The sequence below is a fragment of the Eucalyptus grandis genome, chromosome 3, assembly GCF_016545825.1.
Source record: "Eucalyptus grandis isolate ANBG69807.140 chromosome 3, ASM1654582v1, whole genome shotgun sequence".
Classification (NCBI taxonomy): domain Eukaryota; kingdom Viridiplantae; phylum Streptophyta; class Magnoliopsida; order Myrtales; family Myrtaceae; genus Eucalyptus; species Eucalyptus grandis.
Window position 1 is genome coordinate 11,686,376 of NC_052614.1, and position 60,948 is coordinate 11,747,323.

General features: G+C 39.3%; 2 protein-coding genes across 2 annotated transcripts; both read right to left on the reverse strand.

Annotated features, from left to right (window-relative positions):
- Positions 1-29,315: 29,315 nt before the first annotated feature.
- Positions 29,316-46,525, reverse strand: LOC104438943 (receptor-like protein 52). The gene is made up of 2 exons (XM_039309304.1): positions 46,279-46,525; positions 29,316-31,516 (listed from the first exon to the last, which is right to left on the reverse strand). The coding sequence occupies exons 1-2, from the start codon at positions 46,523-46,525 to the stop codon at positions 29,316-29,318; spliced, it is 2,448 nt and encodes an 815-aa protein (XP_039165238.1).
- A 2,394-nt stretch (positions 46,526-48,919) lies between these two features.
- Positions 48,920-51,285, reverse strand: LOC104439036 (receptor-like protein kinase 5). Its single transcript, XM_018870014.2, is given in 3 exon segments — positions 48,920-49,266; positions 49,380-50,645; positions 50,648-51,285. Coding segments are annotated over 3 exon segments (2,241 nt in total). The 5' UTR covers positions 51,276-51,285.
- Between the last annotated feature and the right edge of the window lie 9,663 nt (positions 51,286-60,948).

The following is a 60,948-nucleotide window of genomic DNA, read 5'->3' on the forward strand; positions in this document are numbered from 1 at the left end:
GTAGATTTAAACTAACTTAACATTTGAAACTTCACTTACCTCAAATAAACACAAACCACGAACTATCGATTGTCTTTACCACGTTAATTGCACTTGAATATTAAGCTTTGTTCTCCAAATTCTTGAATTGAAAAGTGGAAAATAACACATGTAGCTTCTGTTTGGGTTTTTGGAAGAAACGAAAAATGAATCTTTGGCAAGATAAAATGAGTTTTGTTAAAATTAATTAAGATAATTTCATTCCTTGCAATACTAGGGGTAAAAATGCATGTTAATCTTCAGCTTGATGTGGCAATAATGCAAAGCAAGGCTCTTGCATGTGGCCAAAAAGAATTTCATTTAGAAAATGAGTCATCTTGAAAAATATATACTTAGTTTAAGTGTAAAAGAATTTAACTACAAAATATTATGTTAAAAAACACATGGCCTTTCAAGCCTATGTTCAATGACATGTGGCACTTCTAATTTTAATCAATAAAGTTTGCAATAAGAAATCTAGTAAGCAAAATGTACTCTCCTTCTTTTAGCACCATTAACACAAATTATTCCACAATATTATTATCAGTTAAATAAAACTTACATGATTAATAACAACCATTAATTAGTAAGACTATAGTAATTCAATTAATACCATTCTATTATTAACATGCACATAATTTGATTCACATGCCGAACCTGAGATGATCTAAGTTCGTGAAAATTACCCGCCACATCCCACAAAATTTATGAATTTGATTAAAGTCTCCGTGTGCTTGTTCAAATACTAAGGCAAATAATACTTAGCTCAAATCTTAGTATCATTATCATGGCACAAATTTTCGAATATTACATAATTATAAATACAAAAATTCCATATGTCACATCAAATTTGACCGTAGTGGTGAGTATTTTGGCAAGTATGGCAATGCTAGATAGGTTTGAAAGGCCATTTGTCAAATATTTAGAAGATTCTTGGATGGTAACTTAGTTTACCATACCCGAAAATCTTGAACAAGTTGGTGTAGCCAAAAAGCGTAATTGCACCATCATGGACATGATGGTGAGTATGAGTAGTAGGACTAATTTATCTGGTTTTCTGTTGGGTGAAGCATTGAAATGACCCTTTATGCATTAAATCACGTTCCTATCAAAACTGTTCCACTGACTTCTTTTGAATTATGGACTGGACGCAAATCTAGCTTTATTATTTTAAAGTTTGGGGTAAACTATAGAAATGAGGTTATATAATTAACATTATGTAAGTTGGAATCCAGAACCACTTAGTGTTATTTCGTGTTTTGGTCAAATCATTCAAATGGATACTAGGTTTTATAATCCCAATGGAGATGCAAGAACTATGGAATTGCCGATAGTGAAGTTTCTAGAGTTTGGCATAGCTACAAAGGATAGCTGCTCTCAAACTATTAAAAAATAATAGTATGGTGGAGGCTACTATATCTTTGTTTTTGCATATACAGATAATTGTGAAGTCTCATATACTGTTATTAATACAATTCATGATGAAGTTTGTCAAAGCTCTTAGGCACGGGATGAAATGATTGTAGCTCCACTTAGGAGAACTATTAGGGAGAGGCGATCAGTTTTACCACCAAACTATATAGCCTATCTATGAGAGCATGACTATGATATCTACTATGTGGTTGATCTAGTGACTCATATAAATGTTGTTTCTTGTCCTCAATTAGATCTGTGATTAGATACGATGAAAGATGATATGCAATCTATGAAACATGATAGTGTTTGGGAGCTTGTTGAATTACCTGAAGGTCATAAGCTCATCTGTTGCAAATGGATGTGTAAAACTAAAGCAGGCTCCAAAAGAAATATTGAGAAGTTCAAACCTAGCCTAGTAGTTAGGGGTTTCACTTAGAGAAAATGAGTAGACAATGAAGCAATTTTTTCCCTAGTCTTTTCTAAATATTCTTTCAAAGTGAACATATCATTAGTAGCTCATTTTTTATATGGAGTTACACTAAATGGATGTTAAACCTACATTTCTCAATGAATACCTTAATAAAGAAGTCTATATGATATAACTCGAAGGTTTTGTAGTAGATGAATCAGTTAAGTTTGTGTGTAAACTTAAAAGTCTTATTTATGGCCTCAAGCAAGTTTGTAGATAATATACTTGAAGTTTCATAATGTTGTCAATTCGTTTGGTTTTGTTGAAAACAAAATAGATTGGTGTATACATTCCAAAGTCAGTGGGAGGAAATTTATTATTCTCATATTTTATGTAGATGACATCTTGCTTGCAAGTAACAATATTGGACTATTGCATGAGACAAAGTAAATGCTGTTAAAGAATTTTGACTTCAAAGACCTCAATTATACGTCTTTTGTTATTGACATTGAGATCCATGGGAATTATTCTCACTGTATATTGGGTTTGTCTTAGACGGCACATGTCGATTGTATTCTAGAAAGATTCAGTATCCAGCATTGCAACCTAGGAATTGCTCCTATTATTAAGGGTGATAAACTGAGCCTAGTGCAATGTCTTCATTCAGAGATTGAGAAAGCCCAAATGAAGGATATACCTTATGTTAGTGTACTTTGAAGTATCATGTATCCTCAAGTTTGCACTAGACCAAATATGCTTTTACGACAAGACTTCTAGGTAGATATCAATTAAATTCAAGACACGATCATTGGATTGTTGCCATGAATGTTTTAAGGTACTTAAAAGAACAAGAGACTATATGCTAATTTACAAACATTTTCAAGACTTGGAGCTAATAAGGTATTCAAATGCAAACTTTGCTAGCTGTCAAGATGACAAGAAGCTGACAACATGATGTATCTTTATGTCAGCAAAAAATGTAGTTCTATGGCAAAGCAAGAAACATAAATCTATGTTGTCTTCTACCATATAAGTAGAGTTTGTAGTATGCTTTTTAGCTATTACTCGAAATATTTGGCATTGGAACCTTATTAAGAAATTGACCGTATTTGATTTTGAGAATAGACTAATACATTTGTATTGAGACAATAACTCTTTAGTGTTATTTATTAACAATAATAGGGATCTCAAGGGAAACATATAGTGGTCAAGTTTTTAAACATAAATAAACAGTAAAAAGTGGTGACGTTACAGTAGAACATATTTCTATAGATGATATGGTTATTAATCCACTAACTAAAGATCTTTGTCCTTGTGTATTTGAATGACAAATCATAAACATGGTTGAGGAGCATCATTAGATGTTGTTGTTTAATGGGAGCTGTTTTGTTTTTTCTTTAATAAAGCGTATATCTATTTTTTATTACATTCAATAACATTTTGATGTGTACAAACTCTTTCTCATTCAATAAAGTGTTCATGAATGTGTTGTCATCATGTTGAGTTGATTACATATAACGAAAATCTCAAGGTATTGTGTAAGCCTTGAGTGAATGTTGGAGGCATTCGGTTATCAGTCTTGATTATATGTCTTGATTATGCATAAAGAAATGTTAACCATAAAAATAGGACATGTGTGGGTTCATTAGACCATAAAGATATTCTCTAGTAGCACATCTGATTTCTTGTGACACTTAAGGTAAAAGAATAATGACTAAGAAATGGGATGACACATAAAATATTACTCTTTATGGAGTGTTATCCATTTGCCATACAACCATATTGAATCCATATCAATAAAGTTCAAAGAACTTGTGACCATGGAAAGTTTTGTGTGTGTACATACAGTTACCATTATGATTTGGTGTTTAAGAATTTAAAGGATATGAATGACTATTAAAAATTGTCTCTAGACCAACATAATTATGCCCACATACAGTATAGTCTCAATTAATATAGCTTTAATGGGAGAATGTAAGAGTTATCCTGATATTTGCTACATTAATTGAGATTGTAATTTACCGTGTTACAGGATTGGTTTAATAAGATAAGACATAAGGTTTCTTAATAGTTGGATATGGGTTTGGCTTATGTGGCCGAGTTGGGCCTAACTCGTGATGAGAGGGTCTAATTGAAAGCCCTATTAGTAGCATTGAAATCTCTCATTGAACTCTCTTATCTCCAAAAACACACTATAACCTCACACAAGGAAAGCCATGAGGGGTGATCTCATCGAGCTAGGATTTAAGGGCTATAGAGGAGAAGAACCTAAGCGTCGGATTGTCACCATTCTGCATAAAAACGATGGATTCCAAATCAAGTATGCAAATCCCTTTTTTCTCCTTGACTATGTTCAAGTATCTAGCTATGTTGATCCTGTGATGCCATTTCGATGGTCAACATTCACAATTTATTCAACCCACAATGGATTAATTACTTTCAGCCTCATACATGTGTGATATCCATTTTGTTTTGTTTCGCTGAATCCATGGGAAAAACTCGGCAATGCGATGCATTATGTTGGACTTTGCCTTTTCTCCCCCGAACAAGTAATACCCCTTTTCTACTCACTTCATTCCAAAAGAAAATTTAGTGAAATTCCTATGTCGTGTAGCCAAAGACGGGTCATGTCAATTTGGAAAATTAAACAAACACATTTCACCTTTCTTTCCTGATAGACCATAAAATATAAATAAATAAATAAAATTGTCGTTTCACATAGAGGGTTAGCTAAAGATGATATGCTCCAAGTCTTTCTACATTTCTTTTTGAATTATCGTGTGCCTAATCGTATCACCGAAAGAAAATTATCCTCTTTCGAGGCAATGCTTGTCCACAAAAATCTTCCAAATGGGTTCACGAAATTCTAACCCTCACGGCACGATCACGAACGTCTTAAATCATGCACCATGATGTGTGGACAATACTCCTTTTCTCCCTCGAATAAGCAATACTCTTTTTCTACTCACTTCATTCCCAAAAGTCCAATTTTGCTAAAAGAAAATTTAGTGAAAGACGGGTCATGCAAGTTTTGAAAATTAAACAAATATCTTTCACCTTTTTTTTCCTTTGATAGACCATAAAATATAAATATATATTGTCGTTTTACATGGAGGGTTTGCTAAAGATGATATGCTTCAAGTCTTTCTACATTTCTTTTTGAATTATCGTGCGCCTAATCGTATCATCCAAAGAAATTTCTCCTCTTTCGAGGCAATGCGCGACCGCAAAAATCTTCCAAATGGATCCACGAAATTCTAACCCTTACGGCACGATCACGACCGTCTTAAATCATGCACCATGACGTGTGGAGTTCGTGTTTCAGGTCTGTGCTTTGATTGGACTCATTGAAATTTATAGTTTGATTGTACCGAACTATGATCGGTTAGAAAGAGAAGCTCTCATAGGCCAAAAGAATAACCATTTAGAGGGTCTGTACTTTGGTTCGTAGGAGGAACATATGACTAACCTAGGCTAGAAAAAGTTATTTTCCCTAGAAAGAGTTTGGGATTTGCAATGTAGTCAGAAATGAATAAGCAAAGCTTAAGCATATATATTATGGAGTTTGCAAGAAAGGAGACTGCTAAAACAATTGAATAAATGGTAAAAAATTGATCTGGTTGGTACATTGTTGCCAAATGAAAAATATGGCTTTCAAATGTTAAAGGTGATAATGCACTTAAAGTAAGTGTGTGTCTAGATCTTCTTAATCGTCTTGCATTAGTGCCTTAGCATGACCCAATTAGCTGCCTAAGTTCATAATGCAATAGAAATTGTTTTGCACTACCGTGATAATTACATTCGTAGAAAGAATGCAATTTGGTGTTCTTAATTCATGAATAATGCGCCCCTCCTCCTTCTCTTTGGGAAGTATACTACTCACGAGACTAAATTCAGAGAAACCATCTTTCATTCCATTTCACCAAAGCAAGTACGTTTTGTTTTGTTTTTTTTTTTTTTTTTTTTTTTGGAGATGCCATAAGTATAAGCTATAAATAACCAATAAGCAGGCTAAAAAATATAGAAAATTAGTCAATGAGATTTAACTACGAAACTTACATTTACTGAGCTTTGGTAGATATGGCATGCAATGACGTTGGTTTTTTTTTTTTTTTGTTGGGGGGGTGTTGAATACGTTGGCATGTTTGTTTCCCATCGTAATTGTTAGAGCTAAAACAAGTCTAATCATATCATTTTCAATTCAGTTACTCTTATAATTATCGTGTCGTCCATGTCTGCTTTTATTTCTGTTACGTTCATGTCGTGCCAAGACGTGTTCGTTATAGAAATGAGAGAAATTATACATAAGAAGTGACATTAGTGGTGGGGAATAGAGGAGAATCCCTTGCTCCATGTTGAAAAGACAATCGATTCAAGGCTCTATTTGTTTCACGAAGGATATAACATTTAAAAAAAATGTTTTTCAAGAAGTCATTTTCCAATAAAATGATTCTTTTTGTGTTTAGTTGAAACTCGAAAACAAACTAAAAAATATTTTCCGTCATTTGATAAGGAAAATATGATTTGACTATCCTAAATAACCATAGACTAATTGGGTAATAATGACTTGTGCATGAATAGTCAATGAACTAGGTACGGGCACCAAGGTCTTGAGCTCAGCCTCAATGGACCCCAAACCAAGTTATGTACCTAGGCTCGGGCATGGGAGATATGAGCACTAGCACTAGGGTTCCAGGCTTGGTCTCGATGGTTCCAAGCATGGGCAATTGAGCCTTGGCCTCAACTGACATGAGCACAAGCGCTGAGGACTTGAGCAAAACACTAAGTCTCTAGCACGAGCATTTGGGGTCCCAAGCCTTGGCCATGATAGACACTAGCTCGGGCATTAGGGACTTGAGCCCAAACCACAAGGACCTAGGTACAGCCTTTGTGGACCCAGGCCTAAGTACCAAGGATTCGAGCTCGAGTGTCAAGTGCATGGCCTCTGGTGTTGGGATTTGGGCACGGGTAGTAGGATCTTGCGCTTGGCTTTTGTGGAGTTGGGCTAAATTGCCGAGGCATCAAGCATGGACACTAGACCCTTTGGCTCAACCTTGATGCAACTGACACAGGCACTAACATCCTTAGGCCTATCCTCGATGGAGTCAAGAGTGGGCATTGGGAATTGAGGCACCAGAACTAGGGTCGTGGATCTGACCTTAATGCGCTTGGACTCCTACGCTAGGGACCTAGGAACTAGCATTGAGGTTCCATGTCCAAGCATAAATTTTCAGATTCAAGCTTTGATTTATTGCCATATTTAGAAAATTGATTTTCAATTTATTAAAGTGGAAATTATTTTTCTGATTTTAAGTAAAGATTTTTTTTTGACTTATTTTCTTTATCAATCCAAATATCAAACAATGAAAAAAAAAAAAAAACATTCGAAGAATATTTTTCGTGAAATAGTTATTCTTGACATAAAGCGACGCAAATGAATACTAAATTAACAATAATTGTCGAGAATCTCGAATATTTTTCGTGAAATAGTTATTCTTGACATAAAGCGACGCATATGAATACTAAATTAACAATAATTGTCGAGAATCTCGTGATGTAAGCGACAAGCCCACTTATGAGTCTCCCTTGTTGAGATGTCACGTCGTCAATGACGTGATATCGTCGTGTTTGACGCGTTATCTACACTTCGACGACCATATTGGAGTCATGGTCGTCCAAGTGGGCAGTCGGGATCTCGCTTTCTGATCGGGATTTACGTTAGGAAATTAAGAAATTAACATTGATTAGTTTTTGTCCGGTCGTGCACCATCGCCGATCGTTCAAAAAGGTGGTTGTGTCGACATCTTCGTCCTTTGAAAAGAGTGGGATGCAGAGCTTTATATATATGAGCACAGGGGGAAATATAAAAAAAGAAACCATTCAACTTGAACATGTTCAGGTCAAATGGATGCTTTCTACTAGGAGTATGCAAAAGAACCAAAAATCACCTAGACCTCTTAGAATTAGACTAGACTAGACCGGACTAGAACCGGCAGTTCTCATGAAAGCCAATCTAGTTCCCGGTTCCAATTTAGTGGAACTGATGAATATTAGTCGAGTGCTTGAATCTAAGCATGGAACCGCCCACTCACTTATCCAGACCAAACATATATATACACAAATTTAAAGAAAGAAATTCCATCTTAATTACTTGATTATTTTGTAGTTTTTTTACTAAATATATATGTACATGTGTATATTTATAGTTATTTGACCTTATTGACTAATTTTATTTCTTGGGAGTGTAATAAGATTAACCCTCCTACTTTTTTTCCCATTCTAATAATCCATTTACTTACTTTCTCAAAAACAAAAAACAAAACAAAACAAACATAGAGGAAGAAGAGAACTTATTAGAGATGTCACAAGAGCCAACGGCTCATTTTAAAATTATAATTAGGTCTCTCATCAACCATTCTCATAATTATATTAAGTTGGCATTGAAAAAAGATGAAATAAGTTATTAATTTTTTATCTTCTAGAGGTCAAGACTTTTAATTTGGAGTCTAATTCTCTACATGTTTCTGATGTCAAGAAATCTTAAGAAACCCACACTGTGACCTTCAAAAAAGTTAATTTTTTAGTTAATAAGTATTGTCTATTTGTCCCTCCTATAGTTTTCAATCTTTAATCAAAATCGGTAGCTCGCAATTCAATCTAAGTATAAGGCCAAACAAGCTTTGTAGGGATTGGGGACCGGCTCCATGGATGCACTCGAAGATCGGACCAAATTGGCGATTTGATTCTTAGGTGGATCCATAAACCAATGGGCAGGTCTTAGTTCCAATTTTTTGAAATGGGTCCTTAGTGGGTGGCCCAATTTTAAGGGGGGGACCACTCACCCGAATCATGCTCACCCCTACTTTCTACGTGACTTGAATATGTTTTTTTCTTATTCGGTATATAATGTGCTTTCATACCAAAGAAATCAAAAGCATTTTGAGATTCAATAAAATTACGTTCTGATCCTTCAAACCATTGCCAACTTCTATTTAGGAGGATTCAATAGTTGAAAGTGTTTATACTGATTTGTATTTTCTTTCTAGGGGAATAGCATATGAACCCCTTTTAATCGAGTATATATCCGGATGATCCAACTGCCATAAACTCAAGTAGGCCTACGCAATGAGGATTTCAGTGTATTGCTTCAAGAAGTTTACAAGGCGACCAGTGATTGAGAAGTATGAAGTCTCAAATTCGATTCTTAGCCTTACCTAATACTTCAGGCGAGACCACCAAGGAAAATGCTCCTGGAAAAATCTCTCGGCGCCTCTAAATGTGACGCCTTTAATTAGAACGAGAAAGTAGATTACGTCCGCTGTTTAAAAAAGGGGCCATGATGCTTTGAAATGTCTGGCTGTCATTATCAATGGGGGCTAGTGGTAGTGCGTTTGATAGGCTCAACCATTTCTGCGAAGCCCGATCCTAAAACTTATGGGCCAGTACATCCTGAAGGCCCGACCAGACCATCAATCCTCTTCCTATAATCATTTGAAAGCCCTATCGATGTGGAGCTGTACCATCTCCTTCTATTCGAATAGATTGATCACCCGTGGTGACTCATTCTTATTGAATTCAGTTTTCATGTGTCGACCTAATGTTTCACTATGTAGGCCTCCTCCTCGGCGACTTTAAAAGGGGGAGAAATCACGTATGATAGATACATTTGCATTTGGTGCATCCAATTCTCATGCTTTATGTGGATTTTATGCGAGTTGCACCGGTCTGAATCTTGTGATTTCTCTTTATGAAAACCAAAGGTTAAAAGGGAAACTGTCTTTCGTTCGCCTCCAAGCAATATTTTGAAATTCGAAGCTTGACAAGTGAACAATCTCAAATATGCAGAGAGTTCAATTTGTCAACCCCAAAAAGACTAAACAAATATATAAGAACCCGCGGGAATTGGTGCCTTTCAGGGAGCAGCTAGTACAATCTTGGGATCTGATGTGGGCTTTTTCTAAGCCCGCGGAGAGAAGTGGCACGCCGATGGACGAGACGGATGAGAAGAGATAAAGATCTTTCGCTCTTCAGCTGCAAATTTGACAGAAGACAAATATCGATTTCCATGAACGGTGGACCAAAAGCAACCTTTTCGCACTGCACAGAATCATTGCGATTGAATTGAACCTAACAAAAATTTCCATTGTTCGGCACAGACGGTGGACTCTGCACAAAGTCCTAAACTCCTAAACAGGCTCAAGAACAGCTCAAGAACAGCTCAAGAACAGCTCAAGTTGCAGACTTACAATGCAGGAGAATGTTCTCAGCTTGTTTTGGTTAATGCGAATTCTGGGGATTAGCCAACTCGCTGGGAGACACAGAAAGTTTACAAAAACCAAACAAATCACCCAGGTGCTTCTGCTGTCTCGGGTTGGCAGATGCGATCATGAAAGGATAGATCTCGGCCGTTCATTATCTATGAGCAAAGATTTTTTAAATTGGAATCTCATTGATGCTGCATTCTAACCAAGCAATGATTTCTCGTAAAGATGCCATAGCGCAAGATAAATTTCTTTTTATTGGATTTCAAATGAGCAAGATATCTACCTCTAAAAACACTTGTTTAGTTACGGGTGTTATTGAATATTATGAGCTTTCGTCAAAGTATGATCGGTCCTCAGCAAACCAAGCAGGGGTCGAGGTTGAACAGCATGACTAGAGAACCTTATCACAGCAAGCATATTATTTGGAAAACATCGAATTATTTTCTTTTAATAAAAAAATAGACTATAATAAGCCTAATTGGATGAATTGAAATAGGAAAAAAATGAAAAACCATTAGATACCCCTGATCTACTTTAGCCCACACGTCACATGAACAAACCCATATGAGACCCATATGATCTTACGGCTTATTGAAAATGAATTATTGTAGATTGGAAATATCCAAAAAGCACGGAATAAAATAATTTGTCCAAATATGCCCGGTTTGTACATTTGAGACCTAAAGATCTAGGTCACGATTATTGAGGACAATTAAATTATTTTTCAAAGGTGCAATTGAGTTTGATATCGAAAAGTATAACTTTGGACTTCAATGGAATTATCGACTTTTTAATTTGTAATCATCTAGTAAAAACAAAATCGTAAGTGTTGCGATAGGGCAAGCGATCGAACAATAATATAGACAGAAAAAGAAAATAAACCGGACACAGGATTTACATGGTTCGGTCGTAAAGACCTACGTCCACGGAGAGAGCAGCAGTGAATTTCACTATAGATAAAGCGATATAAGGAGATTACACACTCAAGTCACTCAAACACTCTCTCGGTATTTCTCAAACCCTAATTACACCCAAAAACGCACACAGTGTTTAGCCCCGAAATTCCTCAAGAAATAATCTCTCAATCTCACGAAAGAATTACACGCAAATCTTACCACAAGATTTAATTTGCTTGAACACTAAATCTTCTTGGATGTAATTCATGAACAAGAACGACAAAGAAAATCCCTACCAAGCACTCGACAACAAGACGGCGCTTCAAGACCAATTCTTCATGATCAACAGCGGAACACCAAGCAATCACGCGGCGCTTCAAGACAATTTGTGATCCACATCTATCACCAACGGCCTCAAGTCTATATATAAGTAAAACCCTTATTCTTTTGCCAACTTCTCATAGGATTTTGTTTCCTATCCAAAACATAACTTTGTATATTTTAAATAAAATCCAAGTCCTAGTCAAAGTTGGACTTTCCTATTTTAGTAGCCAGACTCTCCAACGCAGATTCAAATTTGGGAAGTTGATCTTCGGATCTTCTTTGCTCGATTTCGAACATCCATAACATATCCAATTCGGAATATTTGTAATTTTGCATTGAGCTTAAACTCGAGACATATTTTAACAATCTCCACCTTGGCTCGATGTTTGAGCCAAGTCACAATCACTTTGCAAAAAATCAAACTCTGCTGCTACTTTCCTATAGCCCCTAATGGGCTCAACCGCCACAAAATATTATCCAAATCCAAGCCTTGCTTGAACTTCGCCATAACTGAGGACCTCATCAGAATACCAACTCCACATGCACCTTTAACTGCTCCGCAAGGATATTCTGACACAACCTCCTCAACCGCAGATAAAGTAAAACTATCATTGCATCCATATCTGTCAAGAGATCGAATACGTACCTTGTCAATATCAGCATTTACAGCAACCGTTGGCTCTATAGGCTCCACCTCGCTATGAACACCATCTGTGTTGATTACTTTGCTAGTACTCATACTCGCTACCTCAGGAGTTTCTAGTTGCAACTCCACCTTAAGCTGAACACCGTTCAGATCTGTTTGAAAACTGTCATAATCACTCCTAGCCAGAAGTATTGGAGACTCATCAAGGGTAACTTCTCTGTTGTTAATAGATGAATTTATATATGAGCACCACAACTGATTGCCCCACTCACCTTGTGCATAGCCATGGAATATGCATCTTGCCTTTCCATTGAGCTTACCATCACTCACTCGAAAATAACACGGGCAACCAGACATTCTAATAATAGAATAATCAGCAACGTTACTTAACCACACTTCTTCTTCAGGAGTTCGCCATTCAATAACAGTTGATGGGGATCTATTCATCAGGTAGCTTACCGTACTTGCACATCAGCCGGGAATCTCCTAGCCATATCAGTACTAGAGATAATTTTTTAGGCCATCTCTAGTAATGTTCTGTTCGTCAATTCTGCAAATTGTTGTGATTTATTGGCACTAGTGCAGTGTTTCACTATGCCCTCTTTCATGCAAAATTTATTTGCCAACTCTGAGCAGAACTCCATGCTATTGTTAGTCCACACATGCTTGATCGACTTACTAGTCTCCGTCTCGATCAAAGCTCTTGACTACGAGATCCCGACACCAGCATCAAACTTGTGCCTTAGTACAAACACCCAAGTCTTCCTCGAGCAGTCAATAGACTCTCGAACAGATGCATCCGACGTCTTCGGGGTGAAACCTATCATTGTCTCACCTTGAAGTTTATACAGGCCATCATGCTTGATTCCTTTCATTATCACCAAGGCACCTCGAACAACCTTCAGAACTCCACATTTTGAAGAATACCTGCGACCAGCTGAATCTAGGGCACCCAAGAAAATTAAGTTCTGTTTCAATTCTGGAACATACCTCACTTCAGTCAATGTCCTCATGATAACATCATGCATTCTAATTTTAACATCACCAACACCTATAACATCATACTCAGCGTTGTTCCCTAACTGGACTTTATCACTACCCGTGCACTGATAAGTGATAAACCAGTTTCTATTTGGTGTGACATGAAAAGAACAACTAGAATCCATAACCCATCCATCAAGCGATGAATAATTAGTGACAGACAAGACATAATCAGCATTATCTACTACAGCTGCAACATTATCTACAGAATCAACTACAATTTCCTTACCCTTCTCATTCTTTAGCTTCAGGCAATCCCTTCTAAGATGCCCCCTTTTGCCACAGCTCCATCAGACAACATTAGCAGTCCTAGACTGACTACGCCTATTTATATTAATACTACTATTACCCACACGTGTTATAGATCTTCCTCTATTTTCATCTACTAAAGCAGCAGATACAGGTTCGCCAGATTCTCTTCTACGAATGTCCTCGCTCAGAATCAAATCTCGAACCCCATCAAACGTCAAACTTGTTGACCCAGAGGAATTACTAACATCAGTAATGGTAGTATTCCAAGTATTCCAACTATCAGGCAATGAGGATAACAGAATCAAAGCACGTACCTCATCTTCAAAATTAATCTCAACTGAACTCAATTGACTAACAATCACATTGAATTCATTGATATAATCAGCAACTGGCGCACCTTCTCTCATCTTCAAATTAAACAGACGTCGCATCAAACAAACATTGTTGATTGCAGAGGACTTCTCGTACATATCCGACAAGGCTTGCATCAAATCAGCAGTAGTCTTCTCCTTCAAGATGTTAAACGCGACGTTACGAGCCAACGTCAACCGAATAACACCCATAGCTCGTCTATCCAGTAAATCCCAATCAGTTTGCTTCATCGTCTCTGGTTTCTCCCCCACACGAGGGCAAGTGCAGTTTCATCCGGTAAAGATAATATTCAATCTGCATTTTCCAGAAACTAAAATCCTTCCCATCAAATCTGTCGATTCTCACTTTTACTTATTTTATCGCCATCGATTCGCTTCAACTTAGCCAAGCCTGGCACTGATACTACTTGTTGCAATAGGGCAAGCGATCGAACAATAATATAAACAGAAGAAGAAAATAAATCGGACACAGGATTTACGTGGTTCGGTCGTAAAGACCTACGTCCACAGGAAGAGCAACAGTGAATTTCACTATAGATCAAGCAATACAATGAGATTACACACTCAAGTCACTCAAACACTCTCTTGGTGTTTCCCAAACCCTAATTACACCCAAAAACGCACACAGTGTTTAGCCCCGAAATTCCTCAAGAAATAATCTCTCAATCTCACGAAAGAATTACACGCAAATCTTACCACAAGATTTAATTTGCTTGAACACTAAATCTTCTTGGATGTAATTCACGAACAAGAACGACAAAGAAAATCCCTACCAAGCACTCGACAACAAGACGGCGCTTCAAGACCAATTCTTCATGATCAATAGCAGAACACCAAGCACTCACGCGGCGCTTCAAGACAATTTGTGATCCACATCTATCACGCATGGCCTCAAGTCTATATATAAGTAAAACCCTTATTCTTTTGCCAACTTCTCATAGGATTTTGTTTCCTATCCAAAACATAACTTTGTATAATTTAAACAAAATCCAAGTCCTAGTCAAAGTTGGACTTTCCTATTTTAGTAGCCAGACTCTCCAACGCAGATTCAAATTTGGGAAGTTGATCTTCGGATCTTCTTTGCTCGATTTCGAACATCCTAACATATCCAATTCGGAATATTCGTAATTTTGCATTGAGCTTAAACTCGAGACATATTTTAACAGTAAGCATGGTGATTATGCTTCTATATTTACTTCACTGATGGTTTGGAACTTGGATTTCAAGTTCGAGTTCAAATCTTACCATCATAATTTCAAAAAAAAATGAATTGATCTCAAATAAGAACGATGGAGTTGAGGTAAGCCGACGTCGGGCATATTTCAATTAATCCGAGTTCGAGTTTGACATGACTTAGCAAAACTATATTGACTAGAGTGAATAATAAAGCTGAGCACCGAGTAAGCACCGAGAATTACATCTTCTCGAGGCCGCCAATGGCCACAATCGGACATGTCAACACCGAAGTCCTAAAAGAACTGAATCCTGAATACAAAAGGCCAACTCTTCACCAACCCAAAACGCCATTCCCAACCTTTTCAAATGATCACATTCATGATAAAGTCCAAAACCCAAAACGCCAAACGGATAATCCTTCTTTATAAAATCATCTACTTGCATCTGCTGTATCAGAAAAGAGACTTATCTAGGCACGCCCGGAGAGAGGGAGACTAACCTTCCATTGGCGCTCGCTCGAATTCAAGCTCTTTCCTTCCGTTTGGTTCTGTCGGAAAATTTCAGGATTGTTGAGGAGTGGGAGAATATAGTAAAGGAACAAGCTTGCGAGGAAAGCCGAATCGTAACTTGCTTGGGGTCTGTGTGCTGTGGAGTTGGTGGCAGCGGTAGGAGATGAGCAAGAAGTCGGTGATCATCGTGTGTGCCATTGTGGCAGCGGGTGTCGTGGTGGTGAGAGGAGGAGGAGGAGGAGGAGAGGAGTGGAGGAGGGTGGTTGGAGTCGACCTCTGCGACATAGTTGCCACGTGAGGTGCTCGTCTTGCTCCTGCCAGGATATTCAGCATCCTGAAGAAGCTAGGAAGAGATACCCTTAGGGACGGGGAGAAGCAGAGATTAGTTACAGCTTTGGATGGAGGTCTGTTCGAGCACTACACCAAATTCCGGATCTACGTGGAGGCCACTCTCAATTAGTTGCTGGGACCTGAAGTTGCTGAGAATACGGTGATTGTGCTTTCGAATGACAGCTCAGGCATCGGAGCTGCCCTTCTTGTGGCCTCTCATTCACAATACCTCGAGATAGTATGACCCTGGAGTATCTCGGTTCGACGAGAGTTTGCCAGTTTTTTCAAATTTCGTATAATTTCCCACCCTTTTCTCGGGATATCTTTTGGGTCTCTTTGTATCATACTTCAAGGTGGGGTACCTGTAAGTAGTCTAGAGGAGCAACGAATCCAGTAACTTTAGCCTAGATGGCTCAAGTATCCGAGGAAGAACAGACGCAAATGTGTTAAGTTCATTTCTCTAGCAATATGAATACATGAGGGATCAGTCTCCCATAAGGACTCTTTACAAAGCTCCCTTTTAGCCCTTTATTGCTGCCAATAAAATGGGCTACTACTATAGCAGGAATTTCTCAGGGGTTTTTAATTTATGGACGTTTTAATCAGAAATCATCAATAATAGATGGTTCAAGGAAAAATTATCTTGCATTTCAGAGGCAATAATGGTGCATCGGCAAGTCATTACTATGAATTGTCTGCTTTCGGTTTATTGAAGAAAACCCTTGAAAGTCCCGTGAACTGCTAATCATTTTGAAGTGACCGATGGCCTCGTTACTGTTGGAATTATCTCAGCTGCTGTTTTTCAGTCATATTTCCTCTGTTTTCCTCTGTTTTTTTTTTAAATAAAAAAACAGCCAAGTAAATTAAGTTATGCAGTTAGTGTTTTTGCTATTTTCTAGGAAGTTAATAGCACGTTTGTGTGCAGTTATGTGTTGCACGTATGTGAGCAGTTTCTACTTTGTATTTAGTTGTTGTACTCGACAGTTTTTTTCTGAAGAACAAGACGTATGAAGTGCTATGCTCTGTTTTTTTTTTTTTTTTTTTTTTTTTTTTATCTTTTCTCTTTCTTAAACAACAGAAATTTTTTTGTTTTGATTGTTGCTTTATGAGCTTTAACATTGGTATCAGAGCATTTGTGGGATCTTAAGGGACTGTGAAGTGAGGGTAAGTGAGTGAAGATTGCTTCCAATCTGCAAAGAAAAAACTAATGGAGGCAGGATTGAGTGGATTCTCTGCAATGGCTACTCCAATCTTTACTGGGGAAAATTATCAGGCTTGGGCTGTCAAGATGACGGCATTCTTGGAGGGTCACGATTTATGGGAGGTTGTGGAGAATGATTATGAGGTTGCTCCACTTCCAGACAATCCGACCTTGAATCAGATAAAGTACCATAAAGAGAGAATCACAAGGAATGTTAAGGCAAAGTCTTGCCTGTATGCTGCTGTTTCACCCACTATCGTCACAAGAATCATGAGATGTGATTCTGCAAAGGCAATATTGAATTACTTGAAGGATGAATATGAGGGAGATGAGAAGATAAGAGGCATGAAGGTGCTGAATCTCTTGATGGAGTTTGAGAGACAACAGATGAAGGATTCAGAGTCAGTGAAGGAGTACTCTAATAGCCTAATAGGTTGGTTGGGATAGCTGAAAAAATCAGAGTGTTAGGGACTGACTTGAAGGATGAAAGGCTTGTTCAAAAGATCCTGGTGTCTCTTCTAGAGAAGTTCGAAGCCACCATAGCTTCTCTGGAAAATACAAGAGACTTAGCTGATATAAAGCTTGCAAATTGTTAAATGCTCGGCAGTACGGAGCACGTAAGACCGATGAGAAGAGAAGAGTTTATAGAGGGTGCGCCGCAAGCTAAAGTGAAGTCAAATGATGGAGGCAAAGGGAAGAAATGGATTCAGTCTAGAGAAAATGCTGGTGACTCCAAGTTTGTAGCAAAAGAAGGAAATTCTTGTGGGTCTAGCAAATGGAAGATGAACAAAAGCCTTGTCAATACTTTGTGGTGGAACTAATCATCGCTTTTAGATATTGAGAAAGCCTGATGCTAGATGCGTAAGATGTCACAAGTTGGGTCACATGGAAGCCATCTGCAAAGAAAAATTACCAGCAAGCAGGAAAAGCACAGTAGCAAAGGATGAAACGAGGAAGAGCACTTGTTTATAGCTTCTTCTTTTTTGAATCTTCTGTTGGGAATGATGCATGGCTGGTGGATAGTGGTTGTACCAATCATATGACTGGCAATTCAAAGCTGTTTAGGAGTCTAAACAGGTTAGTCAAGTCCAGAGTCAGAATTGGCAACGGACGGTATATCGAAGTGCAAGGGAAGGGTACAAAGCTATTGAAGGAAATCGGGAGGTGAAGCTGATCAATGATGTTCTTTTTTGTGCCAAACATTGACCAGAATCATTACGTGTTGGTCAATTAGTTGAGAAGGGCTATAAAGTGAAGTTCGAAGGAAGGAATGTCTTATTAATAATGCAGATAGCAAAGAAGTGCTAAGAATCCCAATGAGGAACAAGAGTTTCATGTTCAAGCCACAAGAGATGCAACAAATGGCTTTAAAGTGCAAAGAAGAAAATGCAAAGCTATGGCATAAAAGACTTGGGCATGTTCACAGGAAGAGCATGTCGTTTATGCAGAGAAATAGCTTGGCAGATGACTTGCCAAGTTTGGATGAGGAATTTCCACAGTGCAGAACTTGTCTTCTTGGCAAGCAAGCCAGATTTCCTTTCAAAGGAGGAGGCTGGAGAGTATGTGAGAAGCTACAATTAGTCCACACAGATCTATGTGGATCTATGTCTAAGTCTTCTCTCAATGGTAGTAGGTATTTCATTACCTTCACTGATGATATGACTAGGATGAGTTGGATTTATTTTCTGTGAGCCAAGTTTGAAGTTGCTAATGTGTTTGTGAAATTTAAAGCCTTAGTTGAGAATCAGAGTGGGAAGAAAATTAAAAAATGCTCAGGTTTGATAATAGTTCTAAGTATATTGCTCACAAGTTTAAGTTGAATTGTGAGCAAGTAGGAATTGTGTAGCAGTTCACTGCTCCCTATTCACCTCAACAGAATGGGGTCAGTGAGAGGAAAAACAGAAGCATTATGGAGATGGCTAGATGTATGATGCAAGAGAAGAAGTTACCTAAGAAGTTCTAGGCTGAAGCAACTAAAACTGCAGTGTTCCTGTTGAACAGTTGCCCACAAAGGCCTTAGATAGGTCAACACCTTTTGAAGTCTGGTATGGTGTTAAACCTTCTATGAAAAATTTGAAGGTTTTTGGTGTATTTGTGTTACACTCATTTTCCTGAGGTCAAAAGGGACAAGCTGGATAAGAAAGCAAAGCTTGGAATCTTCATTGGGTACAGTCTCCAATCAAAGGCTTACAGAATTTTTCATCCTATGACAGGGAAGGTGATTGTAAGCAGAGATGTTGTTTTTCTAGAGGAAGATGAGTGGAATTGGATGGAAGGAAAGAGTGCGACAAAGAATTCGAAAAACAACCTGCAACAGATGTAGAGGTTGATGAAGTTATAGATGGATTGGAAGATAGTATGGATGATTTACCAGTGAGAGGCACAAGGTCACTTGCTAAAATCTATGAAAGAAGTAATGTGGCAATGCTCGAACCATCTAACTTTGTGGAAGCTAAGGAGGATCAGAGGTGGATTGCAGCAATGCGGGAGGAGATTGCAATGATCCGAAAAACCACACATGGGAGCTTGTTGACAAAACCATCTCGATAATAATGTGATTGGGGTTAAGTGGGTGTTTAGAACAAAACTTAATCCTGATGGTTCTGTCAATAAACACAAAGCTAGACTGGTGGTGAAAGGCTATGTACAAATATGGGGAGTAGACTATTCTGAAACATTTTCTCATGTTGCATGACTTGATACAATAAGGCTACTGTTAGCTATTGCAGTAGAGAAGGGGTGGCATATATTTCAGTTAGATGTCAAGTCTGCATTCCTGAATAGAGAGCTTGAGGAGGAGATTTTTGTTGAACAACCCAAGACTTCAAGATATCAAAGGCCAAGAAGAGAGTGTATACGGGTTGAGGAAAGCTCTATATGGATCGAAGCGGTGCAACAAGAGCTTGGTATGGGAAGATAGATTGATATTTGCAGGATTTTGGCTTTGTAAAAGGCTTAAGTGAGTTCACTCTTTATGTCAAGAAGGTGAATCATAGTGTTGTAATTCTGTCACTTTATGTAGATGATCTATTAGTAACAAGGAATGATATGGAATTGATAAAGAAGGTGAAGCAAGATCTATTTGCAGGTTTTGAGATGTCAGACTTGGGAAAGATGGCTTATTTTTTGGGTCTAGAAGTCAAACAGGCTTCATATGAGATCTTCATCTGTCAAAAAAAAAAAAATACATGAAGGAAATTCTAAAGAAGTTTCATGTGGAAGATTGTCAAAGTGTAAGCACTCCTATGGCTGCTAAAGAGAAGCTGCAGAAGAATGATGGAACAGATGCGGTAGATGCTTTTATGTATAGAAGTCTCGATTGGGTGTCTCATGTATCTTACAAAGAACTGATATTTCTATTTCTTGTGAGTGTTTTATCCGAGGTTTATGAGTAGTCCTAGTCGGTTACATTTGGTTGCAGCAAAAGGGTCTTGAGATATCTCAAATGAAGATTGTTATTTGGTGTGAAGTTTAAGAAAGGTCGAAGTTTAATTTACAAGGATTTTCTGATAGTAATCGGGTTGGTTCAAAGATGACATGAAGAGTACGTCCGGATATTGTTTCGTTTGGTTCTGCTTGTTTCTCCTAGTGTTCTAAAAAGCAAGAGATTGTAGCTCGCCCACCGCAGACCGAGTTTATAGCAGCTACCGTAGCTACAAATCAAGCTTTGTGGCTGAAGAAGATAATGAAATATCTGTGGTTGAATTCTAGTGATTGCATTGAAGTTAATGTGGATAATCAGGCTGCTTTATGAATATTACATAATCCAATTTTCCATGGCAAAACCAAGCATTTCAAAGTCAAATTTTTCTTTATGCGTGAGGTGCAACAAAGTGGCAAAGTTAAGTTGGTCTATTGCAGATCTGAAGATCAGCTTGCAAATATGTTCACAAAACCACTTTAGGCTGGAAGATTTGAGCTATTAAGAGAGAAAATAGGAATATGCAGCAGCAACTGATCCAAGGAGGAGTTTGTTGGAATTATCTCAGCTGCTATTTTCAATCATATTTCCTCTATTTTCCTCTGTTTTTGTTTATAAAAAAAAAAAAAACAGCCAAGTAAATTAAGTTATGCAGTTAGTGTTTTTGCTATTTTCTAGGAAGTTAATAGCACGTTTGTGTGCAGTTATGTGTTGCACATATGTGAGTAGTTTCTACTTTGTATTTAGTTGTTGTACTCGACAATTTTTTCCGAAGAACAAGACGTGTGAAGTGCTATGCTCTGTTTTTTTTTTATCTTTTCTCTCTCTTAAACAACAGAAATTTTTCTGTTTTGATTGTTGCTTTATGAGCTTTAACAGTTACAGGTGTGCGATTTTGCCTTACTTATGTCAATGTGGACCAAAGTTGTTGTAAACAGTGTTGTGGATGCGTGAGATGATGTTGACTGTTCTCAACACTCAATGCTATAAAAAAAAATGGGTCTTATTTCTTAGTTCAATCTGTGTTAGCATCATTCAATAATAGCAATTTTAGAAGAGCTTTACTAGCATAACAGTCTTTAGACTATTGTGAGAATAATAGCTTATTATGAGTCATAAATTCTTAAAGGAGTGGACTCCACAATATTTTGTAAATTTTTGTTATTTGATTTTTTGTGATCTAAAACATACTGTTATTCTTACAGTAGATTAAAGACTGTTACCCAATTATTTTTCATTCTAGAAAGTATTTGAGTGAAGGAGTTTTCTTGGAAGCAATCAATGGATTTGCCATTTTCACTGAGGTACAAATGTGGCAAAAGATTAGACATTCAACAGTTATATTAACCGACATTCCTAGGCGACATCTCTCCTTGCAAACATGACTATTTTCTTTGTAGTCTAAGTAGCAGGAGTGCGTACTCTTCATCTTTGATCTTTTATTTCTTCAATAAATACAGGTTTGTTCAACACCTTCTGCGCAAAGTGCACAAAATTGTTCTCTATCTAGCTCAAATTTACATAGCCATCTCTCATATATTCTATATCTATAGCATACATTCAGAAACTAATCTTAGGTTTAGGTCACTACTACATAGTTAGACAACATATGACGCTTGTCTTCATGTAGGATACGTTGAGGAAGTTTTACAGAAGTTGGGAGTATGTATTGCTCCACGGCGGAAAAACGAAGTCATTAATCAATGTAGAGAAAGTTTTTTGTGGAGTTAAACTTAACACGCACGACATGACTATGTTCTGCTTATGCTTTTCTTCCCCCGATTCCATTTTCTTGGGTGCATAATGTTTAGACTTATCAAATAGGTGGATCGGGTTGGTTTGGATGGGTTAAAAATGAGTCCAACTCAAAATGACACATATTTTACATCATGTAATTTTAGCGACACATACCCGACTTGACCTGGACCTGACTCATGCCCCATCCAATCCAAATTCTAATTGTTAGTAACTCTACCCCTTAAATATGGAGAAACACATACCTAAAAGAGATAAGTACACTGAAAGTCTTAAAATTTGTTATGAAAATTTTTATCTACCAAATGAACTACTTTTTTTGGAAAGCAATGACACTAGTTTCATCCCAAATGAAAAAACAAGAAAAAGAAGGCAATAAATAATCTTAAATGAAGAGTGGACCTCCTATTTGAGCTTAGTCTTTGTTCTGTGGCAGATTTGTAATTGAAAATTTTTAAGTTCCAAAAACATGCTGAAGTGAGATTCAAGTTAATTGAGAGGGGTAATGAGAGGGGTAAGACATAAGAGTAACTTTGCATTTTAGTAAAACTGAAACCAAGCAAAAAGAAAAGGTAAGAAATAATCTTAAATCAAAAGTAAGACTTGTAAGGGATAATGTGGTCAATTTAAGACGGTAGTGGGTGCTACAATTTTAAAAAAAAAGTATCACGAAAAACTCCAAACTGACATATTTACAACAAATTTATTGTTCACTAGTCTGCGTTGAATTTTATTATCAAATTTTTAAGTTGGATGACATGTGTCAATTAATGGATATATCAATTTAGGATTTTATCCTCCATTTGTTACGGATGTACCGGTTTTTTTTTTTGCAATATTAATTTAATTGAACAGAAATTAATTGATGGTAAATTTGTCATAAATATATCAATTTGAACTTTTTAGTGGTTTAAAAATTAATTTGAGGTAAAATTGTCATAGATGTACCAATTTGAGATTTTTGGTAATAAAAAAATTAATTTTTGATAAATTTATCACGGATATACCAATTTGAGATTTTTCGTGATATTGTGCGAACCTTAGATTATGTAACCCACACTCAGTGAGCTTTGACACATGTTAGATGCAACGATGTTAGCATGTTTCCTATCACAATTGGTAGAGCTCAAACGAGCTTAATCATTTTATTTTCCATCGAGCTACTCTTATAATGATCAAGCCCTCTATATCCGTTTGTTCTTTTCTTTACTTTCATGTCGTGTCGAGGTGTGTTTGTAACAGAAATGGTTAATCAATTTCCCAGCCTTGACATCATGAGTGGTATTGTAAATTGGTCGCCTTCACTAGATGATGGACTTACGTCTAATCAGGAGAAACTAAAAATATAAGAAGTCTAGATTTGTCTTCTTACCCAGATATAAGTAGATAATCAAGAAATCAACGTTGTCGCGACCTACCCTCGGGGGGAGGGAACAGGTTTAGGGGTATTGCCTAAAGAACGACCCTAAGGCCCATGATTAGGCGTGGGCTCTCCCGAGCCCATACCCCGTGTGACGTTGGGATATTTTTTAAAGAAATTTTGCACAAAAGTAGTTGCCACTAGCCTATTGGGGTCGACTAGGAACCAAGTGAGGCATGGGAGCGTACCTCACTTCCTACGCAACCAGAGAATCTAGGGTCGGGGACTTGATTACACTAATTGACTAATTAGTGCCCTTTTGGTACCTAATCTTGTTCATTTTATCAAAATAATTTGCAGGCAGCTTGAATTGATTTTACTCATCCACAAACATATTAAAGTGATCATACGGGTGCAATCTAAACACATGCTATTAAACATACCATATGACTACACACATACCATTAAACATATCCACTAATAATCATAGCTAACAATGTCCTAATCACACATACCATTGAACATAACAAGATATACGATCTAAAACAGACGATGTAATCAAAATAAATGCATAATTACACTTAAAAGCGACAACACCTAGCAATTCCTAACCAAACTCTATCACTTTTTTAACTTTCGAAATTTTTAATTTTTTTAAATTTTTAAAATTTTTTTAAAATTTTTCAAAAAGGGTCGAATTTTTAATTTTTTCCGAATTGTTGAATTTTCGGAAAGTTTTTGAATTTTTATTGTTTTTCGAAATTTTTGATTTTTTTTTTTTTTTTGAAAATTTTGAATTCTTGAAATTTTTAATATATTTTTTATATTTAATATTATTATATTCGGATAATGGGTTCGGAGCGGGTAGATCCGATCCGGCCATTGACCCGACCTAAAGCCAGATTCGCCTTTTTGGATTAAATATATATATATATATATATATCATTTTCAATTTTTCAATTTTTTTATTTTTTATTTTTATTTTTAAAAATTCTTTCTTTTGTCTTTTCTCACTGCGTCGTACTGTGTCCTTTTCCTACACCTACTGTTCAACAGTCATTCCCGAAGCCCACTTTTCATTTTATAGTTTTCTATTTTTCATTTTGCTTTTCTTTTCTTTCTTTTGATTGATTTTTTTTTGTTTTTTTTTTTTTTTATTCCTTCTTTCTTCCCTTCTGGCCTTTTCACCGAACATCCCCATCTATTATCTTTCCTTCCCTTTTTGGGTTTTCCTCTTTCGCTTTTTTTTTTTTACTTGCTGGTTCTCCTCTTTTCTTTGTTCTTATTTTTTATTCTTTCCCTCCTCCCTTCTGACCTTCTTCATTACGCTTTCATGCCCGACTCTTTACCCAAGACATCCTTCAACCGAGACCCCACCGGCACGACAACACCAGTGAGAGCAACCGCCGTCATTTCCACCACCAAAACACCACTATCTACCCGTTATCCACTCCGACCAACGACCACCGTCGGCCACGAACGCCGACACCAAACCATTTTCGGATGCAAACATTCCCACGGCTCAAACACACATGATTATTCCACGAAAATCGTATAGATTCGCAATGGAAACATATAAGAAAGGTACGGTCCAACATATATATGAGCAAGCGCGAATCGAGGAAGTTTAAACACTCGGATGCTTCTCGGTTCTCTTTGGGGCATTTTGTCAAATAGTTGAGGTGCAGCAGCTAAAAGGGGCATACGGACTCACTCGAGGCTCGGATTCGGGTAAAGATCAACACAAAAATATGCATGAGCAACGCTCAAGACCCGCTAAGGGACATATCAATCACATTTGAACGGATGTGGGTACAACAAGTATCTTTGGGCTTCAACAAACTTGCAGAACTTAGATATCGTTTACACATTTCCACAAGCATTTGGTGTGCATTGCGGCATGGGGAATTTTCCGCACGAGACAAATCTAAACCCCCTACGACACATACTAGAATAGCTAGTAGCTTTCAAGGAGGACCGGCTCAGACCGAAACTCGCACGAACTAGTCGGCACGAGCTCCGGCCTAACGCTTCCTGAAAAAACAGGTACACATAGTCGAGACACAAGCCTACCTAATTCAAGAGGAGGAACGCGTCGAATAGCAACTGACGAACGAACCTCCGGCGACGACCAACCACTCTCTCGAGCTTGCACTTTCTCTCTAGGTCACTCACTCGCTCCCTCTCCTCCTCGGTCTCTCTCTCTCTCTCTGTTCTCTTTGTCTTGGGTCCGCCCCCGGCTCTTTGCTACCCTCCTTCGGTCTTATACTCCTGTCTTTCTTTTTAACGCGGGTATTCCGAGCGAAGACCTCTGCCGTGCCAGCTGGTCAATCGGTTCGCTTCCTCGACCCACGGATCGCGCCGAAAGCCCCGCCATGCCGATCCTCTCTCTCTCGCCTCCTCTTCATCTTCCCGTTTCTTTCCCTTTTGCTCTTTCTTTTATCTTTTTCTTTTTCTGCAGGAACTTGCACGAAGACTACGATCGAGCCAATTGCCGGTCGGCTGCTCCCGACTCGCGGATCATGCCGCGCACCCGCCACACCGATCCTCTGCTGCTTGCTCTCGTTCTTTGTCTTTTGTTGCTGTCTCGCAAGTCTTCGAGCGAAGACCGGCGGAAGAAAAGAAAAGGGGCTGGGCCAATCGAAAGAGAAAGGAGATTGGGCCAGCCCCGGTGTGGGGAATAAAAGAGAGGGGCTGGTCGAGCCATGGTCGAATCCGGCCCGACCCGATTTTTCGTTTTTTATTTTTTAAAGATTTTTCTTTGAATTTTTTTAACTCTTCTTCTTCTTCTTCTTTTAAAAATAACTTAATTAAATAATATATATTTTTTTTAAAAATTTCTTTGTGACTAATTCCCAACATTTAATACTATTTTAAATTAATTAATCTAGTTGAAAATTAGGTGTCAACAAACGTCGATTAGTATTTGTCCCCGTTAGGAACCATCATATCTCTCCCTTTTAGGCTGGAAGAAAAACGTTTTTATCTCTAAGGTACTCACCAATCATTCATGAAGAAAAAAAATTATCCAAAAAATCTTAAACCTATTACATTTTTACTAATTTAGTTATAAATTTTTCAATATTTTCCTTACAGAACTTGGCTTCTAGGAGGGATCCCTCCCGGTTCGCTATTTGGGTGTGCCAATCATCATGTCGAGATTGGAAAAGGCGGATTGTATGGCTCTCATTAGGCGTATCACCACCGGGGTCGAATCTTGGACTCATCGGTTTCCTTTCTCTGCTGGCGTCTTCAATTGATAAGGACAGTCCTTCATGCTATTCAAGCCTACTGGGCTAGTGTCCTTATTCTACCTGCAGAAGTGATGGATAAGATTGACCAAATCCTAAGGCAATTCCTATGGAAGGGACCCAAGCTAGGTAGAGGAGGTGCCAAAGTTTCTTGGGAGGATGTCTGCCTACCTAAGGTGGAAGGGGGTCTTGGTATCCGAAGGTTGCGTGAGTACAATAAGGCGGCTATGCTCAAACACATCTGGATTTTATTTTCAGACAAGGAGGCCCTCTAGTGCAGATGGATCCACTCTACCTTTTCAAAAAGAGGGAATTTTTGGGTGGCAAAGAAGCCGACCTGTTGTTCTTGGGCTTGGAAAAAACTCCTTCAACTAATGACAGAATTTCAGCTTCACTTCCACTAGAGAATAGGTGACGGACGCTCCACGTCGCTCTAGTTTGATAATTGGCACCCCAGGGGTCCTTTAAATCTCTTCTTCTCAGATCTTCTCATCTATAACTCTAACTTATCTAGGTAGGCTAAGGTAGTGGATCTCTTCACTAATGATGGTTAAGCTATTAGATTGGTGATCGAAGTTTGGGATTCGCCTCTCCCCTCTTTGATGAACGCTCGGGATTGTTTTTTATGGTCGAAGGCTTCGTCGGGTAAGTTTTCGGTGGCCTCGGCTTAGGAGCTTATTAGGTGGAAAAAGAATCGAGTCGGGTGGAATGGCTCCATCTGGAATAATGATATCATTCCTCGATCCCAACTCAACCTGTGGCTCATTACCAAGCGAAGGCTACCAACCCAGTCCCTTCTCATGTCCTACAGCAGGATTGAAGCTGCTATCTGTCCATTTTGTAATGAGGTGTCGGACTCAGTTAATCATTTATTTTTTGGGTGCCATGTTACCTCGAGCATTGCCTTCTTTTGGGCGACTCGGTGTGGTCTTCCTTGGAGAAACAAGACTTGGGAGAACACCCTTACTTGGGCCTCAATCTTGCTTTCAGGTAAGGACTTTCATAGTTGTATCGATTGGTTCTCTTTTGGCGCTCCGTGCCACATTGTGTGGAAGAATATGAATGATATGCTCTTCAGGGGGGTGCAGAGCTCTACATCCGACATGAAGAAGCATCTTATGAAGGTAGTCCAAGACAAGGCTTGCACCTTTAAGAATGTGGAGAATTCCCCAAAGAACGAAGATCGCAACGATCCCGGGAGTTAGACCCTTCTATTTTTGTTTAGGGTTGGTGCCATGGGTGTTGCGTCTGGGCGTTGATGCTTTACTCCACTTGGTTTTGTCTAGCTTCCTTCCACTCTTTTGAGCCTGTTCATTAGAGTGTAAGCTTTCGAAGCCGGTTCTTTATACCTTTTTGACTTCCCCTTATAATACTTACCTTTCACCCAAAAAAAAAAAAAACTTTTCAATTTTTCTAATTCGATCTTAAACATTTTCATATTTTGCCAATTGAGTCAATCTAGTTAATTTTGATTGAAATTCACTAATGTGAATGCCGATTGTGTGGACACCGACCATCTTATGTGGCACGATCAACGCTAATGTGAATACATTTTAATAATATTTTGAATTTCTAATGATTTTTTTCTTTTTTTTTCCTTTTCTTTTTTTTTTTTTTTCGAATTTGGAGTTAGGTCCGAGAAGGGTGGCCGGCCAACCCTCGCTGGCTACAAATGAGACCCAACCAATCCTCACCTCACCGACTCTAGGTGAGGGCCACAATGTCCTTGCTTGTGGTTGCAAGGGTCAGCCAACAATCATCACGACCCTAGCTCCAAAAATCGCAAAAAAAAAAAAAACAAAAACAAAAACCAAAAAAAAAAAAAACAAAACAAAACAAAGAAAAGGAAAAAATCATAAAAATTTCAAAATATTATTTAAAAATATCCATATTAGTGCCGCCCATTCACATTAACAATTTTCAGCCAAAATTAACTAGATGGACTCAACTATGAATTGAGAAAATTAAAAGGGTTTAAGACCGAATTAGCAAAAGCACAATAGATTTAGAACTTTTTGAATAATTTTCCCGTTTAAAGAGTGGTTGTATTGACATCTCTATTCTTTGAAAAGAGAGAGAGCAAGATCTTGAATATTTGAACAACTTACACTTGGATGGATTCAATGGTTGATATTGTTTATCTTGATTTATATTTTATTTTGAGGTGATATGCCTTGGAGTCAATGGGCGAATACCACATGAACCCTATGTTACTCAAGTGCATTAATATCATCCTAGTTTCATTCAGGTTAAGTGAACTACGTGACAGCAATTTCACTATATCAATTCGAAGAGATCAACGAGCAAATCAATGGTTGAGAATTTACGTCATGAGAAGTATGAAGTCTCATGTTTGATATTTCGACCTCATGTACTCTACTTCAAGCAAGGCCACCAAGGAAAATGCCCCCGGCAGAATCTCTTTAGCCCCTTTAAATGTCTGAAAAAGGGAAAATGATGTTTGAAATATTTGACCGTCAATTTTTTTATGGGGGCCTTTACCAGTAAGTGGTAGGGGGGTTGATAGGCCCAATCAACTAGCAAAGGAAAATCCTAAACATTATGAGCCAATGTAACCTGAAGGCCGGCCCGGCCCATTAATCCCTCTTTATGTAATCATTCGAAAGCCCTATTGATGAGGAGTTGTACCATTTTCTTCTAGTCTATCGTATTAATCACTCGCAAGAAATAGAGCACAACAATTTGACAATGTGCAGATGCTTAATGTTCCCAAGTATCTCCACTTCTGCTACGAATTGCTTCTCCAGCTTCTCATCTAATTTTCGGTTATTCAAAATCCTTTTCACGGCAACCGTGTCACCAGAAGGATTCACGACAATGCGATATACTTTTCCTGATCCGCCACTTCCAATCACATTAGGCTCCTTCAATCCCGACAGAATATTCGATTCCGTAAAATTCAAACTTTGGAATGGAATCAGTTTCGGAGTTGAATCGAACCAGTCCCTGTTCTTTCTGGAAGCTCTGATCATGAATAGCACCACCAACAAAACGCACATCGCCGCTGCAATGGCCAAGGTCACGATCAAGGTGAGATTGGTCTTGCTCGATCTACGGGATTGGGTGCTGCAGACATTGATCCTCATGAACGAATTGGATGCACAGAGGCCCAGGTTGTTCAGGAAACTGACGTCATATGCGGAGTTCTCTAAAATGGCTGGGATTGGTCCGCTGAGGCGATTGGATGATAAATTCAGACGGTTCAGATTCAGTTGGCCGAATTCAGGAGGGATCAGGCCGGACAGTTGGTTGTCAGACAGGTCCAACTGCGTGAGCACAGGCAGAAGACCAATTTTGCTGGGAATCGGTCCCGAGATCTTATTGTGACTAAGATCTAGAGTGGTCAAGGATTTCCATGAAACGATGTCTGTGGGAAGATTCCCGGAGAGCTTGTTCTGACCGAGCAAAAGCGTCGTCAGAGAAGGAAGCACGGTCAATTCAGCCGGAACCGTGCCACTGAGGAGGTTATAACTAGCATCGAACACCACCAAGTTCCTCCACGAAGACATCGTGCTCGGAATCTTGCCGAAGAATTTGTTGTTGCTCATCTCGATCCGATTGAGCTTCGGGGACAGCTCCTTGGGAAGCTCGCCAGTTAATCCATTACCACTCAAGAGCAAAGCTGTCAAGTTCCGCGACATCCAGAGTCCTGCAGGCACATTGCCTGTGAACCCATTGTTGTTCAACATCACTAAGAGCAAAGTACTGCAATTTCCAAGTGAGTCCGGCAACTCCCCGCTGAGATTGTTGTCCATGGCGGCCAACCCAAACACCGTGCCCCCATGGCACAGTTGTTCTGGAAATGCACCGGTCAAGTTGTTGAAGGCCACTTCGAATCTTCTGAGAGGGGAAAACTTGCCGAAGTCCAGGGGGATCGTGCCCGATATATTGTTGTTGGACAGTCTGATATCAGACAAAGCAGGAAGACTCGCGACATGTTCAGGGATTCCGCCAGAGAATTGATTGAACTCTAAATTCAAGCTGTATAGATTCTTGAGCTGTCCAAAAACTTCAGGTATATTCCCCATCAAATTATTTAAAGACAGATCAATCACGCTCAGGTTCGCGGTGCTGACTGCCTGAGGGATCGACCCGGACACATTAGTCTTGTACACGTACAACTCGCTCAAGTTCCTCAGAGCAAAAATGCTGCCCGGGATCTCTCCTGTCAGTGGATTCTTCCCCAAATCCAAGTGCTCGAGAGCCTCCATATCGCTGACCGTCTCCAGGATTCTGCCGAACAGGTTCATCTGCAGCATTGAGAAGAACCGCAGCTTCTTCAGGGCAGTGAAGTTCTGTGGCAGCTGCGATGGCACGAACTTGTCATTGTACCCGAGGCTCAGTTCTTCAAGATTGGAGAGGCCAAAAATCTCTTCAGGGTATGTGCCATTGTACTCGGACATGTAAAGGTGAAGGATCCTCAGCCTCCGCAACCTCGCTACTGATGCTGGGACGTCGAACGAGAAGCTGTTAGCAGCAAGAATCAGGACCTGAAGGTCGGCCATGCGATCGATGTCAGATGGAATAGGACCTTCGAAGTAATTCTGGGACAGGTCAAGGTACACGAGCTTGGAACAGTTGTAGAGAACAGTGGGAAACTCTCCAGGAATATTGTTGTAGGAGAGATTGAGCTTGGTCAGATTCTTGAGGTCGCAGATGAATGGGGGGATCGAATAATTTATGTTCAGGTTGACAAGATTGAGCTCAGTGATCAAGCCTTCTTGGCATTTGATCTCGGGCCATGCACAGTGGGAGGATGAATTGGAGGCCACCCAGTGGTCGAGGGACGATGGGTCTTGCCAGGATTGCCTGAGCTTCAACAGCACTTGCAGTTCTTGATCTTGGATTTGAGACTCTGCAGCATGGGAGAGGAAGCAGAGGAAGACGACACAGTGGATGTAGGAGAAGAAGGGGAAGAAGAAGCGAATACGAGGAGGTTATGAGGTTAGTCTCGGCATAATTGAAGGTTGTCCAGAGCTTTTCTGGTTTCTCCAGTGTCGGAGCTTGAGATCTATCAGCTCAAAACATCAAGCGAAACGTGTCGGTTTGCTTTTGTTTATTGCTCGGCAGAACCCCCTACGGTTTTTAACCTCGTATCAAAGTCCTGAAATTTGGACCTAGATGAGTGGTGGGTATCACGTGCATCGCATATTTGAGTCCTCACATTCATGATTTTTGAGACCTATATCAACCCACCCTTTTTCATTTCAAAATAATTAAAGAAAACAAAAGAAAAGAAAGAATATTTAAAGAACAATAACCATTCAATGTAAGCTGTCAAATCAACGAGAGGTTGCGAACGAATTCCAAAGTTTAGCGAGTATCGTTCGGTTGAATTACTGCAGCGTTATCCGACATCTAAATTTCTTAAAGATAAGTGAGAAGAAATTATGAGAAACTAGTATTGAGTCCCTTAAAAAAAAAAAAAACACCAGTATCCATGTAACGATTGCATTGTGATTAAATTTGACAGTTGCATCATTTGCAAATGAAGTGTGATTTTAGGACCAATGCGGGCCATCATAGAGTGCGAATGATAACGTTTCTATTTCCGAGAATAATTTATATTTGGAAATAATTTTATTATTATTTTTGTTCAACAAGTTTCTAAGCAAAATAATGCATTTGATAATTGTACAAAATTTCTATTTCTGAAATAAAAATATGTTTGGTACTACCTTCAAATTTGTTTGGGCTTGGGAAGTACAATCACATTCATAGGATTGAGACCTGACTTAGAATTTCTTTTAATTTTTTTAAATAATTTTATTATATTTTTCTCTTTTTTTTTTTTTTTCTTCTTCTTCTCTAGCCGATCGCCGGCCTTGGCTATGGTCGACTATTGACCAGCCAAACGAGAGCAGCAAGGTCTCCTTGAGTCTCGCCATGGCTAGGGAGGCTACATCAATCTCACGGCGGCTAGGTGAGGCTTGGGGTGAGCTCATCTGGCTTGTTGCCAATTGGCTAAGAGAAGAAGAGGAGGAAGAGAACAAGAAAGAAAAGAAAAGAGAAAAAAAAAAATGGTTTGGATTTCATTATTGAGCTATTCTCGAGAAAAAAAGAAGTAATTTTTCCTTACTTCTTGATTGTATTTTAAATATATTCCCAAGAATAAAATTACACAATTGAATTTCTATTCTATTTTTATTTTGAAAAAAAAAAAGGAAACATGAACGTTATGCGCCTATAGTCTCTTAGGGGGCTGCATGAGAACAATTTATGTTCCCTTATTCTTTGTTCTCTTGCTTTTCGGAACAAAAAAAAAAAGAACAGAATTTCGTTTGATAACGTCAACTAATTTTCTATTTCCCTGGAATAGAAAAGTGGCATGGAAATAAATTTAGAATAGAAACAAAAATAGAAAAACATAACTTCTTGTTCTTAGGAACAATTTATAGAAATAAGCTTTTTTTTTTTTTCATTTTCTATTTTTCTTCTTCCTTGCCACGGCTGTTGCCCTTAGATCCGTGGCCACCGACCGTCGACCGCTAGTGCTTGACCAAGACTACCAGCCATCGGCCGGGCAATTAGGCGACGAGGGGCAGCAATCGAGGTCGATAAGCATGAAGAAAAAAAAATGAAAAATACAAAAATTTATGGATCGTACCAAATGTATTTTTATTATTATTTTATTTCAAAAATAAAAATTTATATAGTATCAAACATGTTATTTTACTCAAAAATTATTTCAAAGAGTAAAAATAAAAAAGAATTATTTCTTAAAAAATTATTCTTCAAAATAAAAATGTTACCTTTCGTATTCTTAAAATGTTTGAAACACCACTCAAGTGATGGTTACCGTTTTATGAAAATGGAGTACATCAGCACGTGCAGGCTCTCCAATGTTGAACTTGAACGTTGACCGAGACTTTTACTTTTCTGATTTTTGAGTAGAATTAGTGGGCTTTTGCCTTGTCCCTTTCTTTGGTTGGAAAAAATGAAAGTTCGGAAAATGTAAGGAAGCAACCTTGAAGAAGTTATTAACCAATCAAGTACATTCATCACTACTTTTATTGATTTCTTCTTCTTATTATTATTTTTATAAATAAATTTTTTTAATTTAACATTTAAGATGAACGAGTCAAAAATTAAAAAGAAATGTGAAATAAAATATGTTAAGATGCTCATATTTACATCATAATATAATAAAATAGTTTTTATTGAGAATCTTTCAAATTAATCCATTATTGAGTAGTAGCGCCGATGAAAATTGAAATTGATTCCTTAGACTCCTTGAAGAAAGTTATAAATGATATTACTAGTATGAGTACCTAGAGGGGGGTGAATAGGTATATAAAAGATTTTTCTTCAGTAATTGCACAATACTAGACAGTTGATGGATTTGAGACAAACGATAATCAAAGTAAGATTGAGAGAAGAGAAAATTGAACACGCGGTTTATAGTGGTTCAAACATATCAAGCCTACGTCCACTCTTTTTCACCGACAGCCTATTGGCTGGATTCCACTATGAACAAAAGAGAAGTTACAGCACGCTTTGCCTTGATTCCACAAAGTGTAGATGTTCTACCACACCTCCTCAAGATTTCTCACAAATATAGACTCTCTTTTTGTATACAAGTATTCGCTCAAAGGAATTGTCTAAACAAAAAGGAGCTTCGACTTTGGAATTCTTCTATCGCGCACACCTTGAACAACTAAAACCGTCTTCCTTATATACTCCTTTATGCCATCATACCCGTTGGCACTTACTAAAGGAATTCCTCCAATCTATATTGATTAAAATGATTATATTAAAAAATTATTAAAATATTTTGGACTAAATTAACTATTTCTATTTCTATTTCAATATTAGTGATCTAAAATATTTTGGACTAAATTGAAAAGTTGAGAAAAAAATTTTCTATTTTTGTTTCGTAAACCGAGAAGCTAAAAATTTCAGCTTCTCGATTTCTTCGATTTCTCTATTTCGAAATAGAAATCTGTTTCAGAAATAGAGAAAATCAGATTGCGTTACAAAACGGATTGCTCCAAACCCGTTCCGGAACAGAGAAACAGAGAAATCGAGAAACATAAATTTTATCATGCGCACCCTAAATAGCAGAGTCTCCAAGCCTTCGACTAGATCGATAGAAACGTTTTGTCAACTTCAAAACACTTCAAGAAGATTTCTCCAACAATCTCCCCTTTTGATGGTGACAAAACTTTCCTGCAGATTTGAATAACTTTGACCTCGCAAAACATTTCTCAAACACATATGCATATCTTATAGAGATAAATGGCTAAAAGAATAACACTAGAATCTACAACCACAGAAAATAGGTTAGTCTAGTATATGATAAAGCCATCCATAAGATATCAATATTAGTTAATAGAAGCAGTCAAGTCCAAGTCTAGTTCGGTTCTCATCCGCACACAAAACAAAGTCAAACGTAATTCAAACAACAAAACAATCCAACAAACAGTTAAAAGTTTAATGATTGAAAGTTTGTTCAAATCTTGCATCTCTCCCCCTTTTGTCATCATCAAAAAGGATGAGATGAAGTCAAGATTGCTTGGGAACGCGGACAAGCTGGAAATCTTCCATAGACCGAACGATGCCTTCCACCTTTAAAGTCTTCCTTTAGTTGTGCAATCTCCTCACTCTTGGCATTGGCCTGATTCCGAACGAGAGAGGGCTTGCATCTTATCATTCAATGAACAGAAGAAGCTTGACCTTCATTCTTCAAGCTTTGAACCTCGCATCCCAAGGCATAAATTTGACCTCGCATCTCCAAGAGAATATCCATGATTCTGCGAAAATCTGCTCCATTATCGCCCCGAGTACTTGCTTCGGCTCGATCTGATGGAGTAAATGCAGACGATGGTAGATCAGCATAATCTCGCAGGTTTGGCGATGAAACTTCATGACCTTCTTCTGGAAACTGAGAGGCATAAACATCCTCTGGGTCTGCAGGTGAGCGACTGACTCCTTCACTTGCATCAGGATATGAAGACTTCCCTCCTTTCTCCTGATCTCCCCCTGTTTCCATGCCTACATGTGGAGAAGAGTGTTCCTCAGGTTCTCCTTCTTCTCTTCTTTCTTCTTCAGGTCTTTCCTCCTCTCGCTTCTTTTTCAGCTTCTCTTTCTTCTTCTTCCTTCTCCTCTACTTCTTTCGTCATTTGTTCCGATTCTTTCGTGGAACAGACGACTTAAATTCTTCAAAGCCATTGCGGAGATGGTGATGTCTTCCTCATCATCTTCATCCTCAACGAGGAGAGCTCTTCTTCTCTTGGATGGAGCAACCATGGGCTCCTTCCCTTTCTTTAGCCGCGAAGAGATTTGATGAGATTTGGCAGAGTCTTCCTTGAATTTCTCCAACTCCTTACTCAATTCCTTCGTACGCATTTTGGTCACCATTTTCAGTCCTACCACCATATGATCGCATGGTCGAACACAAAAGATTTATGGAGGCTGAATATTCAGATGTCTCGAATAACTTTGTAACAAGGCTTGGGTAAGGGAGTTGACCTCTGTCCTTCATCATTGCTCTATACATGTGAAACATAACGGTGAGGGAGAGAAAACCTTTTCCCAAAGAGAATGGCATACATCGCTTGGCCTCCGAACTTGAAACATCAATCTTGGAAGTTGATTTCGGTCGGAGGCAATTAATCACAATCTTGTGAAGCAAGATGTTGAATGCACTCATCCTTAAGTAGGTGATCTTTTCATCCGTTCTCCCGTCCTTCACCGCCAAGTGTGGCCCGAGCAATGGAAACTTTGATTGGTTGATATCTTCCTCTTTTAACTTCTAACACATCTCGCCAAAGATATTCATATCCACAACATAGTCTTGGTCTTTAACGCTGAAAGAGAATCTATTCGCATCCAAAAAGTTAAGATTTGAATAGAAATATGCAGTTAATTCAAGATAGGCCTCGTAGTGTCGGAGCGTAACTTTTCAAGTTGAAAATAACTGAACTTTTCCCTCAAGTTCACGTTCACAAGATCCGAAAATCAAAATCCACACTCCTAGGTTTATTACCCCACCCTTCAGCAATTTTGAGTACAGATCCTTTTGCTCCTTCGATCTGAACAAATCTCCCATTTTTCCTTGATTTTCAACCGCAACACCCATTTTCGGTTGAAATTGACTGTACAATTTGTCATCGTCATTCCCATCTACAGGATTCGGCCCCAGATCCACGAGGATCACTTGGGATATTTGCAAGGGTTTCCTCACCACCCTTTACGAGCAATTCCCAAACTTTCCATTTTTCGCAGAAAGATATATTCGTTCACATGTCCTTTATCTTTAAGAAAATCATCAATATAGTTCAAAGGAGTACGAATTCCTTTTAAAGCGCGATATAGCTGGTAAATATAAGCGGGCTTTTGAACTCTTACAGGGTCTGCATCCTCGATAATTTCTTCCTGTTGTTGATGATCAACGCCTTGAGGACTAGATGGAGGAGAATGACGCCGTTGAGAATGTTATGGGCTCGCTTGCTGTTCCGGAGTCACTTCTTCTTCGATGAAGATCGAAGTGCGTAGGCCCCTCACTCATTCGCCGTGGTCCCCGCTTGCGATCCTCGACGACTTTCTTGAAGATGACATCTTTTCGTTTTGGAAGATTCCTTGCTTGACTTTCCCAAGAAAAATGACAACTTTTTGAAGATTAAACAAAGAAGACAAACGGGAATGGAGGATCGATGCTTTCTAGGGTTTTTGAGAGTAAAGTGAAGAGGAATCGACAATGCACGATCGGTTAAAAAGAGGGATAAACGAACCGTCACAAAGGAAATAAAAAAATGCCTTTTCAAAATAACTGTCTTTTTCCACAAAAATAGCCATTTCAAAATAACTTCCTTTTGAAAATGAAACGATGCAATAATTACATCAATTAAATATAGCAACAATTTAAACACAAATCGACGATCGTACCTTTTCAAGATGAGATTAAGGAGAGAAAAAACTTACGGTCGACGGTCGTACCAAGACTATCTTTCGAGATAAAGTCTTGTAAGTTTGAGTCCAAGGTCTTTAGACTTTGATATCCTCATACCTCAAAATGTTGAGTCTCGGAACGTATAGATTCAAATTGATTTTTCTCCAAAGGCTTTGTGAATATATCCGCCGCTTGATTCTTTGAGTCAACAAATTGAATTGAAACATCTCAATTTTGAACATGGTCTCTAATAAAGTGATGTCGAATCTCTATATGCTTTGCTCTTGAATGGAGAATTGGATTTTTGGTGAGGTTGATAGCGCTGGTGTTGTCGCAATTAATCTCCGTGCATGAGTCTTCAATTTCAAAGTCTCTTAGCTGTTGTTTTATCCATAGAATTTGCGAACAGCAGACTTCCAAGGGCTACATATTCGTTTCGTTGTTGAAAGAGACACGTGCTTTGTTTCCTTGAAAACCAAGACACTGTCTTGCTTCCAAGCAACCGGCAAGTTCCCAAGTGCTCTTTCTATCAACTTTACAACCGGCCGATCTGCGTCAATATCCTTAAGATTAAAGTCTCCCTTCTTAGGATACCAAAGACCGATGCTTGATGATGAAGCAACGTATTTAATGATACGTTTCGCAGACCGAGATGGGATTCTCTAGATCCGATTGAAACCTAGCACGATGCAAACACTCAACAAAATGTCGTCTAGAAGCGTAAGATAAAGAAGTGAACCAATGATGCTCCCGTACATACTTTTGATCAACTTTCTTCCCTTCTTCATCTTTGTCTATCTTCAAAGAACTTGACATTGGTAGGTCGGTCTTTTTGCTCTTTTCCAGTCCAAACCTTTTGACAAGATCATTAACATATTTTTCTTGATAAATAAAAGTTCCTTCCTTCAATTGTTTTACTTGAAGACCAAGAAAGAATGTTAACTCTCCCAAAGATACTCATTTCAAACTCATCCGCATAGACTTAGAAAATTTATTGCACAGATTTTCATTAGAGGATCCAAAATAATATCATCCACATATATTTGAACAAGTAAGAAACTTTTGTTTTCCTTTTCGATAAATAAAGTCGTATCTACTTTACCTTGACAAAACCATTTTGTATTAAGAACTTACTTAATCTGTCGTACCAAGCTCGAGGTGCTTGCTTTAAACCATACAAAGCCTTTTCAATCAAGACCGAGTCTGGCTTCTTTGGGTCTTCAAACCCTGGTGGTTGTTCCACATAAACTTCCTCATGGATAAATCCATTTAGGAAGGCGCTTTTGACGTCCATTTGGAATAACCCAAATTCTTATAACAAGCAAACGCAAGTAATAGTCGAATAGCTTCTAACATTGCTACCGGAGCGTAAGTCTCATCATAGTCTATTCCTTCTTCTTGCGTATATCTCTTGGCCACGAGTCTTGCTTTGTTTCGTACGACTTTTCCTTTCTCATTCATCTTGTTTCGAACACCCATTTAGCTCCAATAACAGTTTTACCTTTTGGTTTGGATGTCAATTCCCATACATCATTAATGTTGAACTGTCTGAGCTCTTCTTGCATAGCTTCAATCTAGCTTTCATCAGATAAAGCTTCTTCTATGCTCTTTGGTTCAATTTCAGAAACGAGAGCCACAGCACTAGACTCTTCTCGCCTTTTGGATCCGGTGCGAATTCCTTCATTAATTTCGCCGATTATAAGATCTTTGGGATGACCGGACTTATGCTTCCAGTTACTTGTTGATTTGTCTGGTTGATGATTTCTCTCTTTGTTTGGATCTTCACGAACAACCCGATGCTGGTTTTCCGTGTCCGAGATGCTTCTTGAGTTGTAAGCTTTGGAAGGTTTGGGCAGTTGCGACTCTTCTTGATGAGTCTCGACTTGATTCATCTTGTGTTGAGTCTTGAAATCCGACATTCATTGACTCCTCCACGACTCGGCTCTTCTTGTTATAGACTCGAAGGCTTTGCTTGATGTAGAATATCCAAGGAAGATACCTTCATCCGATCTTTCTTCAAACTTACCAACTCGATCTTTTGCATTTTTCAATATAAAACATTTGCAACCGAATACATGAAAGTATGAAACAATAGGCTTCTTATCTTTGAATAACTCATAAGGGGTTTTCTCTAGAATAGGTCTTAAGAAGACTCTATTGATGATATAGCATGCTGTTGAAACAGCTTCAGCCCAAAATCGTGAAGAAATCTTACTTTCAATTTAAAGAGTTCTAGCCATAATTTGAAGAGATCTGTTCTTTCTTTCCACAACTCCATTTTGCTGAGGAGTATATGGAGAGGAGAACACATGCTTAAAGCCAGATTCATCACAAAATTTTGTAAAATCTTGATTTTCAAATTCACCTCCATGATGTTCTTATACTAGAGATAACACATCATTTTTCATTTTGAACCTTTTTAGCAAATTTTTCAAAATACGAGAAGGTTTCGGACTTACTTGCAAGGAAATATACCCAAGTAAAACGGGAGTAATCGTCCACAATTACTAGGCAATATTTCTTACCTCCAATACTCGTGTTCGGTTGGTCCGAAGAGATCCATATGCAGCAACCGTAGTACATGATTAGTAGAGACATGATTTATTGGCTTAAATGAATTTCTTACCTGCTTTCCCAGAATACAAGGAGTGTATGGATCAGTCTTTTGATAAGGTAATTTGGGTAGTCCTCGAACAAGTTGCTTTGATGAAATTTTGGCTAATTGCTTCATGTTGACATGACCAAGCTTCGTGCCATAAGCTTGCTTCGTCTTGAATTGAGATAAAACATTGCGATTCATTTGGTTTCACATCCGTAAGATAGATGTTTCCATGTCTTCGACCCATGAAAGACTCGAGTAGAGTCTTTACGATTCCAGAACATATTCCTTCTTGAAAGAAGATCTTGAAACCAAAAGATCACACAATTGACTAATGCTTGAGAAGATTGTAATTGAGTCCTTCCACTAAGGAAACATTACTTATTGTGAGATTTCCAATTTTCACGCTCCAAATCCCACAATACTTCCTTTGTTGTTTCCTCCAAATGAAACTTTTCCACCATTTACTTGAGCAAGCTTTATAAAACAATTTGAGTCTCTTGTCATGTGTCTTGAGCATCCGCCGTCAAGATACCACTTTACCTTTTTCTTGACAAAGGACCTGCATTTAAAATAAAGTCTCAAGCTTTCTTTGGTACCCAAACTTTCTTGGGTCATTTGGTGTTAGTAACATAAGCAAAAGTATTAGCCCATATTTTCTTAACAGTTTTCCAAACCATAAGACACTCTTTTTCAAAGTGATCCTGGACTGTTGCACTTTGAACATCCGAGAGCATTTCTACCTACGATTTTACAAAAACTTTCTTGAAATGATTTTTGTAAGCCTCTCTTGAGAGTCTTTTCTTAATTCTTTCTTTTACTTTAGGAAAATCAATCAAGGGAATTGTTTCGCTGTCATACCTAGACCGGACTTATTGAAGTAAGGTCTTTGAGCTGAAAGAATTTTTTCAAGTTTTTCGATCCTATTGAAAATTTCTTTGAAATATTTGATAAGTCAGCTTTTAAAAGAGTATTTTCTTTTAAAAGATTATCTTCATTATCTTTAAGAGTGGGAACAACAAGTCTAGACTTTTAACTCTTTCTACTAAAACATTTTCCTTTTGTTTTAGAGCTGAGTTTTCTTTTTTCAGTTTGGAAATTCTTTTTTGAGAGAAGTCTTAAGACTAAAACACAGTTCATCAATGTATTTAGAAACTTTGACAGGAATTTTAAAATTACTTGCCTCAAATTCACCGTCCGAGTCCGATCTAGAGTCCGAGTCCGATTGTGCCATCGACATAGATTGGCATATTCATTATCACTTTCTTCATACTCGTATCACTCCGTGTTTCAGCTTTGAGAGCTTTTCGATATCTTTCAGATTTTCCTTTCTTCTTCCTTAGAAGAGGACAGTTGGTCCGATGTGTCCATTTTTCTTACATTCAAAGCAGACTATATCTTTGTTTGGTTCTCATCATCAATGTACTTGGTCATTGTCTTTGAAAGCTTTGTTTCTTTGAGTTGGACCTTCTTCCTTTTCTATTCATTTTTCTGAATCTTCTTATCATGAGAGCAAGCTCCTCATCGTCCATATCATCTTCGAATCTGTATCATCAGAATTATCATTTGATTTTAATGCAATGGATTTCTTACCTTTTGATCTTTATCTTCATTGATCCGTTCCACTTCATAAGACCGAAGAGTTCCACCGCTCGTCGACGATAGTGGCATAATTCTTTGCGTCTCTTTATCAAAGTCTTTATGTGATTCCAATCCTTGGAGAGTCCACGCAGTAGCTTGTTTACCTTCATGGAATCATAAATTGGTTGACCTTGATTTTCAAGACCATTCACGATATCTGTAAAGCGACTAAACATGTCAGTTATAGATTCTCCTGGTTTCATTCTAAAGGCTTCGTATTGACCAAGAAGAATGTTGATTCTTGTTTCCTTCACTCAATCTGTTCCTTCATAGGTGATATGCAATCTGTCCCAAACTTCTTTTGTTGTAATACAAGAAGATATTCTATTATATTCAGTTGGTGACAAAGTACAATATAAGGAGTAAATTGCTTTTGCATCGAGTGCTTGTCTCTTGATTATTTCTTCCCGAGTCATTCCGCCGGTCTCAACAGCTTTATTTCCCTCTTCGAGACTGATGCAAAGGGTAGGAGTAATTCCTTTTCTACAACGTCCCATTTCGGAGGATCCTTTGATCGTAGGAAAGCTTTCATCTTGTTCTTCCAGATGTTGTAATCCTTTCCATCAAAGTAAGGTGGTCTGGTGTTGTTTTGCCCTTCTACCAGCCCTAGAGCCAACATACTAGCCATGGATCTTTAACTCTGACGTAAAACACTTCAAACAAAGTGAGTACATAGGCTCTGATACCAATTGATATTGCTAGTATGAGTACCTAAAGGGGGGTGAATAGGTATATAAAAGATTTTTCTTCAATAATTACACAATACTAGACAGTTGATGGATTTGAGACAAACGATAATCAAAGTAAGACTGAGAGAAGAGAAAATTGAACACGCGGTTTATAGTGGTTCAGCTTATATCAAGCCTACGTCCACTCTTCTTCACTGACAGCCTATTGGCTGGATTCCACTATGAACAAAAGAGAAGTTACAGCACAAATTTTGCCTTGATTCCACAAAGGTAGATGTTCTACCACACCTCCTCAAGATTTCTCACAAATATAGACTCTTTGTATACAAGTATTCGCTCAAAGGAATTGTCTAAACAAAAGGAGCTTCGACTTTGGAATTCTTCTATCGCGCACACCTTGAACAACTAAGACCGTCTTCCTTATATACTCCTTTATGCCATCATACCCGTTGGCACTTACCAAAGGAATTCCTCCAATCTACCCGTTGGACGGAATCAATTAGGAAGATTGTTCGAGCTATTAAAGGAATGTGTCGATAGCCCATCAATCCTGTTCGCCCATACAATCAGGATCTCGGTTTCCATAAGTAGAACCTTCCAATAATATTTAGATAATCACCGGATCTTCAATTATCGAGTCAATTTTCGATCAATCAAAGGACTCCGTTATGTCTTTTCCAGCCACGAGATCTTCTCCAGTTGATAAGGTTAAATCCTTAACAAAACAACTAGTTCTGGATAACCTTTCTTCAACGGATTAGAGATCACAATGAGGATAGACTTTGAGTCTTGAGTCCGGCTGTCCGGAGGTCTTCGTAGACTTTAAATAGCAGAGTCTGCAAGCCTTCAGACTAGACTGATAGAAACTTTTTGTCAACTTCAAAACACTTCAAGAAGATTTCTCCAACAATAAATATTGGTAGGATTGTGAGTTGTGTAAGAGAAATTCAATATCCAAGAATTGATATGGTATAGAGCAATTAATATATTTTAATTGATCCATAACTCATTATCTTGAAAGTAAATCTAACTGGATCTATTTGACAGGCTTAAACTTGGCATTCTTCTTAGGTGAAGGTATCGAACTTGGTACTTTAATCACCCGAACATGACTCTTTGTGGCAAAGTCCAGTCAATGGCATTTACATGTATAAAAGAATTGGGGTGAATACATGAATCTGATCCGCCACTCATGTTTATTGAAGATATCGGCATTTATATATGATGGGCTTACACTTGTCATTCTCTTTGGGTAAAGGCATCGGGCTTGGTACTTTAATTACCTGGACATGACTCTTTGTAGCAAAGTTCAGCCATCATCATTTACATGTATAAAAGAATTGGGGGAAAATACATTAATGTGATCCCAACAACACAACCTTGTTGACAGCGTAAAAAAAAAAAAAAAAAAGATTCCTGGCCCTACACAACTGGGCACTCTTAAAGTGAGGTGAATGATATTGAACTTTGACTTACTGAAAAGAAGGTGAGATCATTAAATAAGGATACTCTTGTGATTAGGTCTTGCATTGAAATTGTTAAGATTAGAGATTCTTAAGAACTGCTTTGAAATTTATCCTGGGATGTTAATGCTTTCCGAGGTGTGGAGATTCTAATTGTCAGCCAACTCAGTAGCTCTCTTTCGTAATTGCAACCGAGCAAGACTATTTAATGATATTCTATATATAAGGAAATTGGAAGAGCCAAAAAGGAGTGTTGAGCCCAAAAAAAGAAGAAGATGTGATTGAGTCAAGTGTGTTTATTAAGTCCGTTTGTTTTGGGTGATCGCACAACATTTTTTTACTCATTTATGTTTTGACTACTATATACAGTCAAGCAAAAGAGAGAGAGAACAAGTCTTCGTTGTGTGTTTTTTTTTTTTTTAAACTAATGGTAAGTCTTCGTTGTTTAGTCTTCAGTGAAAATTAGTCTTTGATGCTTAGACTACCGGATGGTGTTTGTAGTTGTCAGAACCGTCACACATTTCTTTCGATTCCCAGTTTCCAGGTTAGTAAGATAAAAACCTGAATAACTGCGAATTGATTCCTTTGGTGGAGCTAAGTGCATGCGTAAATTTTCTGTAGCGTGATCTGGCAATGACAGGTCGAGCCTTTCGGATGAGTAAGGAAGATAAAAAATCAATTACATCAAGGAGCTTGAGTTCACTTCAAGTCCATGTACGGGCTAAACGGGTGGTTTTTACATCACTTGAATATTGTTTTATTTCCCCCTTTAGGTGTAGGCATCAAGGAGCTTGAATTCACTTCAAGTCCATGTATAGATTAAACAAGTATTTTTTACATCACTTGAATATTGTTTTATTTTCCCCTTTTAGGTGTGTAAGGTGCTTTTACACCAAAGCAATTAAAAGGGGTTGGGATCCGATCAAATTACGTCTGGCTACACATCCTTAAAATCACTGACAACTTACACCTGGAAGGATTTCAAAGTTGAAACTGTTTATATTGATTTGCATTCTCTTTCAATGGTTGAATAGATTTCCTAGAGTCAAGTAAAGTATGCAATGATGGTTTCACTTAGAAGCAAACTGACGATCGAGAATTTAGAGCATGAAGTGTCAAGCTCGATTCTCGACCTCCCGTAATCTAGTTCAGGTGGACCCATCTAGGAAAATTCTCCTGGCAAAATCTCTTAGCCCCTTTAAATGTGATTCTTTTAATTAGGACGAGCCTGATGTTTAAAAAAAGGGACAATGGTGCTTAAATGTTTGCCCGTCATTATCAATCAAGGGCTTCACTTGTAAAGTGGTAGTGGGTTTGATAGGCCCAACCATTTCTACGAAGCAAAATCCTGATGATATGGGCCAATGAATACTAAAGGCCCGACCCATCCTATTAAGTCCTCTATTCGTAATAATTTGTAATCTACTTCAAGTGAGGCCGCTAAGGATAAGGAGAATTATTATTCACAAGTTGCAATTACGTCATAACGCCATTGTTCCAACCACCCGTCCATGGTGAAAGACCTAACTTTAATTGAGTTAGTGAGTGTATGAGCCAACAAAAAGGCTTTCGACAAATAGTTGTCTAAGGTCTCAATAAAAAAAATGATGAAAGTGCACTCCTCAATAATAAAGAAGGATTCAATGTAAAGATAAACAGATCACACAGTGGAGATGGCAAGACGAGGAAATGTCATCAAGATTAGCATAGCTGACTATAAGATATTGACATATAAATTTTGGCTATATATTTATGATTAAATTGCATGAAAAAGTAGGGACCAATTCGGCCCTAACAAAAAGGATTTTCGCGTCACGTAGGCATTGATATTATTTTCATATACTAAGTTTATTTCTATTTCATCGTCCCCTATTTTACCCTATAAATGAAAATTTAAAAAAAAATTCAGAAAAGCCCACTGGGGCTGGGCCTCCGCGCCCAGCTCCCCTTTTTATTCTTTTTCTTTCCACTCACGTGATCCTGCCAGCCCGTCTCTCTTTCGCGGCCCGGCCCGGTCCCAGGCCATCCTATCTTCTCCTCTGTTCTCTGTTCCTTCACACGAGAAGAACAAGCGCGCAGTGAGGGAGACCAGAGCAGAGCAGCGCGGGCAAAGCACGCAGGCCGGCGAAGCGACGGGGGCAGCTGGCCGGACGTCCAGTCAGCGGAAAACCCGCCTCCCTTACGTGCCGCGACGAGCCACCAGGCTTTATAAAAGAGCCGGGGGAGGGGGGAGCAAGTGGGGAAGGAAGAGAGAGAGGGAGATCTGAGAAAAAGAGAGGTCCGAGAGAGAAATCTGAGGGAAGGATGGCAAGACTACCGGCCACTGCAACCGACGCGCAGCCGACGACCTGCCGCCGTGCTTTCTTTCCCGTGTCAAGGCTTCGGTAAGCCGCACCTCCGTTTCTGCCCTGTTTTTGGTCATGCCGGGCCGGAGTTCGCGGCCGTCCGGTTCACGCGAACTCCGGCCCTCGCCGACCCGCTGCTGACTTGCTGTCCGCGTTGTGAGTCGTGTTTCGAGGCCGCCGGCGCTGGTTCCGATCCCGCTCGAGCCGAGAGACCCCGTTCCAGTGGCGCATTCCATCCGTTCGACATAATGCTCGAACCAGATCTGCTTTTGTGGCATAAGCCAAGGTTTGTCAATACAAACCCTTAAAGATTTTTCTATCATGACATCCCTTCTATCATGCCCTTAAGATTTTTCTATCCCAATTCTATTGTCAAATTCACTTTTGTGATTTCCTGTTTTTAACCTTCAAGTAGTGCATAGAGATTTTTTCGATAAAGATGGTCCTCGATTTTGTTCCACCACCCGAAATCCTGCCTGTTGAATTGTTTGCATCACCGAAAGAACCTCAATGTTCTTGATTAGCCAAATGAGGCTCTCATACTGGGTGCTAGGAATCGGATACTGATTACAGGAAAGTAATGTAAGCAAACAATCCACATATGTAGAATATAATAATAAATGATTGGAAGAACACATCAAAAAACTGGTTATCAAAATTCACCAAACCCAACCTATGTTTCTGTGTTGGAGCACCTCACGAATCCACTAGATTTCGAGGAAAGTAGGGATATAATGATAATCTTCTCTTAACATCAATAAATAAAGAGTTTAAGAACACTCAGGAAGAGAAACTCACTTTTCTTCTCTATTTTTATTTTCTCTCTATTTTCTTCTCAGCCACTTCAGCTTTTGCCTACCAATGGCTAATATATAAGGTGTAGCTTTTCACATAAAAACAAAATGAAGAGAAAATACCAACAAAAAAAAAAAAAGCCCTTAAAAAAATTTGACTTCACCTGCCAACTGGGTCGAGGCCAACATCACGCCTAAAAAACCTTAGCACTGTTAGAAAATAGTAAAATTGATTTTGTGTTTTGATTAGCTTATTTGTCTTTTAATTGTTTTTGGCTAAGTGTGTGAAAGCAAGAGTTAGTAGGTTTGTAAAAAGCCAAAGAAAAGTGGGCTGGCAGCGTCACTTCGTAAACCGCCAAAGGAGAGAATTCTTGAAGAAGCCACAAGCGGATTAAAAAAAAAAAAAAAGAATGGGCACATATTAAAATAATATTATACTTGTTGCTGGAGTCTTCAAGAGCAGGAAGAAAGCTTCAACTTCGTAAATTTGAACGTGAAGGAAAAGTTTCAGCCCACAATCGTTGACTCCTTAGCCAAGAAGAAAAGTTCAACTTCAACTCTTGCACGTTGAAGATAATGGCGGTGAAGATGCTTATAAATATAGGGTTATGTTAGTTTATTTAGTGTGTGAGAGAGGGAGATAGCTTCAGAAGCATATAGAAAGCTAGAGAGAGAGAGTTTTAAGCTTAGCAAAGTTTGTGTGTACTCCATTAAGCCTTTGAAGGCATATTGTGTAATATATTCTCTCTTTGTGTGTTTATACTCTCTCCCTCCAAATCCTTTTGGTTCCAACAAGCACATCAAGCATATTATTCAGGATATGTTAAAATTTCTCTGTAAAAGATTTTAGACTCTAGATTGGCCTAGTTGGCTTGCTTGGACTCAAAAAGAAAATGGGATATTATTATGTACTCCGCCTAATGTTAACCTACATGATTTAACAATTCATATGGATTGACCTAATATAAATTGAAAGTGCTAAAAATTTTGAAGAAAACAACTTGTCCCGATCCGCCCAATTTGTACTTTCGGGACCAAGAGATCTAAATCGCAATCAACTCTATTTTCTGCTTAATACATCGCATTTTGTTAATTATTATTATTATTAGGATAAAAAATTGATACATACCTCTAAATAATAATGTTATTAATATAAGACTTGCTCTATTTTCACGCTTTAAATGGTTATGACATATCTGAATTTATTGAGTTGATGGAAATAACCTTCAGAGAACCAATCGATCTGAATCATGAGGTGGAAAGACCGAAAGCTGTCATTTATGAGTATACAAGATTGTCCGTATCAATCAAAACAATATTGTCTTATTCCACCGCCACATGCCATTTTCTTTTTGTCTTTATACAAACATCATTTCCTCTCTAAGCTGAATTCTATGAGGGATTATTCATAGTAAGTTTGAACCTTGTAAGCAATATTTGTTAATTAACATCTCTCTAGATTGAATCGAAGTCTTACATCACATTACAAAAATGATTGATCTCCAATAAGAACCGATTTGAATTGAGGTAAAGCGAATACGAAGTGCCAAATCTTCACCAACCATAGACCCTTCATTGCCACCTTATTCAAATAATCACATTCAAGATAACATCCAATACATAAAACCCCAGATGGGTAATTTGTGATATAAAAGCACCCGCTTTGCATCTGCTGAATCAGAAAATAGATTTCCAGAAGTTGGGAATCCAAATCACTTCACAAAGCTTCTGCAACTATCTTTAGTGCTAAGAGTCAGTAAGTGTTGCACCTGAGAAGGCGACGAGTGCTCTGCGGCATTTCATCGTGCTCAGGATTTCGGAGGAGGTGGGTGACGTCTAAGTTATGGCGGATGTCTGCTCGACAACGTCAAGCGGATCACTACATTTGAGCAGCGCTTGCACTACCTTCTTCATTGGAGGCCTCTTGGAAGGACGCTTCACGGTGCAAGAGATCCCGAGCTTAAAGACATTGCTTATTTCACCTAGGAACGAGTAATGGTTGATCTCCTCATCTATCGCATCAGCTATCGCCTTGCCATCTAGGATGTGACGCCATGCCCAATCGACGAGGCACATGTCTTCATCCCCGCCTTTGGCCTCCCTCCCGGTGGTCAGTTCCAAGAGAATGACCCCGAAGCTATAAACATCGATCTTCTCATTAACTTTTGTTGTGTGAGCATACTCTGTTATTCAACAAGGAAAAGGCAATACAAATGTAAATATTCTTGCTGGTACGATATTGACGAACGTGAGCTCGCATAGGTGAGATGGACTCATGTCAAGCGTATAGACAAACCTGGTGCAAGATAGCCGGCAGAGCCTGCAACTCCTGTGAGCGTGACAGCTTCTCCATTCTTGGCCAACATTCTTGCAAGGCCGAAGTCAGCAATTTTTGCGTTGAACTCGGAGTCTAAAAGAATGTTGCTTGATTTCACGTCTCGGTGGATGATGGGTGATGAACAATCATGATGCATATAGCAAAGTCCTTTAGCTGCTCCGAGCGCAATCTGCAACCTTTTGGGCCAATCCAAGATCATATTGTCGGCAACACCCGAGATGGGCGACAATCTTTTCTTCTTGTGAAGCCAATGGTCCAAGCTGCTATTTTCCATGTACTCATACACTAGGAGTTTCGAGTTCTCGCAAGAAATACAGCATAACAATTTGACAATGTGCCGATGCTTAATGTTCCCAAGTATCCCCACTTCTGCTGCGAATTGCTTTTCCAGCTTCTCATTTAACTTTTGGTTATTCGAAATCCTTTTCACAGCGACAGCATCACCAGAAGGATTCACAATAATGCGATATACTTTTCCTGATCCACCACTTCCAATCACATTAGGCTCCTTCAATCCCGACAGAATATTTGATTCCGTAAAATTCAAACTTTGGAATGGAGTCAGTATTGGAGTTGAATCGAACTGGCCCTTGTTCTTTCTGGAAGCTCTGATCAGGAATAGCACCACCAACAAAACACATATCACCGCCCCAATGGCCAAGATCACGATCAAGGTGAGATTGGTCTTGCTCGATCTACGGGATTGGGTGTTGCAGACATTGATCCTCATGAACGAATTGGATGCACAGAGGCCGGGATTGTTCAGGAAACTGGCGTCATATGCGGCGTTCTCTAACTTGGCTGGGATTGGTCCACTGAGGCGATTGGATGATAAATTCAGACGATTCAGATTCGGTTGGCCGAATTCAGGAGGAATCAAGCCGGACAGTTGGTTGTCAGACAGGTCCAACTGCGTGAGCACAGGCAGAAGACCGATTTTTCTGGGAATCGGTCCCGAGATCTTATTGTGACTAAGATCCAGAGTGTTCAAGGATTTCCATGAAACGATGTCTGTGGGAAGATTCCCGGAGAGCTTGTTCTGACCGAGCAAAAGCGTCGTCAGAGAAGGAAGCACGGTCAATTCAGCTGGAACCGTGCCACTGAGGAGGTTATTACTAGCATCAAACACCACCAAGTTCCTCCACAAAGACACCGTGCTCGGAATCTTGCCGAAGAATTTGTTGTTGCTCATCTCGATCCGAGTGAGGTTTGGGGACAGCTCCTGGGAAGCTCGCCAGTTAATCCATTACCACTCAAGAGCAAAGCCATCAAGTTCCGCAGCATCCAGAGTCCTCCAGGCACATTGCCTGTGAACCCATTGTTGTTCAACATCACTTCGAGCAAAGTACTGCAATTTCCAAGTGACTCTGGCAACTCCCCGCTGAGATTGTTGTCCATGGCGGCCAACCCAAACAGCGTGCCCCCATGGCACAGATGTTCTGGAAATGCACCGGTCAAGTTGTTGAAGGCCACTTCGAATCTTCTGAGCGGGGAAAACTTGCCAAAGTCCGGGGGAATCGTGCCCGATATATTGTTGTTGGACAGCTTGATATCAGACAAAGCGGGAAGACTCGCGATAACTTCCGGGATTCCACCAGACAATTGATTGAACTCTAAATTCAAGCTGTATAGATTCTTGAGCTGTCCAAAAACTTCAGGTATGTTCCCCATCAAATTATTTAAAGACAGATCGATCACGCTCAGGTTTGCGGCACTGACTGCCTGAGGGATCGACCCGGACACATTAGTCTCGTACACGTACAACTCGCTCAAGCTTCTCAGAGCAAAAATGCTGGCCGGGATCTCTCCTGTCAGTGGATTCTTCCCCAAATCCAAGTGCTCAAGAGCCTCCATATCGCTGACTGTCTCCGGATTCCACCATAAAGGTTTGTCTGCGGCATTGAGAAGAACCGCAGCTTCTTCAGGACAGTGAAGTTCTGCAGTAGCTGTGATGGCACGAACTTGTTGTACTCGAGCCTCAGTTCTTCGAGATCAGAGAGGCCAAAAATCTCTTCAGGGTATGTGCCATTGTACTCAGACATGTAAAGGTGAAGGATCCTCAGCCTCTGCAGCCTCGCTACCGATGCCGGGACGTCGAACGAGAAGCTGTTGTCGGCAAGAATCAGGACCTGAAGATTGGCCATGCGATTGATTTCGGAAGGAATAGGACCTTCAAAGTGATTCTCGGACAGGTCGAGGTACACGAGCTTGGAACAGTTGTAGAGAACAGTGGGAAACTCTCCAGTAATATTGTTGTAGGAGAGATCGAGCTTGGTCAGATTCTTGAGGTCGCAGATGAATGGGGGGGATCGAATAATTTATGCTCAGGTTGGTAAGATTGAGCTCGGTAATCGAGCCTTCTTGGCATTTGATCTCGGGCCATGCGCAGTGGGAGGATGAATTGGAGGCCACCCAGTGGTCGAGGGACGATGGTTCTTGCCAGGATTGCCTGAGCTTCAACAGCACTTGCAGTTCTTGATCTTGGATTTGAGATTCTGCAGCGTGGGAGAGGAAGCAGAGGAAGACGACACAGGGGATGTAGGAGAAGAAGGGGAAGAAGAAGCGAATATGAGGAGGTGATGAGGTTAGTCTCGGCATAATTGAAGGTTGTCCAGAGCTTTTCTGGTTAAAGAGAGACTCTCCAGTGTCGGAGCTTGAGATCTATCAGCTCAAAAAATAAGCGAAACGTGTCGGTTTGCTTTTGTTTATTGCTCTGCAGAACCCCCTGCGGTTTTTAACCTCGTGCCAAAATCCTGAAATTTGGAACACATGCATCTTACATTTGAGTCCTCACATTCATGAATTTTGAGACCTATATCAGCCCACCCTTTTTCATTTCAAAATAATTAAAGAAAACAAAAGAAAAGAAAGAATAGTTAAAGAACAATAACCATTCAATGTAAGCTGTCAAATCAACGAGAGGTTGCGAACAAATTCCAAAGTTTAGCGAGTATCGTTCGGTTGAATTTCTGTAGCGTCATTCGACATCTAAATTTCTTAAAGGTAAGTGAGAAGAAATCATGAGAAATCAGTACCGAGTCCCTTAAAAAAAAAACACGAGTATCCATGTAACGATTGCATTGTAATTAAATTTGAAAGTCACATCATTTGCAAATGAAGTATGATTTTAGGACCAATGTGGGCCACCATAGAGTGCAAATGATAACGTTTCTATTTCCGAGAACAATTTTTATTTGGAAATTTTTTTTTTTTTGTTCACTAGACAAGTTTCTAAGCAAAATAATGTGTTTGATAATTATACAAAATTTCTATTTTTGAAATAGAAATGCGTTTGGTACTACCTCCAAATTTTTTTTGGGCTTAAGAAGTACCATCACATAGGACTACGTGACTTAGAATTTCTTTTAATTTTTTAACACACACACACACACACACACACACATATATATACACACATATATATATATATATATATTCTTTTTTTTTCTTTTTCTTTTCTTCTTCTTTCTCTAGCTGGTTGTTGGCCTTGGTTATGGCCGACTATTGATCAGCCAAACAAGAGCCAGCAAGGTCGCCTCAAGTCTTGCCGTGGCTAGGTGAGGCTACATCAATCTCACGTCGGCTAGGTGAGGCTTGGGGTGACCTCATCCAGCTAGATGCCGGTCAACTAAGGGAAGAAGAGGAGGAAGAGAAAAAGAAAGAAAATATGTGATAGCTTGAATTTTCATATTTCGTTTTCGATTAAATAAATCGAGTCTTTCATCGACGTGCCTATAGTGCTATTCTCTAAGCTGATCACTTATGAGATAACTAAACTATTTTAGGAAACCATTAAGAGATTTTAATATAATAGACTTGAGAATTCGACTAGGAATTGATTTCTCGACCATGTTAATCTGCAAGGGTCATTATGGCACTGTCGAAATTGATCAGAGATCAGAGATAGGTCGATTCGACTGAGATATGTGATCAAAGTGTTGGTGATTTCACGTGATTGCAAAATTCTTGTCGATCGACATTAGACTGATTTTTCAATTGTTTTGGTACCCGGTGCCTGTAATTGAAACATCGAGATTTTTACGATAATTGATGATTTCCATGTGTCGAAGATGTACAGTGTGACTCAAGATAAATCGATCACGGGTCAATTGTACCAAAAATTCCTAAAAATTACCCGATAGATTAGGTCACACTAAAATCGTATCGGATTGAAATTAATCGTGAATTTAAACCCAATTTCAGAAATTGAAAGTTCTATCATGTCACGATCTATTTTAGGAATGTCGACTCATCATCCGAAGGAATTTTCGGAAATTCTGAGATTTTTACGGAAAATCGTTTTGGACGATTTGGAAATTAACGGAAATTCGAACGGGTTGAATTGAAGGGAAATTTGACTTCCAAGCCGAGTCTTTGGGTGTTGGGGACTTGCAGAAAATTGTACGGAATTTTTCTTCATCGAAATTGGACCCTGATTTGTAGAATTGAGTGAGGAAATTGAAGTTTATATGGTGAAATTCGGAATTTTGGCAAGGGGTTGCAATTTTGACATTTAAATTGGCTCAATTGTGGAATATTCTTGTTGGAAAGTAAGGGGGGGACAAGCATTAAATTGAATGGCTAAAGTTCTTGACTTTTGGCCCCTTCTGTGACTTCTCCAATGCCGACTAGCTGCTCTCCATTTTCTTCGCCATTCCTATCTTCTTCGCGACTTCGACCTTCTGATTTTGCTTTGCTTTCATTTCCTTTTCGTCGATGTAGCCAGCCTCATTTCCTCTCTACGTTTTCCCCTCTATGCACCGAGTTTCCTTCCCCAATCGCTGCCACCTGCCCACCATCTTCGATCAACCTTCTAGCATTGAAGACCACCTGCCTTCTCCAGCAAGCGAGCGCTCCTACCACTCCATGCCAACACTCGTTCCACCATCTCTTGTCCTCCATTGAAAGAACCGTTCGCAGCTTTCAATGCCATCGAAGCCCGAGGCCCACGATCGACCAACCTACAGCCTAGCGTCTCCACCGAAATTTCTGCTTCATTCCCCGTGTCTTCTTCCCACTCGGTCATTTTTCAGCATCAACGATTGAGGAAAACCTTGTTGCTAGCTCGTCTTCTCCAGCGTCAACGACCGGAGTAGCTTCTGTTTTGCTGTGGCCTTTGCTATTTCTTTCTTTAGCCTAGTTGAAGCCCAAGTCTAGCCCACTCGGAACAAGCTCAACCTGTGAGCTTTAGTCCCTCGGGTCCTTACTACTTCTCTCGCCTGGCCCAGCTCAGCCAACCTATTCCCAGTTCAGTTGAAGCCCTCAATTCAGCCTTGGTTTAGCCCAATTTTGGGCCCGATTCAGCAGCCCACAAAATTTTCTTGTTTAGCCCACACAATTTTGACCAGCCCATCTTGAAGCCAGATCAAGCCCAGCCCAGCAATTTGAAGCCCAAGCGAGATCAGCCCAATCTTGAGGCCCGTGAAGCAGCGCAAGCCCGAAGCCAAGCCCAGCATTTACTGTCGACTTGCCAGGCCTTTGGGCCCGGTTTAAGTGTCCGCCGACGCCGCCGAAAATTCGGACTTCAGTCGCCGTTGCATCGTTATCGCGGCGATCCGGTCTTCGCATTAAACCAGTGAGTTTAACTCACTAATTTTTGTTTATTATGTTAATTATGCTTAGGGGTTGATTAGTTTAGGCTAAGATGGATTTAAGTGGTTAGATTAGATTAAATTAGTTAATTTAATTATTTACCGATGTATGTTAGGTTGATAGTTAGTGCAATTAGAGCCTAAACAAGCTCTAGTATTTAACTAGAGTGGTTCGGTAATTTTCCATACCCATCTTGGCTTCCAATTAGGCTTTTCCGAGCCTAAGTCTATTTATTGGTATTTATTTATTAATTTTCATAATTATTTATTTATTTATTTATTTTTCGAAATTCAACCAGATGGCTAGCGACCAAAATTTCGTGCTGATTGCAGTGGTGATTTCTGTTTATTTAATTGAGTACCGGTTGGTGAAATTGAGCGTGATTAGTGAATATAGGGAAATATCCAAAAATTGAGAAATGTTGGTATTTGATGGGAAAATGACCGTAATAGGTTGTGAGTTGAACCTAGAAAGCCACTGAAGTATGGTTATGCCAATTGGGCCGAGATTCTCCATCGAATTTGGAATCAATCGTGTCCTTTTGGGCCGTGATTTGCCACCTGATAGAGGTCATGTCTATCGGGCCGTGATTTGTCACCTAATAAAGGTTATGCCCATTGGGCCGTGATTACCACTTAAGATAGGTCGTGTCCTTGGGACTATGAATTATAACTGAGAATTTTATAGACTCTGCTCATTGAGTCGTGATTGAGAACTGAGATGGGATAGTTGAAATGACTAGGGAGTGGTCTTGATGACATGTAATCAACTGAGTCGATTGATCGATGGTTCAATCTGTTTGATTTGATGATGTGATTGTCAGTATTTATGATTTGAACTGACTTGCAGGAAGGAACCGAGACTAAGGTAAGCCTCTGACTCGTGGTTGCGCTTAGGCAGCCCCTAAGGCATATTTTCTTTATAATCGGGTCTTAGGGAGTAGAACTCGCTGAGACGCCGTCTCACCCCATTGTGGGATAACATTTTCAGGTCTCTAGACGGTGGTCGTGGAGAACTTGAAGTCCCAGAGTTTGGGGAAGTGAAGGAAACATAATTAACAAACTTGTTTGACTCACTAGTCATAGGATAGTCCTTTTTGATTAAGCCGATATTTTTGTAAGCAACTTGATGTTGTAAATAAACCTGTGTGTTTATAAAATGTTGGTTTTAGTTTGAAAAATTTATGGCTCTACTTTCTTATCCCATTTTTTTATTGTTTGAGGATTATTTATATGCTTCGCATGCGTACTAAAACCAATGGGTTGGTGATGCATCTTGGACATCACTATTATATCGACCAAGTAGGGATGGGCACATGCTCGGAGGGTCGGGTCGGGACGTGACATCCCAATTTAGTGGTATCAGAGTGTGGTCATTAGAAATTGGAGTGATAAGGTGTGATGGATATGGGATAGTAAGTAGAGTTGTCCTTTAAATTCATGATTGGTGCATGTCGGTGATAGTTGTTTGGTAAATTGGTTGTGGGATCACTCAGTTTCTAATTCTATATGGAATTGGGAACTAGTTTCGTAGAAAATCTATAACATGAGTGATCAAGAGCCGAGGACTCCTAAATAGAGGACTTTATCTTTAGTAACTCGAGCTTGGACGCCGACAAGGGTCGGTGCCCGAGGTGGCCAAGGTAGAGCGCAAGCTAGGCCAACGCAAGTGGAATAGCACCGCCGCCGGTCCCGTCGGTTGGTGCTGGGTTGCGACCTCCGGTGATCCCAGAGTAGACGGGATCTTGCGGTCATCGGAAGCTATGAGAGATTTGATTGGGTAGTAGTCCTAGAATCAAGCCATCGCTGGTGTAGCTGCCACTCAAGTCACCGCTACTGCTACTGTTGCTGTTGCTGCTGAAGCCGCCCTTGCTGCCGCACTTGTCGGTGCACTTGTTGTTGCTCCCGTTGAAGTTCCACTTGGGAATGTGGTTGTTGGAAGGCTGATTCATAAGTTAGTGGAACAATTCTTGAAGCTGAACCCGCTGAGGTTCATTGGTGAAGGAGACCCTAAAGTCGCGTCACTCTGGATCTAGGATCCTAAGAAAGCATTTGCACTTCTGATGTGCAACGAAGAGGAGAAGGTGGTATTGGATGTGTACCAACTTCAAGGCAATGCGAACATTTAGTGGAGAGCCGCCATGGATACAATATTCCCGGAGGGTGTGATCCTAGTGTGGGACACATTCCTCAGAGCGTTTAACGATCAATATTTTCTTTAGTACTGCTCGGGAACAAAAGATGGAGGAGTTCCAACGTCTCCGCCAAAGGAGTATGACAATTGATCAGTATGGGGTCAAGTTCATGGAACTTTCACAGTACACTCCGAGGTTAGTAGTGGACCCGAGGAAAAAGCCCGAAGATTCAGGAACGGTCTTCGTTCTGAACTAAAACAACCTCTGCTGTTGTTGGATCTAACTAATTATCGAGAAGTTTATTGCCAAGCTCAAATGATCGAAAGAGGGTTGAACGAGCAAGCTGCCTTGTTTGGGTCGAGGTTTAGTTCATACAGAGAAGGAATCCGTTAGGGAAAGAAACCCGTGATAGGAAGTAGATTCTATATACTGCCCAATAGGAGGGGTAGAATTGGCAAGTCTAGGTCAAGCTGGATTGAGTTATGTCACGCTTGTGGAAGGCGACATGGAGTGAACTAGTGCCCCCGAAGGCCGGGCGCATGTTTTGAATGTGGCCAGCAGGGTCACATAGCCAGGAATTGTCCCCGGAGATAGGGGAGACCTTAACAGTTCCGCCGCCGCCACCGTTGGGTCAGATCAAGGGTAATGTATCACAGAATGTACTGTAGGGAGGACAATTTTGACCCCCAGTTCAAGGCACGGTGTATGCCATCACTCAAGGTTAGGCAAAGGCTGCGCCTGACGTGATCATAGGTATGGTTTCGCTGAACAACCATCATGCTTATGCTTTATTCGATCCAGGAGCAACACCTTCCTTTATAACTGAGTAGTATGTTAAGTTGATAGAAATAAATCCTGAATTATTGGAATCTATTGTTAGCATATCTACACCGTTGAAGGATAATATGTTATTTGCTTTGGGTTTCTGGTTGCAAGTTAGAGATTGGTGAGTGAGAGAGGAAAATAGATTTGTTAGTCCTAGCCATGTATGACTTTGATTTGATAATTGACATGGACTGGCTCACCAAGCAACGAGCTAAAATGGATTGCTATTGCAAGTCGATTCAGTTTTACCCATTAAATGGTGAGAGCTTTGAGTTTGTAGGGAACCGAGGAGGACCCTCGATTTCCCTAATCTCGTCACAAGAGGCAACCCGTTTGTTAGACGAGAGTTGTCAAGGTTACCTGGCGACTATCATGGATATGACAATTGAGGAACTAAAGATTGAAGATATTTTGGTTGTGCAAGAATTTTTAGATGTTTTCCTAAAGGAATTGCCAAGATTGCCGCTAGAGAGAAAAAAATTGAGTTCGTGATTGAGTTAACACCCGAGATAGAGCCAATCTCTAAGGCTCCTTACCGGATGGCTTTATCATAATTGAAAGAACTAAAGGTGCAGATGCAAGAGTTGTTGGACAAGGGATTTATACGTCCCAGTGCATTACCTTGGGGAGCACCAATTCTATTTGTCAAAAAGAAAGATGGTTTGTTGTGTTTGTGCATCAATTATCGCCAACTCAATCAAGTAACGATCAAGAACAAGTATCCATTGCCAAGGATCAATGACTTGTTTGATCAGTTACAAGGAGCGTCGATATTTTCGAAGATCAACTTGAGGACGGGATATCATCAGCTGAGGATCAGGAAATAGGACATTCCAAAGTCAGTATTTCATACTCGGTATGGTCATTACGAGTTCATTGGGATGCCATTTGGGTTGATGAATGCTCCAGCTACTTTCATGGATTTGATGAACCGAGTATTCAAGGAATATCTAGATCAGTTTATAATCGTGTTCATCGATGATATCCTAATGTATTCGAGAAGTGCTTAGAAACATGAGGATCATTTGAGATTAGTGCTCCAGACCATGAGGATTCATTAGTTGTATGTGATGTGGACATCGAGCCATATCGAGGAGGATGTGTTAATGACCCATTATCTATTCCAACTGGTTCGATCACTCGAGCGCGGCCAAGCAATTTAGGCAAGTTGTTGGCGTCATGGTTCATGATCTTTGGCGTGGAGATGACCTTGGATCAAATCTTGAAGAATCTTAGAAATCTTGATGTAATTTGATTATCTGGTCACTAAATATTTGACCAAGTCAAATATATATTTTCTTGTTTAGGAATATTTTAGAATATGACGCATTAGATTCTTAGGGTTGGTTTTAGGGTTTGTGTGGCGGCTAGAAGGCCTATATTAAAGACTAATTGAATTTTTTTGGGACATATATTTTACTTTAAGAAAAAAAATTGAGAGATTCTTTTTTACTGTTTTTTTGAGGACTTGACCTTATCAAGGTTCTCTTGTGACGGTTGATTCGACTTATCGAGCGAGATAGCAAATTATTTTGCTCGTGGCGTCTATAACGTTGGTTGGTTGACACGCGTTCATCAATAGGTCACGTTCATACCGAGGTTGTCAATCACAGGTTTGATTGGAGGTCAAGGTTTCAATTCGCACCATTCAGGCCTTCGTAAAACGATCTTTCTGCAACGATTCACACCATTTGGCAAATATTGAGTGCAAGACTGAGCAATATGCAAGGCAAGCCAACAAATGTGCAAGGAAGTGGTGTTTGAACCCGGCAATTGGGTTTGGGTTCATATGCGCAATGAGTGATTTCCTGAGCAGCGACATTCTAAGTTATTACTACGAGGGGATGGACCATTTATGGTGTTAGAAAGAGTTAACAATAACGAATATAAGCTTGATCTTCTAGGTACATTTAATGTTTCTGACTTGACTCTTTTCGATGCAAGTGATGATTTGAGGGCAAATCCTTTGCACGGGGGAGGGAATGATGTGGACATCGAGCCATATCAAGGAGGAGGTGCTAGGGACCCATTATCTATTCTGATCGGTTCAATCACTTGAGTGCGGGCTAAGCAATTTAGGCAAGTTGTTGGCATCATGGTTCATGATCTTTGGCATAGAGATGACCTTAGATCAAATCTTGAAGAATCTTGGAAATCTTGGTGTAATTTGATTACCTGGTCATCAAATATTTGACCAAGTCAAATATATATATATATATATATATATATATCTTTTATTTCTCTCTCTCTCTCTCTCTCTTATTGTTTAGGAATATTCTAGAATATGACGCATTAGATTCTTAGGGTTGGTTTTAGGGTTTGTGTGGCAACTAGAAGACCTATATTAAAGATTGACTGAATTTTTTTGGGACAAATATTTTACTTTGAGAAAAAAATTGAGAGATTCTCTTATACTGTTCTTTTGAGGACTTGACCTTATCAAGGTTCTCTTGTGACAGTCGATTCGACTTATCGAGCGAGATAATGAATTCTTTCGCTCATGGCGTCTATAACGTTGGTTGGTTGACACGCGTTCGTCAACATGTCACGTTCATATTGAGGTTGTCAATCACAGGTTCAATTGGAGGTCGAGGTTTCAATTCGCACCATTCGGGCCTTCGTAGAACGATCTTTCCACAAAGATTCACATCAGTATGCTAAGTTTAGCAAATGCAAGTTTTAGCTGACTCTTGTTCATTCCTAGGCCATGTGATTTTAGGAGAAGGAATCTCCGTGGATCCGAGCAAGATTGAAGCCGTGATCAACTAACCGAGACTGACTATCGTGACAGAAATTCAAAGTTTTCTGGGTTTGGCGGGTTACTACTGGCGATTTGTGGAAGGATTTTCAGCTTTGGCGTCACCTTTGACAAGACTTCTAAAGAAAGATGAGAAATTTATTTGGTCGGATAAGTGTAAGTGTAGTTTCCAAGAGCTGAAGCAAAAGCTAACTACCGCACTTGTGTTGATGATTCCA

Bases quoted from the DNA above. Each gene is read 5' to 3' on its own strand.
- LOC104438943 (XM_039309304.1), bottom strand. From the start codon at position 46,525: ATGGAATGCGCCACTGGAACGGGGTCTCTCGGCTCGAGCGGGATCGGA. The intron at 31,517-46,278 runs GTCGGTTGCAGT...CCCATGCTGCAG, and splicing joins CGGCAGGTCGTCGGCTGCGC to AGTCTCAAATCCAAGATCAA.